The sequence below is a fragment of the Haliotis rufescens genome, unplaced genomic scaffold (genome assembly GCF_023055435.1).
Source record: "Haliotis rufescens isolate VD_foot unplaced genomic scaffold, xgHalRufe1.0.p SCAF_71, whole genome shotgun sequence".
NCBI lineage: Eukaryota > Metazoa > Mollusca > Gastropoda > Lepetellida > Haliotidae > Haliotis > Haliotis rufescens.
The window spans coordinates 1,894,665-1,966,753 of NW_025964363.1; the positions used below are offsets into that span (position 1 = coordinate 1,894,665).

General features: G+C 42.8%; 3 protein-coding genes across 10 annotated transcripts; all 3 read right to left on the bottom strand.

The window, feature by feature from the left end:
• Positions 1-16,118: 16,118 nt before the first annotated feature.
• Positions 16,119-32,497, bottom strand: LOC124119462. 7 transcript variants are annotated; one of them, XM_046481976.2, is made up of 3 exons: positions 32,322-32,497; positions 20,536-20,748; positions 16,119-18,511 (listed from the first exon to the last, which is right to left on the bottom strand). In XM_046481976.2, exon 3 carries the CDS (start codon positions 18,501-18,503, stop codon positions 17,904-17,906), a length of 600 nt encoding a protein of 199 aa, XP_046337932.2. In that variant the 5' UTR covers positions 18,504-18,511; positions 20,536-20,748; positions 32,322-32,497; the 3' UTR covers positions 16,119-17,903. The 7 variants fall into 7 exon arrangements, with proteins under 7 accessions (XP_046337932.2, XP_048244407.1, XP_046337923.1 ...); XM_048388450.1 differs by lacking the exon at positions 32,322-32,497 and adding an exon at positions 24,559-24,885; XM_046481967.2 differs by lacking the exon at positions 20,536-20,748 and having other exon boundaries at positions 32,322-32,496.
• Positions 32,498-36,606: 4,109 nt separating this feature from the next.
• Positions 36,607-44,265, bottom strand: LOC124119453 (A-kinase anchor protein 7-like). The gene is made up of 3 exons (XM_046481946.2): positions 44,107-44,265; positions 41,471-41,629; positions 36,607-40,359 (listed from the first exon to the last, which is right to left on the bottom strand). Exons 2-3 carry the CDS (start codon positions 41,625-41,627, stop codon positions 39,224-39,226), a joined length of 1,293 nt encoding a protein of 430 aa, XP_046337902.2. The 5' UTR covers positions 41,628-41,629; positions 44,107-44,265; the 3' UTR covers positions 36,607-39,223.
• Positions 44,266-47,511: 3,246 nt separating this feature from the next.
• On the bottom strand, positions 47,512-51,261 carry LOC124119456. Of its 2 annotated transcripts, none has more exons than XM_046481949.2 (3): positions 51,132-51,261; positions 50,310-50,515; positions 47,512-49,071 (listed from the first exon to the last, which is right to left on the bottom strand). In XM_046481949.2, exons 2-3 carry the CDS (start codon positions 50,464-50,466, stop codon positions 47,657-47,659), a joined length of 1,572 nt encoding a protein of 523 aa, XP_046337905.2. In that variant the 5' UTR covers positions 50,467-50,515; positions 51,132-51,261; the 3' UTR covers positions 47,512-47,656. The 2 variants fall into 2 exon arrangements, with proteins under 2 accessions (XP_046337905.2, XP_046337904.2); XM_046481948.2 differs by lacking the exon at positions 51,132-51,261 and adding an exon at positions 50,909-51,065.
• Positions 51,262-72,089: the final 20,828 nt, after the last annotated feature.

The window sequence follows — 72,089 nt, forward strand, 5'->3', positions numbered from 1 at the left end:
TATTGCTGAGTGCGGCGTTAAACAACAAACCAACTATGGCTAGAACAACGGAAAGAACTAAGAGCAAGTTGATATAATCTAACAGGTATTGATGTTAAATATTTATCTAATACAAAGCATGGTTTAATTTGTGAATACATTTCAAGTTTGGAAAATGTTTTTAATTTACTTAGCCAAGTTTGCTGATCTATATCTATACATCTTTGCTTAAAACAAACAATAAACTTATTTACATTTGGAACATCTTGATTACACCAGACAGAACCAAAACCATATGATGATAATAATTGTTTTACATGAAAAACCCAACATTCAATACCTTTATCCGCCAAGGAAACTTGATAATCATAAACATGTTTCAAAATACTAGGATTATCATTTTGAAATATCAATCTAGTCCAATATTTAATAATGTTCATATATTGGTTTATTTTGAGTGAACTTGCAACAATATTAGGGGTACTCCGATCCGTCTTAATGTAAAAGCTGTTTACAGAAATTGTCATGGAATGTATTAATATCCGGTGAAGGATGAACCCCCCAGACTTTACTGTCATACAACAAGATTGGTAGAAGCTTGACATCAAATAAATGAGTCAAAACATGTAAAGGTGACTTATGAAAATCAATAATGTTTGTTTTTAGTGACTGCAAAACTGTATTGGCCTGAAGTGTTAAAGTTTCCTGTGTGTCAAACAGTGAACCAGAGCTTGAAAAAATGTACTCCTAAGTATTTATACACTGAAACAATTTCAGGTGGACATGTTTTTAGAGAAATGTTTCATATTTCTTTAATCGACCACATTTGCGAATTACACTTACCTTGCCCTTGCATTGTCGTCTGCAAAAAGCAGTATAATTAACTGTAGAGTACCTATACTTATACACCATTGCATATCTTGTTGCGAAAAATCTACAATGTCATTAATAAAGAATGAAAATAAAAATGGTGACAACTGGCAACCCTGTCTTACTCCAGATGAACAGTCAAAGAATTTAGTAAATCCAGAATTCAGAGATACGCATGATTTCACATTTTCATACATATTTCTAAGTAATCTAAAACAGAACCTTTAATCTTACCAGTCCAAAGTTTGTACATCAGAGCATTATAGCTGTACTATTGCTGAGTGCGGCGTTAAACAACAGACATCAGAGCATTATGTGACACAGAGTCAAAGGCTGCTTTTAAATCAATAAAGGCACAGTATAGTCTACCTTTAGGTAATCTTAGATATTTATCAATAATAGTTTGAAGTATAAATATATTATCCATATATATTATATTGAAACCCCTTTCTAAAACCTGCTTGTTCAGGTATAATCCATTTCCATCAGTTGCCCAATTGGTGAGTCTGGTTCATATAATTTTAGAAAAGATTTTTCCAGATATTTCTAAAAGAGTAATAGGTCTGTGATTACTTGGGTCTTTACATTACCCTTTTTATGCAAAGGAAGAATGACACCTTAAGTCCACTCCTCTGGATGAATACCAGTCAATAATAGCATAAAAGCATTTCAAAACACATGGGAGGGGCATATTTAAAAACTTCAATGGGTACACCACTAAACCCTGGGCTTATCTGTTTGGCATATCATCAACAGCCTTAAATATTTCATCTAATGTTATTCTACTATCTGACCCGTTGTCATCTACACTAGAATTAATCAAATCTTCACAAATAGCTTCTACAAAATGTTGAACATCTGTATAAAACTGTTTCTCACATTCAGCAAATTAGTGCCTTAGAACAAATGATTGAAATGCCATGACCTAGAATCCGGTGAAATTGAATTATTTTTAAATGAAAAAGACCAGAACTGTCGACCGTTGATAAAGCATTGTTAATGTCTGTGATATAACACTGAAACACAGATGTCGATTTCTGTTCACAAAGGCTTCTGTACGACCTCCACGAGTCAATGTACCGTTGTCGGTTGTTGTCACTGCTAGAGTCACGATATGCACGGAGAAGACGGCGAGCGGTTGAACGTGCATCCCAACATTCTTGATCAAACCAGTTATATCCCTTCCTTATGCAGTTTCGAAATTCCGAGTTATAACAGTGTACGTCGAGTAGAAGGTGATGTGAAATGGGGTTTAACGTCGCGTCCAAGAATATTGCACTTATATTGCGACGTGCATGTACGTATGTGTGTGTGGCTGCTTGTACTAGTCCGGATTGATGCCATTTTAATAGTGCTAGCCCACTGAGATACTAGTACTATGCCGCAGTTTAACATGAATACCCCACTCTTAACCCTGCCGAGCGTCAGGCAGGGTAACACCAAGTACTATCTTTTAACGTCTTTTGGTATGACGCGTATGACAGCTTTTTTCAATGTCTTCCTACGAACTGTGATGAGAGTTTATTCTGCTGGATTATCGGGTCTAACCCAAATAAACCGAGTCTGTTACATCCTACATTTAACGTTTAACGGCTTGGTTGCACAACAGTGTACACGAGTGTACAACAGTGTACAACAGCCTACACCACACCTACACCCAGGGGTTTATCGTATTTTATTCAACCAGGTCACTTGTGTGTTATACAAGCTTCGCTTTTGTAGATTATGTGATTTTCTAAAACATTACCACGCTCTTTGTCCTATGTCACGGAGGACAGGATTAAGAGTGTATTCCTGGTAACATTTCCTATCGTGGACGCGTAGATAGCGATTTATGAATGAAATGACTTGATGTGAACCTGCACGTCGTGCGTCTCGGTGTGGATGGCCCACATACATGACGCCTTGTTATCAACCCCAGATTTGACGTAATGTGTCAATCTGTCTATCTGGTGAAGCACCGCCACCACCTTGCCGTGTCAACAACAATCAGACAACGTCTTTGTTAACAACGTACACGTCACCTCCTACAGTGATACAATGAGCAGTGCTTGGATATATCCTGTCACGTTAATGCTAGACATGTAGTAGTGCTTGCACATAGCGCTGTCACGTTTATGTTAGACATGTATAGTAGTGCTTGCATATAGCGCTGTCACGTTTAAGCTAGACATGTATCGTAGTGCTTGCATATAGCGCTGTCACGTTTAAGCTAGACATGTATCGTAGTGCTTGCATATAGCGCTGTCACGTTTATGCTAGACATGTAGTAGTGCTTGCATATAGCGCTGTCACGTTTATGCTAGACATGTATCGTAGTGCTTGCATATAGCGCTGTCACGTTTATGCTAGACATGTATCGTAGTGCTTGCATATGTCGCTGTAACGTTTATGTTAGACATGTAGTAGTGCTTACATATGTCGCTGTCACGTTTATGTTAGACATGTATAGTAGTGCTTGCATATAGCGCTGTCACGTTAATGTTAGACATGTATAGTAGTGCATGCATATGTCGCTGTCACGTTTATGCTAGACATGTATAGTAGTGCTTGCATATAGCGCTGTCACGTTTATGTTAGACATGTACAGTAGTGCTTGCATATGTCGCTGTAACGCTTATGTTAGACATGTATAGTAGTGCTTGCATATAGCGCTGTCACGTTTATGTTAGACATGTATAGTAGTGCTTGCATATGTCGCTGTAACGTTTATGTTAGACATGTATAGTAGTGCTTGCATATAGCGCTGTCACGTTTATGTTAGACATGTATAGTAGTGCTTGCATATGTCGCTGTCACGTTTATGTTAGACATGTATAGTAGTGCTTGCATATGTCGCTGTAACGTTTATGCTAGACATGTATAGTAGTGCTTGCATATAGCGCTGTCACGTTTATGTTAGACATGTAGTAGTGCTTGCATATGTCGCTGTAACGTTTATGTTAGACATGTAGTAGTGCTTGCATATAGCGCTGTCACGTTTATGCTAGACATGTATCGTAGTGCTTGCATATAGCGCTGTAACGTTTATGTTAGACATGTAGTAGTGCTTGCATATAGCGCTGTCACGTTTATGCTAGACATGTATCGTAGTGCTTGCATATAGCGCTGTAACGTTTATGTTAGACATGTATAGTAGTGCTTGCATATAGCGCTGTCACGTTTATGTTAGACATGTATCATAGTGCTTGCATATGTCGCTGTCACGTTTATGTTAGACATGTATAGTAGTGCTTGCATATGTCGCTGTAACGTTTATGTTAGACATGTAGTAGTGCTTGCATATGTTGCTGTCACGTTTATGTTAGACATGTATAGTAGTGCTTGCATATAGCGCTGTCACGTTTATGTTAGACATGTATAGTAGTGCTTGCATATGTCGCTGTAACGTTTATGTTAGACATGTATAGTAGTGCTTGCATATAGCGCTGTCACGTTTATGTTAGACATGTATAGTAGTGCTTGCATATGTCGCTGTCACGTTTATGTTAGACATGTATAGTAGTGCTTGCATATGTCGCTGTAACGTTTATGTTAGACATGTATAGTAGTGCTTGCATATAGCGCTGTCACGTTTATGTTAGACATTTAGTAGTGCTTGCATATGTCGCTGTCACGTTTATGTTAGACATGTATAGTAGTGCTTGCATATAGCGCTGTAACGTTTATGTTAGACATGTATAGTAGTGCTTGCATATAGCGCTGTCACGTTTATGTTAGACATGTATCGTAGTGCTTGCATATGTCGCTGTAACGTTTATGTTAGACATGTATAGTAGTGCTTGCATATAGCGCTGTCACGTTTATGTTAGACATGTATCATAGTGCTTGCATATAGCGCTGTCACGTTTATGCTAGACATGTATCGTAGTGCTTGCATATGTCGCTGTAACGTTTATGTTAGACATGTATAGTAGTGCTTGCATATAGCGCTGTCACGTTTATGCTAGACATGTAGTAGTGCTTGCATATGTCGCTGTCACGTTTATGCTAGACATGTATCGTAGTGCTTGCATATGTCGCTGTAACGTTTATGTTAGACATGTATAGTAGTGCTTGCATATAGCGCTGTCACGTTTATGTTAGACATGTATCGTAGTGCTTGCATATGTCGCTGTCACGTTTATGTTAGACATGTAGTAGTGCTTGCATATAGCGCTGTCACGTTTATGCTAGACATGTATAGTAGTGCTTGCATATGTCGCTGTAACGTTTATGTTAGACATTTAGTAGTGCTTGCATATAGCGCTGTCACGTTTATGCTAGACATGTATAGTAGTGCTTGCATATGTCGCTGTCACGTTTATGTTAGACATGTAGTAGTGCTTGCATATAGCGCTGTCACGTTTATGCTAGACATGTATAGTAGTGCTTGCATATGTCGCTGTAACGTTTATGTTAGACATGTATAGTAGTGCTTGCATATAGCGCTGTCACGTTTATGTTAGACATGTATCGTAGTGCTTGCATATGTCGCTGTCACGTTTATGCTAGACATGTAGTAGTGCTTGCATATGTCGCTGTCACGTTTATGCTAGACATGTAGTAGTGCTTGCATATGTCGCTGTCACGTTTATGCTAGACATGTATCGTAGTGCTTGCATATGTCGCTGTCACGTTATTGCTAGACATGTAGTAGTGCTTTCATATAGCGCTGTCACGTTATTGCTAGACATTGAGCAGTGCTTGCATATGTCGCTGTCACGCTTGTGCTAGACATGTAGTAGTGCTTTCATATAGCGCTGTCACGTTTATGCTAGACATGTAGTAGTGCTTGCATATATCGCTGTCACGTTATTGCTAGACATTGAGCAGTTCTTGCATATATGGCTGCCACATAAATACTAGACATGTATTTTATAGTCGTGCTTCAATATATATAGCTGTCGCGTTAATGCTAGACATTGAGCAGTTCTTGGCCACGTTGTCACGTTACATCCTGGCTAATAATCAGATCTCTGACAGTTTGTGTAGTGAGTGAGTGAGTTGTGTTTAACGCCGCTTTTAACAGTATTACAGTTATATCGCGGCGTGTCAGCTTAATGTGGGAGGAAAGCCCGAAGCGATGCAGGTCTTAGACGTTTACCAGTTCGGTGAAACCCACGAGCACGGGTATGGTGCTGACAAACCTAGACACATAATCGGGGCGAACCGGGATTCGAACCCACAATCATAGGTTTCTGGCGTGCCCAAGGGACGCAACTCTGCACAGCGAATCGCGGCGCTTTAGACGACTGGGCCACCCGTGCCCCCCAGTGTGTGTAGACCAGTGAAGATCCGGGTTAAAATTACTCTTCAGCAACCCATGCTTGTCGTAAGAGACGACGAACGAAATCAGGTGGTCAGACTCGCTGACTTGATGCATGTCATCGTATCCCAGTTGCGTGGATCGATGCTCATGCTATCAATCACTGGATTGTCTGGTCCAGACTCGATTATTTCAGACCGCCGTCATATAGATGGAATATTGCTGAGTGCGACGTTAAACACCAAACAAACAAACAAACACTGTGTGTGACAATAACTGATCACAGCTGATATCTGAGTATTGGAAGGACGGCTGTGAAAATATTGGAGTGAATTTGAGATTTTACGTTCTCTTCATCTTGTACAGTTGCACCGTCCACACCAAAATTTTCGACGCAGGTTCAATTCCCGATAGCTGTCTGCAATACCTCTGCGGGTGTCCCGTTCCGATACATTAAAGGTGTGCGGAGCAGGTCTTACTCGACCACCAACCTCGTGTTTTAACCCCCTGGATGCTAGAGGGACATATATGTCGCTCCTCTTTAACCCTCACTTTGAAGTCGAATAAAATTCAACACACATCACGCACACAAATACACTTCACAGCTTTTAATTCTGTGGATAATTCCCTCTTGTGTAATATCAACCACTGTCATTGTAGGTAAATCATCGTAAATGTAGCATTTTTTTACAGATTACTAAATCACCATTCACAGCGTCATTAACAGCATGTTTAAAAAAATTAAGATCCAGTGCCGCTTGAGCGCAATTCTCGCACAACCTTCACTTTTCAGATCAAAACTCGGCATCCCGCGGGTTTATCAAGTTTTGTTCTGAATCAGGAGTTATGTATATCCGAAAGAGAGCTGCTGATGCTTGTTTGTGTCATGTCAAGTGGGAAAAGGTCCAGTTCATAAAATTAGATGCCTCCAAATTCAACATGACCCGTCGCCACGTCCAACACGTGGTGTTAGAACCATGTACTTTCAGATTGTCACGCTCGTGACTGCCCTGTACGAGGTCATAGTCCGCTAGGTGGCGCCCGTCTGGCACCAGATGACTGGACATCACCAGGGGGCGTGCGTGTATCAGGGTGGAGTGGAAGTTTGCTAATCCCGGCGAGAGATGTCGCCAGCAGTGGACGGTGTCCTGTGTGCGAGAATAGGTAGTCGTGCACAGATAGCGTCAACAGGCGAGACAAAGTAGACAGATAGGAGAGCGCTGTCTACCTTCATTCACACAGGTGACAATGGTCTCATGTACATCACCCAAGGCTGGATACACGGTGAAGGTGGGACCATTGTGTGAACGTGTTTTCCGTCACATCTTTTGTTTGGATGAAACTTTCCGACATTTGTTAGCCGAGTGTGTTATCGTATCGTAAACATGATGTATTTGGAATAATAACTGCATCATTCTACTCCAGCAGGTCTCATTGATATCTTCAGGAACTGACAAGTAGGAATTACGGTTTTATCACTGTATCATGACGTCACTGTATAATGACGTCACTATAGATAGATAGATAGATAGATAGATAGATAGATAGATAAAATACAAAAGTCCAGAGATGAGCTGTATAATATTTTCATGGGCGTAGAAAGTTTTTCCGCCTTTGAATGTAAAAGAACTACATTGCAAAACATGAGGGCAAGTACCACAATTAGGTCTGTTACACTTTTGTACTGTTTTACATTCTTGTAATGCCCTGGTAAGAATCTGTTTCAGATTTTGGCTCTGTCTTTTACTTATAATAAGTTTATTTAGTGACATTTTTTGTTTTACTTCTTTACAATTATTTAAAGAATACATAATATCCCGAACATTTCCAAATATACTGAACAACAAAAGTTCCTGTGACATTGAATAAGATTTAATGCAAAGTTATGTTTTTTACCAAATCTGAAACAATTTCGGTTTGTAACAGATAAAAGACTCCTGTAAGTGTTCAAATGGTTTAATTTGCCATACTGACTTCAGAAAATGCGTGATTTCATACAAAACATGCCAAAATGTCAATTTACAAATCAATAGCGTGTGTGTCCACCTCTGGTTGCGATGCAATCAACACATCTTCGCGTCATAGAATGGACCAGGCGTCGCACAAAGTCCTGTAGGATATATGTCCATATCGGCTGGAGCATGTTTCGAAATTCCTGGAGTGTCTGTGGAACACGTGGTTGACGTCGAAGGTACCGATCCCATCTCATCCCACATGTGCTCGATTGGTGAGAGATCAGGGGAGCGAGCCGGCCAGGGGATGACATTCACGTTGTTTTATGGAAGAGAATCCTGAACAAGTCGAGCAATATGAGGCCAGGCGTTGTCATGTTGAAAGGTAATGCCTGGGCCATGACGACGCAAAAACGGTAGAACAACATGGCCGATGATCTCGTCGCGGTAGCGCTGTCCATTGAGATTTCCCTCTACCACTATCAAACGGGTGCTGTAATCCAACCCCATACCATAACGCTGCCGCCCCCGAACCGATCTTCTTCCATGACACAATGATTGGCGTAACCTTCACCTCGACGTCGGTGCACTCGAATCCGTCCACCGCTGTGGCTGAGGTGAAAACGAGCCTCGTCAGTGAATAGAACTTGTCCCCGCGTAGACGCTGTCTGCACCACTGCAGACGTGCTTGACGGTGGTTCCCTGTCAACATGGGACGTCTGGCGGGTCTTCTGGCGGGTCTTCTGGCGACAATTCCTGCACATCTGAGGCGACGAAATACGGTTTGTGAAGATATTCGTCGAAGGCCAGGGATGCTTCTTGCAGTCATTGTTGCGGGCTGGAATCGATTTCGTAGGTGTGTTGTTCGAATCCAGTTGTCTTGTCTAATATTGGTTACGCGTGGCCTGCCACTCCGAGGATGATCTCTGACTGCATTCGTCTGTTGCCAACGTTGTCATAAACACCAAATGATGCTTCTGTGGATGTTGAATTGTCTTGCAACATCACATTGATACAGTAATTTTTAAAGATTAAGTAATACAGATTTCTCCAAACTGTCTGAAAGCTTTCTGTAACAAGAGCCGCTCGTTCATTGTTTGTAATGTTTGATTTACAGTAAAGGGTAAATCTTTGAGGCGGTTAATAACATTGTCTAACACTTTGTTACTACCAGGTTTTGGAGTGAAGCTGCTTTTGTTTCTAACTAATGAAGTATCTTCGTTATTGGCATCAATATCAAAATTAATTAGTAATCTCAATTTTCTACAAAAATCAGACATAACTGTTTCAGATCATGTTAATCTTGTTTCAATGGAGTAGGGGTGAAACTCACAACTTTAAGTAATACAGACATTTCCTCCTCGGTCAGATCTACACAAGATAAGTTGATCACTTTAGATTATATTGTTGAGTTTCCCCTCCTTTGGGGAACCTCGCTGTCACTAAAAAAAGAACTTAAGTCTTTTTTATTTAAGCGTTGACGTCCATCTTCATTGAGTTTGGAAATGTCCTCGCCTGTTATCACGGGCTTGGCCCCGACGATTGTAGTTTGGACTTCTTTGGCGACCTTGGCCTTGCTGTCTCCCCTGGTTTGAAGATCTGCCTTGAGTGATGTTGATTGTTCGGGTGGGTCTTCGTCCCCGGGACGTTGTGCTTCCTCTGAATGTAGAGTTCTGTGTTGGAGGATCTCTGCGAGTCAGTTTCACAGAATGTGATTGGGGTGGTTTTATTTTTGCCACTTCAGCATAGGATTTCCCCTCAGTTCTTTGATTTTTTATGTAGAGATTTTCTTCTTTTGGTTTGACTTTTAAGGCATAGTTTGTATGCCATTTCTTGTTTTTCTCTCTAATCGCTTGTTAGATATTTCTTCTTCAGTCTGACATACCCATTCTTTCTGCAACAATTCAAGTTGATTTCTGCATTCATTTCTTTGAATTTCAGTTTATGGGACTCCGCACGCAATAGTAAAAGTTCAATTTTAGTTTTCATGGAATCCATTGCACTTATTTTCTCTCGGGACACGCTGTGTGTCGAGTTCCCCTTTTATGGGCTTGATTTGGAATTTAGGAGGTATGATCCGTTTTTCCCCACTGAGCAATTTTAGATACGTGTCTGCTAGATTGGAATTTAAATAACCCCAGTATGCTTGTTTCCGTTTCGTAAGAATGGAACTCCGTACTTGATTCATGGATACTTTTATGTCAGCCGCTTTTCTTTCTGTTATTATTTTGGCCGAGTCTTCAATAAGGTTAGCTTGAAGAATGGCTTCATTAGCCGAGACTATGTCACTCACCCCTTTCTGTAGGTTTTCAACTATATATGAGAACCATTCCTGTTGATATTAACGTATGTGTTATTTCCTTATCGTAGTATGTCATCCTTAAAATGGGACGGTGGGGTAGTCAAGTGGTAAAAGCGTTCACGTGTCACGCCGAAGACCCGGGTTCGATTCCCTACATGGGTACAATGTGTGAAGCCCATTTCTGGAGTACCACGCCGTGAGATTGCTGGAATATTGCTAAACGCGGCGTAAAACCATACTCATTCACACATCGGGTAACCTTAATACGAGAAAAGTCAGGTCATATATGCGGAGTCGAGCCAAACAGGATTTCAGTTTTAAGAAAAGACTTCTTTAAGACCGTCCCATAACACCTAATACTGACCCGTGAAGATCCGGGTTAGAATAGGTCTTCAGCAACCCATGCTTGCCGTGAAAGGCGACTATGCTCGTCGTAAAAGGCGATTAACGGGATCGGGTGGTCAGACTCGCTAGCTGGGTTGAAGCATGTCATCGTATCCCAATTGCGTGGATCGATGCTCATGCTATCAATCACTGGATTGTCCGATCCAGACTCGATTGTTTACATGCCGTCGTCATATAGATGAGATATTGCTGAGTGCGGCGTTAAACAACAAACAAACAAACAAAAAACATAATATAACATTTGGTTGTGTGGTTTGAACGTTCGCTCATCGCACAGAAACTCCTGGTTCGACTCCAGTCGTTTTGTAATCCTCCGATATGCGACTGGTTCGTCCCCGACGTGTAGTCGACGTGCTCGCAATCTGCACCAGTGATGATCTGTTACGACATCGTCATTACTAATGACAACTTTCATGGCTTCAATCGGGACTAGCTCGTGTTGTTCCGAATACGGAAAGATGCGATTAGTCACGAAAGGCATGTCTTCATCAATTCGCGACTCGCATATAAGGAAATGTTTCCTTTAAATAAACGGTGGTGAATATTTTGAAATAAGTTACTTCTTACGGCTGCGTTTAAAGTTGATACTGCAAATACCAGATTGCAATTTTGACCAAGACCAGTTTCGCGGTTGTTGATCAAAGGGACACAACTCGTGTGTAAACATTTAGAGACGCGGTCGTAATTGAACGAAGCTATTCCCATCACTTTGATCCACCTGCCCCACCTGCAAACTCTATTGGTGGTTCATCCTGGGTACATGTCCTTACATACTGTGGCGAGTGGAGTCTTGAGTCAATCATACGGGTGTTTGGACCACAGACGGAGAGTCATTAGTGCGCATGTGTGTGTTGGGTGGCGGTGGTGGTGTAGCCTAGTAGATAAAGGGTTCGCCCGTCACGCCGAGGACCGGGTTCGATTGCCGACATGGGTATAAAGGGTGAAGGTGAATGGGGTGTTGTTGTGTGGGTCAAACTTTAAAGGAATCCTCCTGCTATATATGTCAACACTGTACCTCCAACAAATAAATCACATCTGACATATTCTGTTATTACACAGTTGATTTATATACAACATATTACAGACAGATGGTTTATATACAACATATTACATACACAGATGATTTATATACAACATATTACACGCACAGATGATTTATATACAAATTACACATGATTTATATACAACATATACACAGATGGCTTACATACAACATATTACACACACGGATGATTACTATACAACATATTACACACACAGAGGGTTTATATACAACATATTACACACAGAGATGTTTTATATACAACATGTAACACAGAGAGATGGTTTATATACAACATATTACACACAGAGAGGGTTTATATACAACATATTACACAGAGATGGTTTATATACAACATATTACACACACAGATGGTTTATATACAACATATTACACACACAGATGGTTTATATACAACATATTACACTCAGAGATGGTTTATATACAACATGTTACACAGAGAGATGGTTTATATACAACATGTAACACAGAGAGAGTTCAATACTCTGGTGACGTCAACACAGCAGGTTGAGGTAGTCGCGCAGATGCTCCGGCAGAATGAGTCCCCGGAGTCCCCGAGGAAGCTGACCCCTAACTAGCAGCCCCTCCCTGACCACACACCGGGCCAGGTGCTTCAGCGAGCAGGGTCGGGTGTAGAACGGGGGGATGTAGTCGGTGACCTCGCTACTCACGTAGTACACGTGTCTGCCCGGCTTTTCCAGGATTGTCTCCCCTTGGAACCGTAACGTGAGGCGTGGCACCGACCGTAGACAATAAATGAAGCACTCCACAAGGGTGTCGATGCTGCCGAGGCGGATGCTGCCGTTGCTGGAGGCGTTGAGTATGGGGAAAAGGTGGAAGCTGCTGAACATCCGGAGGATGTACTCGAGCGGGTGTCCCTCCGCGGCCGCCCCGTGTTGCAGGAGAAGGAGCACAGCTTTCGGCTTCATGTTCACGATGGCGAGAAGCAGTGGCGAGGCGCGGAGGTGTGAGCGGTTCACATCCACGTCAGGGGGTAGAGTCGGGTAGGCTATGGGTAGATCTAAATATCGACATGATTCTCCATGAAGCATTTCCCGCCACACAACGCCATGAGGGCCCTCGAAGACGTTGTTCATGAGGCTTGGGTCGCTGAATTCTATCGCAAAGCCTGCGCATACTTCCAAAAGGTATTCCGTCTTTTCTGGAATTCCGTTCTGTGTTTCACTGAAATCGAATAAGTCTCTCAAAAATATTCCAAAATCGACCCCTCGACTGTAAAACAGGAGTTGCTTTAGAAGTGTCCTGGGAAGGGCGTTGGACACATCAGGCTTCCGGCTGCAGCAACACAGCCCCAGGCCAAGGTGAAGGACGAGCCAACAGAAGTATCGCTTCCTGTCGTCGCTGTGTTTACACTTCACATACTGGAGAATGTCCTCCACAACCTTCGACAGAGTGATGTCCCCTTTCTCGATACGGACATATAATGTATTTCCAATCAGCTCACATTGTTTCTCAGGTGACGGGACTTTGGTTTGGAGACTTCTTCGTACAGTTTCGAAACTGTTGTGTCTCAATGTCCAGTAGTTCGTGAGACGTTCCATGTCGCCTTCTCAAACAACGTGGCAACAATAGCGTGACGTCATGATTGCTGTGACGTCATCATTATTGTCACAGCGCAGCATAAACTGATGACAAAAGTACCTGACAGAGACGGAGTATTTTCTCTCTTGACCCCGAGCTTCCGTTAAGGAGGATTATGCTGATGGGGGTAAAATAGTTGAGGTTACTATTTTTCAATTATCCCAGGCTAGATAATATGTTTTGTTGGGGTTTGAGTCAGATACTTTTTTCAACCCTGTACGGGACAAGCCGAATAGCGACTCGTGCCCCTCTCATGGCCATTTTTGCGACCGGGTTCCGTCTTAGCGCAAACGGGCATACCTAAAACAATTATTGTCAACTCTTTGCGTAATGGTTCACATATAATTCTCCATATATTATATTTCAGATGCAAGTTAAAGCACATCGGGACATGCGGAATTATACAGTATGATTGAACACATTTAACTGTGTCTTGGGTATATTTTTAGATGCAAGACATATATAAAATCAAAAATTATTTCTGAGGGATTCTTTGACGAAGAACTTGAAATCATACGCTCATTCTGATTGGTTTGTCGTATTTTCGCACATTACATTCATTCTTCCCCGCCCTTAAGGCGGGGAAGTATACGGGAGACGTTAATTTTGTAGCATGTAAGTCGACATGTTGGTTTCTTTGAAATTTCAAGCCACACAGTTACCGAAACGAAACATACAAATCATGTGAAATGTGCGTGAAATGTTGATGTTTATCTTTTCCAGCAATAAGAGATACTTCAAAATCGTCTTGCTTTTCTGAGACTTTGACACTTTTCGTAATGCTGATAACCCATGAAATTTGTCCATTTTGTTTTTAAAAGAGCTAAAAATGATCCCATTTCGCTAAAGTTAACCGGTCTATATTTTGTAAGAATAAACTATTGCGCATTGAGCGATTATCTCCTTTAGCTATAGGCGTAGTATAGAAGTGATTAATTCACGCACTGACCTCGCATTGCTATACATCGTATCTTATTCAAGCTGTATCACTGAGAGTGAGTGATTATCTCCCTTACCCGAACAGCTCAATTGCGCACTACCTTTACAATGTATCGTATGTTATTCAGGCAGCCATCGAGAAACGTTCCAGGAAGGAATTTAGGCCAAGCCTGTCACGCGCACTCAATTTTAACACTGCTTTTGCAACATATTGTTCAACACGATTAAATAACAGGCTTCTATAAAGTATGGCTTTGTTCAATTAACAACACATGTAAAACAACGGGTTTGATATGAGAAATGTTTTATTAGTTGTCTTCATAATCACATGTATGGCGCTTGCTGTGCATAGTTGAGCACCGAGCGAACCGAGATTCAAACAGTCTGTCATAGGTTTCTGGCGTGCCCAAGGGCCTTCGGCGACTGGGCCAACCATGTCCCCGTAAACAACTGTAAGAAACTATTATACAATAAAGATGTTTTAGATGAGATGTGTATTGCGGAACATTCCATGAAGAAACAGTGGCAATATTACACAATCACAAACTACAAAATACATGCACAATAAACGACAATTAAAAAACACAGGAACATTCAACATTCAAAAGAGGTACATTATAACAATTTAATTTCTAAAACAAGTGTATTATAATGATATGGAAACACTATGAGAATTGAGCAAAACTATGGTAATGTTGTACATACATGTACAAGGGATTTGTTTATAATTGTTGATATGTTAACAGATCTTGGAAGTTGTTTCTGGATAACTGTTGGTAAACGTATTAAGAATCTGCTCCTTTTAATAGAGCGTACCAAATTCTTTATCATGATTGGGGATTATTTGTGATTCTCTGTCTTGGTTGTATTATGTAAGACACTGCGTAGGCCTAATGTTGTTCATCTTCTGAGACATCACATGTTTCACAGAGACGTTGTTCAAATGGGGTTGTTTTTTTTGTATATGTACAATTTTTTCAGTTTTTAGTTTGTGATTACTTAAACGAAGTTTTGAGAAAAGTGACCTATGGCCTTTGTTTTTACAATATGTAAGATAATTATCAATATTTATAGATAACGTGACCAAACTGTATGTTCCTAACTTGCTACTAGATGAATGGGAATCCATTAATGATTGCGTGAAATTTTACAATTGAACTGAAGTATATTTAGAGTGGATGCATTACATTTTTTGTGTTTACTATTTTAAAAGTTTGCTTTATTTAACCCAACGAACATTTTGACCAGAAATATTGATACTTGCTGCAAAAGCATGCTTTAGAATGACATTTGTTGTGTTATCTTTATAGGACTTTTTTTATTGGTACTAATAATGGGTATATATCAAGTTTTGCCTGACAGGCCCAGTTTTCTTGCCTGGGTTTTCTTTGTGCAGACCAATTAAAGACACTGTTTTTTTTATTGTGCTTTCCAAAGATAAGTACATTAATAACAACCAATTTGTACTTTACACCAATTCTCTCCTCCCATAGCTTACACTTCCTTCCTCTGCACATAACATTATATGGCGGGGAGCTATTGATGCTCTGCAGCAATCTCTACTTGTCGATAGGGGGACGAGTCTTCTTGCAGGTTACGGAAAGGGGCGAGTGGTGACGAAAGCTTCAAAATGAAACTAAATCAGACACATTGTTGTTTTAAGTTAGATCAAAAAGATGTGTTTTGGTGATTTTTTATTCATTAAGCCTGTAATTGATAATGGAACTCTCTGCGAATGTAAACAAAACAAAAGTCGTATTTAAGTCTGGTGACAGATCATTTAGAAGAGAAAAATGGTTTCACAGGGCAACCTGTAGATGTCGTTACTATTTTATAAACTCTCGGTGTCTGTTCTACTTCCAGATTGTCATGGTCTATGCAAGTTAACAACGCTGCATTACAATCAAGGAATTTTTTTAATTGTCAATTTTCAAAACCTTAAGCAACTTGGAAATGTAAATCGAAAATGTAAAATTAGGCCAATTTTGATGTATGGAGCCAAGGTGTGGGGATTCAGAAATATTGATGCTATTGAAACGATTCATTTTAAACTTGTCAGAACGTTCTCGGCGTTAAGCCTAGCACTCCAAATGTGAATGTGGAAGATGCCCATTGTACACTGACGATCATATAAAGGTTATTGAATACTGGTTAAATGTACAACAGACGCCATGCCAAGACTTCCAAGGGGCGGTCGGGTAGCCTAGTGGTTAAAGCGTTGGCTCATCACGCCGAAGACCCGGGTTCGATTCCCGACATGGGTACAATGTGTGAAGCCCATTTCTGGTGTCCCCCGCCGTGATATTGCTGGAATATTGCTAAAAGCGGCGTAAAACCATACTCACTCACTCAAGACTTCCAAAGGATGCTACAAGATGTTATTACTCTACGATCGTCGGGTAAATCGAACTGGGTTAAACAGTTAATTAATTCATCTGGGTGTGGTTTTGTTCGGACGGAACACTGTAGCGATTTAGTCCGGATTTTACACAGAGTTCCAAAAGTGGTTATCATCTCTACCTTTGTCAAACATTTCAAATAACTCTTCATGTATTAAAACAATTGAAATAGAGAGCACTGTTTGTTTAAAATACATTCAAAGCAATTCCTCACTGAATCAGGAAGACATTGTGGAATCCGAAGAGAAGACTATGTAATTATAATTTTAATTCTAGGGTAGTGTATATAACTTTAACTTGTTTGTTCATGTTATGTTGACATAAGAAACAAATTCATTAAAAATTATTTTTTCAAGGAACTTCACTTGAATATATTTTACTTTCTAATAAAGACTAGAAATAAACCGTCACAATGAAAGATTTGACAATGTTCTTTTTCCAAGCTATGAATCTTAGAAAGCATGCAATTACTTAACTTGATTTGATTTAACAGTCATCATGCCCATTGATATATATATATATACCCCCAACTCATGTGTTTAAATTAAGAAATATAGATTGATTGAATTAATATGTGCTTGTGAATGATATTTGATAGATCTAAAGGGCATTTAGTATACATTAAATGGGTGCAGACTCCTTGTGTTGGTTTTCATTATTGCACTGATTTCGTATCGTTGCCTACAGGTTTTAGGGGTTAATGATCAAATAAACATTCTGGGAATAAGAATTGACTGAAACGCAAATAACAGTAAAGTCAATCCGTACATGCATTGTCAGAGGTAAACATGTAACATGTAGGACACAAGTTCATGACGAGTAAACGTGACCGTATTTTATCAACTTGTCCCACGTGACGTCATAGATCCATGACTCCAGATGCACCATTTGTCTGGTGCAGGATTAGCGTGTCAAGTTTGGAAAACACGTGCAGCTTGTCGGGATAAGAATTAAGACACTATGGTGACACTTGACCGATTGTTTGTTTTGTCATTAAATGGTACACATTGGAAACATCTCTTCTAAACGTACATACTTCTCTATATGTTTCTATGGTTCGCGTTTCTTTTGGCGATGAGTATATATATATACATACTGTATACAGAACTGTTAGTCCCACTCACTCATCCACTCACTCAAGGGTCTACACCGCAACGGTGGCGTCAGTGACGTAGAAGCCGTCGTGGCCCCTCTCGGACCCAATCCGACACAGCCTGACAGCATCAACATCCTCCTCACCAAACACGACATCATGCGCGAATTTGTAAACGTTGGGGTCGAAATGGGTAATCCCGGTCTTGTGAGTGAAAGACTTCGTCACTTTCGCAATTGTCATGTGAGGGCTGTACTCCCTGTCCAACCAATGAATCCCCTGAGCGTCCAGATTTGAAACAATCACTGATCGGAGCACTGATAGCTCACGTACGTACTCCACGTCACCGTATACAACATAGCCGTTAAACGTGCCGACACCTTTCACTCTCAGCGTGGTTTTCGTTCGCATAGATTTGATGTTCTCCGCGGCGCTGTGAAGAGCTTGCATCGCTGTTTGGAGCTGAGCTTGTGTCTGAATGGCGAGGACGCCCAGGGACACGTGTAGGTCATCTCGTGATGAAAACACGCCCTGATATTTTGCATTCTCCTTAACTATTCTCTCCCGAACTCTGTCAAAAGTTTCTTTGATTCCGTCGTCTGTGACACGAATGGCAATGAAGTAGTTAGGTTTGATTGTCCTCCTAGCCATCTTGATTTCTGAAACATGAAACTATATTTATGATTTTTTAAAATGGCGATAGGCATTGCAGTATTAATAACTACTCTGAACTCCTGATCTGTCCCCTTTACCGTCCATTGCAGCCTGTGTCACAGTCCCTTAACAAAATTATTTCCCCTTCCGCCCAGCCCTTTCTGTAACGCACGAGTCACGAGAAATGAATCAAGTCTAGATTTTCCTCAGGTTCTGATCTCCCATCTCACTAGGGCTCCTTTTCAATTAAAATGGAGTTTTTTGTTTCTATCTAAATTATATATTTTCAGCAACTAAGCGTCAGTCTACGTCCATTGATAATCTACGTGTATTTCTACACCTTGAATATCCGGGTTAAATTTGGGCTTCAGCAGCCCGTGTTTGTCCTTAGAGGCGACTAACGGGATCGGGTGGTCTGGCTCGCTGACTTGGTTAATGCATGTCATCGTATCCCAATTGCGTACATCAATGTTCGTGAAGTCAATCACTGGATTTACGGACCGCTATCATATGGCTGACATATTGCTGCGTGTGGCGTTAAACAACAAACAAACAAATACGAGTATGTCTACATTTAGAAGGAGGGGCAATGGAGTAGCCAAGTGGTTATAGCGTTGGCTTGACACAGAAAACCAGGGTTCGAATCCCAACATGGGTACAATGTGTAAAACACCATGCTGGTACCCCACAGTGGTAAGGTAATAAAGGCTCACTTACTCAATATCCAGTCAGTCAACGGCCGTCCGTACAATCCACCGAGTTCTCAACAATCTCATTAAAACCAGAACTTCGTTCTCGCTTCCGCTTTACAAAGATCTGACGACATCACATTGCTATGGAATACTGTAAGGGACATTCTCGCGATCTCGCATTCTCGACCTTTAGAAACGAGCAAAATATGCCCAAAACACGAGAATGCGAGAATATCCCTTACAGTATTCTATACATTAAAGGTCAGGGCAGAACGACCTTTCATCCGACCAACCAGAGCATCGCTTACCAGGTCAGGAAAGTTAAAGTCGTTTTAGTGTCTGATTCCGAAAGCGATACCGAAAGTGATACTGTCCCTGGACTGTAGACGGGTGTCACGTGATACCAGTCTGCCTCTATAGCTATGACAAGCCATGTCATCCCATGTATGTCCTTGTCATAGTTACCCGGATGAGAGGGCAACATTAACTCCATTGTCGTGTCTTTTCCTTCCTTGTGATAATGATGTTCCCGGTCGTGCTGAGGAAGTCGGCGATGTTGATCTCTACACCGTATCACGTTGTTATTAATATTTATGACTTACACAAGAAACGAGCGTCGAGGCCTCGTGACGGATATGGAATATTCATCAGCAGCAGATTCGAGGTTACATAAGACAAATGGGGGCACGGGTGGCCCAGTCGTCTAAGGCGACGCAATTCGCTGCGCAGAATTGCGCCCCTTTGGGCACGACAGGTGTCTATGATTGTGGGTTCAAATAACCAGTTCGATTATGTTTTTAGGTTTGTCAGCACCATAGGTCACCAAGGTGGTAAACGTCTGAGACCTGCATCATTTCAGGCTTTCCTCCCACACTAAGCTGACATGCCGTGGTGTAGCTGGAGTACTGTTAAAAGCGGCGTTAAACCAGACTCACTCACTCACAAGACAAACGAATTAGAAAATACCACTGGTTATGTAGCTCACCTTAATTGTTCTTAAAATATAAATACCGCGAACCTGCGTTAACTCAAAATCCATTATTTCCATATATGGTTTAAAACGATGTAACTGTGAGGTATCTTAAGTCACTATAGTCATATGGTCTTATCCTGATATCCCGAAGTACGGGTATCCCATGTATGTTTGTTGTCGAACGCCGCACTCATCAATAGTCCAGCTATATTACGGCGGTCTGTAAATAATCGAGTCCGGACCAGACAATCCAGTGATTTATATCATGAACATCGATCTCCGCAATCGGGATACGAGAAACCTATGATCGTGGGATCGAATCCCGCTTCGCCCCGATTATGTTTCAAGGTTTTCAGAATCTTACCCGTGCTCGTGCCGATCAGCCGTGCTGTGACATAACTGGAATACTGTTCAAAGCGGCGTTAAACCCAACTCACTGGCTCATTCACACCCGTGGACGATGATAACATTGTCTGCACGATAATGTCGGTGGATCATGTGGATTATGTACAAGTATCCATGGATGCCAGTGATTCACATGGTTCACAAACGTCACAATGAAATTCCAAAGCAATACCTGGAAAACAAATATACGTTACTGCACATGTCACTCGACGTCACAGTGGTGCACGCGCAGATTTTTGGGAAAACTGAGACATTGTTTGTAATTAGAGCCTTGTGTGAAACTAAGACATTGTCTGTGTGAAATTAGAGCCTTGTGTGAAACTGAGACATTGTCTGTGTGTGGTTAGAGCCCTGTGTGAAACTGAGATATTGTCTGTGTGTAATTAGAGCCATGTGTGAAATTGAGACATTGTCTGTGTGTAATTAGAGCCACATGTGAAACTGAGACATTGTCTGTGTGTAATTAGAGCCATGTGTGAAATTGAGACATTGTCTGTGTGTAATTAGAGCCATGTGTGAAATTGAGACATTGTCTGTGTGTAATTAGAGCCATGTGTGAAATTGAGACATTGTCTGTGTGTAATTAGAGCCATGTGTGAAATTGAGACATTGTCTGTGTGTAATTAGAGCCATGTGTGAAATTGAGACATTGTCTGCGTGAAATTAGAGCCATGTGTGAAATTGAGACATTGTCTGTGTGTAATTAGAGCCATGTGTGAAATTGAGACATTGTCTGTGTGTAATTAGAGCCATGTGTGAAATTGAGACATTGTCTGTGTGTAATTAGAGCCATGTGTGAAATTGAGACATTGTCTGTGTGTAATTAGAGCCATGTGTGAAATTGAGACATTGTCTGTGTGTAATTAGAGCCATGTGTGAAATTGAGACATTGTCTGTGTCATTAGAGCCATGTGTGAAATTGAGACATTGTCTGTGTGTAATTAGAGCCATGTGTGAAATTGAGACATTGTCTGTGTGTAATTAGAGCCATGTGTGAAATTGAGACATTGTCTGTGTGTAATTAGAGCCATGTGTGAAATTGAGACATTGTCTACGTGTAATTAGAGCCATGTGTGAAATTGAGACATTGTCTGTGTGTAATTAGAGCCATGTGTGAAATTGAGACATTGTCTGTGTGTAATTAGAGCCATGTGTGAAATTGAGACATTGTCCGTGTGTAATTAGAGCCATGTGTGAAATTGAGACATTGTCTGTGTGTAATTAGAGCCATGTGTGAAATTGAGACATTGTCTGTGTCATTAGAGCCATGTGTGAAATTGAGACATTGTCTGTGTGTAATTAGAGCCATGTGTGAAATTGAGACATTGTCTGTGTGTAATTAGAGCCATGTGTGAAATTGAGACATTGTCTTAGTGTAATTAGAGCCATGTGTGAAATTGAGACATTGTCTGTGTCATTAGAGCCATGTGTGAAATTGAGACATTGTCTGTGTGTCATTAAAGCCATGTGTGAAATTGAGACATTGTCTGTGTGTCATTAGAGCCATGTGTGAAATTGAGACATTGTCTGTGTGTAATTAGAGCCATGTGTGAAATTGAGACATTGTCTACGTGTAATTAGAGCCATGTGTGAAATTGAGACATTGTCTGTGTGTAATTAGAGCCATGTGTGAAATTGAGACATTGTCCGTGTGTAATTAGAGCCATGTGTGAAATTGAGACATTGTCTGTGTGTAATTAGAGCCATGTGTGAAATTGAGACGTTGTCTGTGTGTAATTAGAGCCATGTTTGAAATTGAGACATTGTCTGTGTGTAATTAGAGCCATGTGTGAAATTAAGACATTGTCTGCGTGTAATTAGAGCCATGTGTGAAATTGAGACATTGTCTGCGTGTAATTAGAGCCATGTGTGAAATTGAGACATTGTCTGTGTGTAATTAGAGCCATGTGTGAAATTGAGACATTGTCTGTGTGTCATTAGAGCCATGTGTGAAATTGAGACATTGTCTGTGTGTCATTAGAGCAATGTGTGAAATTGAGACATTGTCTGTGTGTAAATAGAGCCATGTGTGAAATTGAGACATTGTCTACGTGTAATTAGAGCCATGTGTGAAATTGAGACATTGTCTGTGTGTAATTAGAGCCATGTGTGAAATTGAGATATTGTATGCGTGTAATTAGAGCCATGTGTGAAATTGAGACATTGTCTACGTGTAATTAGAGCCATGTGTGAAATTGAGACATTGTCTGTGTGTAATTAGAGCCATGTGTGAAATTGAGATATTGTATGTGTGTAATTAGAGCCATGTGTGAAATTGCGACATTGTCAGCGTGTAATTAGAGCCATGTGTGAAATTGCGACATTGTCTGCGTCTAATTAGAGCCCTGTGTGAAACTGAGACATTGTCTGTGTGAATAGGGTCGTCATTAATTGCCAACATAATATATTCTAAAACAACACACATAACACAAGTTATTGTATTTCACTATACAGTAAACTACTGTTATAACGAACCCAAAGGGGTCAGTAATTTTAGTTCTTTATAAACATGTGTACAGCATATATACAGCAAATGGCCGGGACCCCCAAAAATAAATTCGTTATATTCGTCTGTTCATTATAAGCGTGTTCGTTATAAAGGTAGATTACTGTAGTTACTCTGTCATGGACGGTGGGGGCAACAATGCAGTTTACCGGGCGCAGCCCGAGCTCTACCATCCGCTCAATTACCGCGCTATAGTGCCACCGCTGTCTCGTTATACCGTTACCGTGCCTCACGCTCTGGTGACTCTCGCTTCACGATACAACACCCGTTTTCGGTCTTAGGGAAACTTACACATCTTTACAATCAAACACCCGTTCTCGGTCTTAGGGAAACTTACACATCTTTACGATCAAACACCCGTTCTAGGTCTTAGGGAAACTTATACAACTTTACGATCCAACACCCGTTTTTCGGTCTTAGGGAAACTTACACGTCTTTACGATCCAACACCCGTTTTCGGTCTTAGGGAAACTTACATGTCTTTACGATCCAAAACCCCTTTTCGGTCATTAGGGTCAGCTGGCTTTGGGCAAGGGTTAGCCATAAATTCTTACCTTTTCAAGCGTTAATCCAGTTAATCCCATTGGTCGGTCATGTTGACATAAACAATTGCGGGTGTGGTTTCAAGAAAAGATGAATGGGAGAGCGGGCAGTGACGTCACACGCATGCGCAATTCATTGTCTACTGAATTACGCATGCATGTCAATGGGGATTCTAATGACCTGTTAAACGAGCACCAATTACATGTGATAGCGCCTGTGGTCCAGTGGTAGAGCGTCGGCTAATTAACGCATTGATTAGCAGAGCCGGTGAGCCGGCGAAGCGCGTTCGAGCTCCCCACAGCGGATCTGAAAAAGTGCGCCCGGTAAGGTGCACTACTCCCGTGCACGTGTAGCCACTAGGGCTGGGACGGATAACTCGGGTACCCGGGTCGGCTGGGTACTGAGTAGGATCCGGGTACTAGGACTACCCGGACCCGTGGTTAGTCACGTGACATATTGTTTAATGACAAAAATTATCAAGAATTCTATGGTTACACTACAAGTCACTAATGTTCGCATTTCTTTCTGACTAAGCACCCATTCCTTCTGATTTTTCATATGGTTGAATAAAGATATAACTTAATTCAGCCTCAGTGTATGAATGACCAGATTGTATAACACATGTATCTAAATACGTTTTGTCAGGGCTATGCTAAAAATGTTTCCAATCGGACATTTTGAGACATCACCTGAGACCAACAGTGGGTACCCGGGTAGGGTCGGGTAATAGGGGGGTGGGTACCCGGATAGGGTCGGGTAATAGGGGGGTGGGTACCCGGGTAGTCCCAGTCCTAGTAGCCACTATATTCAGGGTGTCAGAAAAACACAGGTGATCTACAGATAACCCAGGCGCTAATAGCCACACATACTATACTGATAACAGAATTACATCAACACATGGACGGTGTAACAGTCATACAACTCATACCTTACCGTTATACTCGTGGATTGTCTTCAGGTCTGGCTCTCTGGTGAGCGATATGAACTGTTTCACGCCAGTTCGGAGAATATATACACCAGAATCAAACCATTCCAGGAATGTGGTAATACTCAGTCATTGCCTTCTTCGAACCGACCTACCATTATACACAGGGTCCGCGCTGTGATTGAACAAGGGTTTCACCAGAATTAAACCTTTCCAGGAATGAGGTAATAATCAGTCCTTGCCTTCTTCGAACCGACCTACCATTATACACAGGGTCCGCGCTGTGATTGAACACGGTTGTGTCAGGCAGTGCTCTCCTAACACTACACAGATATTTGGCTTACCAACAACACGTTCACACACCTCGCTGGTCTTTCGGGGTATTACAGTATATAGACCGGCCTGATCGCATACAGCAGTGCAGCTGTCTTGACTTGCCAGTCGGGAAACACCTGCTTTGTCAATACTGATGAACGGCAATTTTCTGACACAATGTTAAAATCCAGATTTATGTAGCAGATAACTGTTTTCCCTTCACAAATGAAGTTTACCAGGGTTAGTGTCATTTACCAACAGTAGTGTCATTTACCAGCTGTAGTGTCATTTACCAACTGTAGTGTCATTTACCAGGTGTAGTGTCATTTACCAGGTGTAGTGTCATTTACCAGGTGTAGTGTCTTTTACCAGCTGTAGTGTCATTTACCAGCTGTAGTGTCATTTACCAACTGTAGTGTCATTTACCAACAGTAGTGTCATTTAGCAGCTGTAGTGTCATTTACCAACAGTAGGGTCATTTAGCAGCTGTAGTGTCATTTACCAACTGTAGTGTCATTTACCAGGTGTAGCGTCATTTACCAGCATTAGTATCATTTACCAGGTGTCGTATCATTTATCAACATTAGTATCATTTACCAGCTGTAGTATCATTAACCAACTGTAGTATCATTTACCAACTGTAGTGTCATTTACCAACTGTAGTACCATGTACCAACTGTAGTACCATTTACCAGCTGCAGTTAGTTTCTTTGTTGTTTAACGCCATACTTAGCAAAAGTCCAGCTCTATGATGGCGGTCTGTAATTAATCGAGTCTGGACTAGACAATCCAGTGATTGACATTATGAGCATCGATCCACGCAATTGGGAACGATGACATGCATCAACCTAGTCAGCGAGCCTGACCACCCGATCCCGTTTCTTACAACACTCATAGTCGCCTTATTCGGTTTGATTCCACAGGCGTGGCTTCTGACATTTCACAGCTGTCACATCATGGTTACTGATACAGAAAGTCTGGTTGTAACATCAGGACTACTGATACAGAAAGTCTGGTTGTAACATCACGGTTACTGATACAGAAAGTCGTATTGTAACATCTCGGTTACTGATACAGAAAGTCTGGTTGTCACATCATGGTTACTGATACAGAAAGTCTGGTTGTCACATCACGGTTACTGATACAGAAAGTCTGGATGTAACATCATGGTTACTGATACAGAAAGTCTGGTTGTATCATCACGGTTACTGATACAGAAAGTCTGGTTGTCACATCATGGTTACTGATACAGAAAGTCTGGATGTAACATCATGGTTACTGATACAGAAAGTCTGGTTGTCACATCATGGTTACTGATACAGAAAGTCTGGTTGTAACATCACGGTTACTGATACAGAAAGTCGTATTGTAACATCTCGGTTACTGATACAGAAAGTCTGGTTGTCACATCATGGTTACTGATACAGAAAGTCGTATTGTAACATCTCGGTTACTGATACAGAAAGTCGTATTGTAACATCTCGGTTACTGATACAGAAAGTCTGGTTGTCACATCATGGTTACTGATACAGAAAGTCTGGATGTAACATCATGGTTACTGATACAGAAAGTCTGGTTGTCACATCATGGTTACTGATACAGAAAGTCTGGTTGTAACATCATGGTTACTGATACAGAAAGTCTGGTTGTAACATCATGGTTACTGATACAGAAAGTCTGGTTGTAACATCATGGTTACTGATACAGAAAGTCTGGTTGTAACATCATGGTTACTGATACAGAAAGTCTGGTTGTAACATCAGGACTACTGATACAGAAAGTCTGGTTGTAACATCTCGGTTACTGATACAGAAAGTCTGGTTGTCACATCATGGTTACTGATACAGAAAGTCGTATTGTAACATCTCGGTTACTGATACAGAAAGTCGTATTGTAACATCTCGGTTACTGATACAGAAAGTCGTATTGTAACATCTCAGTTACTGATACAGAAAGTCTGGTTGTAACATCATGGTTACTGATACAGAAAGTCTGGTTGTAACATCAGGACTACTGATACTGAAAGTCTGGTTGTAACATCATGGTTACTGATACAGAAAGTCTGGTTGTAACATCAGGACTACTGATACAGAAAGTCTGGTTGTAACATCATGGTTACTGATACAGAAAGTCTGGTTGTAACATCATGGTTACTGATACAGAAAGTCTGGTTGTAATATCATGGTTACTGATACAGAAAGTCTGGTTGTAACATCAGGACTACTGATACAGAAAGTCTGGTTGTAACATCAGGACTACTGATACAGAAAGTCTGGTTGTAACATCACGGTTACTGATACAGAAAGTCGTATTGTAACATCTCGGTTACTGATACAGAAAGTCTGGTTGTCACATCATGGTTACTGATACAGAAAGTCTGGTTGTCACATCACGGTTACTGATACAGAAAGTCTGGATGTAACATCATGGTTACTGATACAGAAAGTCTGGTTGTAACATCACGGTTACTGATACAGAAAGTCTGGTTGTCACATCATGGTTACTGATACAGAAAGTCTGGATGTAACATCATGGTTACTGATACAGAAAGTCTGGTTGTAACATCACGGTTACTGATACAGAAGGTCTGGTTGTAACATCATGGTTACTGATACAGAAAGTCTGGATGTAACATCATGGTTACTGATACAGAAAGTCTGGTTGTCACATCATGGTTACTGATACAGAAAGTCTGGTTGTAACATCACGGTTACTGATACAGAAAGTCGTATTGTAACATCTCGGTTACTGATACAGAAAGTCTGGTTGTCACATCATGGTTACTGATACAGAAAGTCGTATTGTAACATCTCGGTTACTGATACAGAAAGTCGTATTGTAACATCTCGGTTACTGATACAGAAAGTCGTATTGTAACATCTCAGTTACTGATACAGAAAGTCTGGCTGTAACATCATGGTTACTGATACAGAAAGTCTGGTTGTCACATCACGGTTACTGATACAGAAAGTCTGGATGTAACATCATGGTTACTGATACAGAAAGTCTGGTTGTAACATCACGGTTACTGATACAGAAAGTCTGGTTGTCACATCATGGTTACTGATACAGAAAGTCTGGATGTAACATCATGGTTACTGATACAGAAAGTCTGGTTGTAACATCACGGTTACTGATACAGAAGGTCTGGTTGTAACATCATGGTTACTGATACAGAAAGTCTGGATGTAACATCATGGTTACTGATACAGAAAGTCTGGTTGTCACATCATGGTTACTGATACAGAAAGTCTGGTTGTAACATCACGGTTACTGATACAGAAAGTCGTATTGTAACATCTCGGTTACTGATACAGAAAGTCTGGTTGTCACATCATGGTTACTGATACAGAAAGTCGTATTGTAACATCTCGGTTACTGATACAGAAAGTCGTATTGTAACATCTCGGTTACTGATACAGAAAGTCTGGTTGTCACATCATGGTTACTGATACAGAAAGTCTGGATGAAACATCATGGTTACTGATACAGAAAGTCTGGTTGTCACATCATGGTTACTGATACAGAAAGTCTGGTTGTAACATCATGGTTACTGATACAGAAAGTCTGGATGTAACATCATGGTTACTGATACAGAAAGTCTGGTTGTAACATCATGGTTACTGATACAGAAAGTCTGGTTGTAACATCATGGTTACTGATACAGAAAGTCTGGTTGTAACATCAGGACTACTGATACAGAAAGTCTGGTTGTAACATCTCGGTTACTGATACAGAAAGTCTGGTTGTCACATCATGGTTACTGATACAGAAAGTCGTATTGTAACATCTCGGTTACTGATACAGAAAGTCGTATTGTAACATCTCGGTTACTGATACAGAAAGTCGTATTGTAACATCTCAGTTACTGATACAGAAAGTCTGGCTGTAACATCATGGTTACTGATACAGAAAGTCTGGTTGTAACATCAGGACTACTGATACTGAAAGTCTGGTTGTAACATCATGGTTACTGATACAGAAAGTCTGGTTGTAACATCAGGACTACTGATACAGAAAGTCTGGTTGTAACATCATGGTTACTGATACAGAAAGTCTGGTTGTAACATCATGGTTACTGATACAGAAAGTCTGGTTGTAACATCATGGTTACTGATACAGAAAGTCTGGTTGTAACATCATGGTTACTGATACAGAAAGTCTGGTTGTAACATCATGGTTACTGTTACAGAAAGTCGGATTGTAACATCAGGACTACTGATACAAAAAGTCTGGTTGAGTTAGGCGATACACGTGTAAAACTGTCACGTCCTGAAGGCGATACACACGTGTAAAATGTAGTACAACACCTATATAACACCTACATATAACCATAATACCACACCATCTGTACACAAGCATCTCGATGATCTATAAACTGTTCAACCTTGTTTATGAGTTCAGGGAATTTATGCTGAGAAAGTCGACCGTTCCTGGAAAGAGTTCAATAATCAGTACAGGTCTCTTTCCACCCTGCATTTCCCACAGCACGTGACATGGGGGGGGGGGGGGGGGGGAACTTAGCGCGGGTCACCTGACCCTCACATAGACCCTCTTATCAACAGAAGGGAATGTTATGTTCGGTCGTCCCAACAAACATGCCGGAGTTTGCAGGTACACGCTGTGCGATATTATACACATAATTACTCTTGACGAGGTAATTATGCGTAAACATGGTCCCTTGGACCCTCTGGGCGGGTCCGAGGGTCCTTGTTTTCGCATATTGACCTCGTCAAGGTCGGGTCCGAGGGTCCTTGTTTTCGCATATTGACCACGTCAAGGTCGGGTCCGAGGGTCCTTGTTTGATGCATGTCATCGATCCCAATTGCGTGGATCGATGCTCATAATGTCAATCACTAGATTGTCTAGTCCAGACTCGATTATTTACAGACAGCCGTCACATAGCTTGAACATTGCTGAGTGCGGCGTTAAACAACAAACAAACAGACTCGGTTATTTACAGACCGACGGAAATTGCTGAGTGCAATAACCACCCGATCCTGTTCGTCTACTCTACCATGGATCTTCACGGGGGGGAGAAGCATCGGTTGCTGAAGACCTATTCTACCCCGGATCTTCACGGGGGACAAGCATGTGTTGCTGAAGGCCTATTCTACCCCGGATCTTCACGGGGGACAAGCATGGGTTGCTGAAGACCTATTCTACCCCGGATCTTCACGGGGGACAAGCATTGGTTGCTGAAGACCTATTCTACCCCGGATCTTCACGGGGAACAAGCATTGGTTGCTGACGGCCTATTCTACTCCGGATCTTCACGGGGGACAAGCATGGGTTGCTGAAGACATATTCTACCCCGGATCTTCACGGGGGACAAGCATCGGTTGCTGAAGACCTATTCTACCCCGGATCTTCACGGGGGACAAGCATGTGTTGCTGAAGGCCTATTCTACCCCGGATCTTCACGGGGGACAAGCATGGGTTGCTGAAGACCTATTCTACCCCGGATCTTCACGGGGGACAAGCATTGGTTGCTGAAGACCTATTCTACCCCGGATCTTCACGGGGAACAAGCATTGGTTGCTGACGGCCTATTCTACTCCGGATCTTCACGGGGGACAAGCATGGGTTGCTGAAGACATATTCTACCCCGGATCTTCACGGGGGACAAGCATGGGTTGCTGAAGACCTATTGTACACCGCATCTTCCCGGGTCCTTTTCATGATGGATATGTTCGTATTTTCATTGAAAAAAGCAAGACAGATGAAAACAGAGATGGAAGATAGGTTTTGCCTTCGACTTCATAGTCTGAACTTTGTCCAGTGAATATTTTGAGTCGTTATTTGACAGCCGCAAATAGTATGCAGGATTCTGTGGAGAATATATTTCCTCAAATCAATCATAGTGTCAGGAAGTTGCAAACAGAAAGACGAAAAGCATCTTTCATGTACTCGAGCGAGAGAAATATTATTTGACTATATCAAAGACAATTTATTAAAAAATAAGGATGTCTTCTTTTTTGGGTTAGTAGCAATTTAGCATTTTAATGTTTGCATTCACCCGTTCTTTTACTGTTTGAGCAAAGCGAATTAGAACATAAATGTGTTTATTATGGGTAAATACGGTAAGAGTTTTCCTGCAGCAGTCGGGTTAATTACGGTGAAAGTGGTGTCACAAAGTCACGTGATCCAGTCTTCCCATAACACAGGCGTATAGTATATCCATCTACTTTAATACTGTTCCAACCGCCGTCATATAGCTGGAATACTGCTGAGTGCGGCGTTAAACAAGAAACCAACCAACCAAAATACTGTTCCAAGGATATTTGAGCTCGCCCAGCAATGGACAGTGTGTGTGTGTGTGTGTGTGTGTGTGTGTGTGTGTGCTTGTACTAGTCGGGACTGATCTCGATTTTATGGTGCTAGCAGTTTAACACGAATAACCGACTCAGACACAGTTTACTGACTCCAGTCCTTGTTTTAGCTCCTTAATAGCGAGCGCCGGACAGGGTAACAACAAGTACCATCTTTTAACGTCGTTTGGTATGATGCGGCCGGGGATCGAACCCCGGACCTTCCGCTCTACCACTAGACGACGGAGGCGGTGACAAAACTATGGCAACTCATTTTAATCTGAGTAGTATGGGATACGTTTGTTGGGATGGAAATAGCTGGGGAAGGTAAAAGTTGTGGACCAAACTGAGCAGAATTCATAACAAGCAGAAGAAAACAATGTCGCCGATATAAGTACATAAGGGCTATAATAAAAGAAAATAGAACTTCCAAGTTTTATCAAGCTTGTTTTGGTCACATCTATAGTTTTGAATTGTGTGTTTCGGAAATAGGATGAGTACGGTAAGGTCTTCACAGGCCTGAGGGTTGACTTGAAGAGATTGTATTATTGCTTTGTGATCATTCAAAGGCCGGCTTGCTTGTTTGCTGTGGTGGGCATTACGCTTGAGCTGCGTACGTTCAGCGACCATATACTGGCGTGTGGTCTGTGTGGTACGTTATACTTGGTGGATATATTTATGTTCGTTTGTGAAAAGCGAATTAGAACAAAGTTATAATCCACCCACGGAGTAAAGGTGCGGAGGTGTATGTTATCCCTGAGTGGACGACCAGCCTCAGAAGAGACAGAGTACGCATAACGTTAGTAGTGAGTGAGTGAGTGAGTATGGTTTTACGCCGCTTTTAGCAATATTCCAGCAATATCACGGCGGGGGACACCAGAAATGGGCTTCACACATTGTACCCATGTCGGGAATCGAACCCGGGTCTTCGGCGTGACGAGCGAACGCTTTAACCACTAGGCTACCCGACCGCCCCCATAACGTTAGTAGAGAAAAGCCTGTAGAAACGTAATCGATAAATAGCCCATACGCGAGCTGTCACGTGGACGTGTACACAAAAAATGTGACGAATGATGGATAACCCTCGCACCTATATGGACACCAAATATTCTCGTAGTGCCACCAAGATGAAAATTAAGAATTACCTGATCGATGACAACTCAGGAAAGATATAGTCCCGCTGTCTGTGAATAGTTCCCTCAAATGTCACATGCCATCAACACATTTCAAACACTATTTATTTCCTTGTACATAATGGTCTCTGCTGGTGTCAGATCGACTGGTGCAAACGGTTTCACTTCCTTGTCAAGGGAAGATAACTCTAAACTGTGTTTGGCGCATCTATCTTATTTGCATATGTACAAAACACATGTTCGAACCCCAGCAGATAATGTTTAGGTTACCCTTTTTATTGGTTATTACTTTTATCACTTATACTTATGTACTAGGGAACTTAGTTTCCACATCGGTCAGAAGCTTTCTTCATCCTCCATGTCAAAAGAGCAGTGAACACAAGTTTGACTACTCATGACCAGAAAAGCTTTCAATGATTGTTTGTTTCATGCCGCACTCAGCAATATTCCCGCTATATGACTCGGTCTGTAAATAATCAAGTTTGGACCAGACAATCCAGTGATTGACATCATGAGCATCGATCCACGCAATTGGGATCAATGACATGCATCAACCAAGTCAGCGAGTCTGACCACCCGATCCCGTTAGTCGCCTCTTACGACGAGCTTAGTCGCCTTTTATGGCAAGCATGGGTTGCTGAAGACCCATTCTACCCCGAATCTTCACGGGTCTGTAAAGCATATGTTGAGAAAACTATTGTTACTATGTTAAGCTGATGGTCCCATTATTATTGCACTTTAGTTACCCTGTGGCACCTTCGTTCAAAAACGGTTGTTTACAACTGAATTATTTTATCTAGCAGATATTTTGTAGTGATTATTAGTTTATAATATGAACATATCAACATTTGTAGAGTCTTCAACTACAAGACGAATTGTCACTGTGGAAGATAGCGGGAAAAACGTTATGAAAACAGTATATTGCCACGGTATTTTCTACGTCAGAAAACAGCGAGGCATTCTGTCAGTCTGGGCCAACATATTGCATCGATGAAATAATGCAAACTCATTTTATTTATCAGCCTTTGTGTTATTTCCCCCCACAATTCGAAGCATTCAAATCTCAACAAATACCACCATGGACTTCAATTTAATAAAATTAGTGATACGCCAACATTTGAAGCACACAGGCATCTTTGACAGGTCTTTACCAATGATCTATAAAGTAAGTATACATCCGTGCCTTTACAAATATTTTAAGAAGAAATAACGTTCAAAATAATAAAACAAATGATTTTAAATGTTACTTTTTATATTAAAATTAAAGTTGATCCATCATTTCTTACAGAATTCTGATACTCATGCTCCTAAAATACTAGTAAATTACAGAGATTTGTCCCAACAAACAACAAATCATACTGACTACCCCACAAAATGTGTATGATACATAAATAAATGTAAATCATAGTTATATCTTCTTGTTTTAGTAACATTATATTTGTTTTAATGTTGACAAATTATTTCCCATACAAACCCACACACTATCCCACTGTAGCTATGTATCCTGATTTTCATTGAACAGTACTTCAAGACACCTGTAGTATAAAGTATATTTAATAGATATTATTATCATATAGGAAATATGAATTTAGGAAGTTTATCATCAAATCTTCTGATGGTTAAATAAATGCAAATTGAATCCATGTTATTTGTTTTTGGATATAACAGATTATACTTACATATGTTACAGTCAGTGTCTATAATCAGGCCCAATATGTATATTGACTGATTCACTCAGGCAAGGTATATTTTTTCTTAAATTTTCATTCATTTATTATTGCCTGAAACATAGGACTGGATGTTAGACAGACTGACTGAAATGAATTAGACTGCATTATTTAATCTCCACAATTTAATTTTGAAGATCAAAGTAACTTATGTAAGAAATTAAAAATGTTTTCACAATGAAATTAATTGATTCTCCAAACATGAAAGAATACCAGAGTCCTATTTTTATGCTACTTATCTTTATTGGCATAATATTCAGTTCAGAAACAGATGACTGCTAAAAAGTCATGCAGGTGTAATCAAATACTAGTACATATGCATCAGTGTGCCAAGATATTAAATAAAATAATAAGAGTCATTGTGCAATGCAGATATCTGTTGGTGTGAAGAGAAAAAAGAATAACATTAATAATTTGTTTATGTTGGAATTTGAAACATCAGTTTAGAACAAGGAAATGTAAAAAGCAAGGACTAATGAAGTTAAGAATCAGCTTTATCTGTGTTACAATCATATGCTTATTGTCAATGCAAACTGGATGTAGACGCTAGACATCATCACTGGTTTAGTTGCTGCAACACGACAAGTTCTGCATCACAGCTAGTGATATGAAGACAGGAAATGAGGCAGTGTTTCTTTGGACAAATAGATCTACGCACGGTAACAAAATTATTCATCTGACACCAACAATTTGTCACATTTTATATAAGAAGTACCGATTGACCACAAAGCTTGCACAGTGACAGCCAATGTGTTTTTTCCATAATTGAAAGACTTGACTACTTGAGAAATCGTATCGCATGAATAGAACCCATCTAGCCGTGTATTAACATGTCTTATTTCATTTTCTATTTATGCTGTTGCTAACAAAATATTAGCAGTTAACAACTCAAACAAAATAAATAAAGCAGAAAATGTCAGAAGAGTAATCAATCTATTCAGACTCAATGCACTGTCATTAATTTTTCAGTTACTGGTATCGATAAATTTACGATCCGTTACTTTTGTAATTGAGTGTATAAAAATTACTAACTGATACTACATATTTTGCATTCCAAGACTGCTTGATGTAATTAAGATTGATTAAAATGATGATAAATATGTGGTTACCATGGTTACAGAGTAAATACTTCATGCTGACTTGATACAGTTCTGTACTTAGGCAGTCTCCCATACAGCAGAAATATGTAGTAACCATGGTTACCGAGTAAACACTTTCCTGCGAAGTGCGTTTGACTGGCCCCAATGAGAGGTGGAAACTTCATGCATTTACAGAAATGCTTATTTCAGTGCCTTAAATATAGTCAAGTCTTGCTTTGAGAGTAGTAAACACTCTGATCTAACATAGAAACTTTTACTCAAGTGTATAGGAGACATGGGTGGCCCAGTCGTCGCAATTCGCTGTGCAGAGTTGCGTCCCTTGAGCATGCCAGAAACCTATGATTGTGGTCCAAATCCCGGTTCGCCCCGAATATGTTTCTAGGTTTTCCAGCACCATATCCGTGCTCGTGGATTTCAGCAAAGTGGTAAATGTCTAAGACCTGCTTCACCTTGGGCTTCACACATTGCACCCACATGGGGAACACTAACCACCTAACCTATTGGTGCCATAAGAGACTACAAACGTTCATAAAAAAACAAACATGAACTACTCGCATCCCCCGCCAGTATGACCTGATGACATGTCTGGTTGTGAGCAAGGCAGTAGCCCTCTGGAAATGAGCACCACCGCCATTTTAAGTCTAAGTCAAAGTCCTTGCTGTGGAAACTCGAAAAATATTTTCTTTAAAAAACCCAAAGTATCAAAAGGCACCAGTTCACTAGACCTATCTATGTGCCAAGTTTGGTTAAGTTATCTCTCATGGGTTTTTAGTTCTACCGAAGGACGGGCGTACGGAAGGATGGACGGACAACACCGATTCCTATATCCCCATCTGTTTCATGGCTGGGGATAGTACCGGTACAAAAATAACTCAGTGATATTGTGATGGGACAAGCTTTGTTTGTTGTTTACTGCTGCACTCAGCAATATTCCTGCTATATGACTCGGTCTGTAAATAATCAAGTCTGGACCAGACAATCCAGTGATTGACATCACGAGCATCGATCCACGCAACTGGGATATGATGACAAGCATCAACCAAGTCAGTGAGCATGACTAACCGATCCCGTTGGTCGCCTCTTACGACACGCATAGTTGCCCTTTTACGGCAACCATGGGTTGCTGAAGACCTATTCTACTCCGGATCTTCATCAGTCTGGGACAAGCTAATCAATGTGGGCAACAAGCCTTGAACTGTCAGAGGCATCCAGTGAACTGAAGACACTTGCTCATCTACATTAGGAAGGTGGGTGAATGAGTGTCGTTTTAACCCCACTTTTAGCAATATTCAGCAATATCACGATGGGGGACACCAGAAATGGGCTTCACACATTGTACCCATGTGGGGAATCGAACCCAGGTCTTTGGCGTGACGAGCATACGCTTTAACCACTAGGCCACCCCCTGCCCTACAGTAGAAAAGCTTTCATAACCCAACGTGTTTCTCTAGTAAGAACAAACATGTGCCATGGAGACAAGCATGATTTATTGTTCAAACTGAAAACATTGCTTGAACAATTGATAGTATATCACATACACTAACTCAATGAAGTGAGAAAATGCGTTTTACGCATTAGTCGTCAACATTCAAACACTAGCACAGCTGTCTGTAAATAATCAAGTCTGCTACAACCACAACCGAGGTCGACAGCAAGAGCAACGATCTCCCACAGTCATAGTGACTTCTCATTACATTAAATGTCATGATCCCAATTGCATGGATCAATGCTCATGCGGTCAATCACTGGATTGTCTGGTTCAGACTCGATTACTTACAGACCACTGTCATATAGCTGGAATATTGCTAAGTGCGACGTTAAAAAACAAACAAACAAATCTATACAATAAAATCCAGATATCTGATTGGCTTGCAACCATCTTGAAAAGACCATTGTCCAACACAAGTTACAGACATAACAAAGAGTTTCATACAATGTCATCTCCTTGTCATTCCTGACCATGTTCACAGTTTGTGTTGCCCCCTCTGGAACCCACTGTCGTCATTAGACCCATCGGATCTTGTCACACAAACTTTCATGGAAAATAAATCTTTTCTTGTGAACAGGTAATGACGAACTGGCTACATGTGTCACTTGTGGGTGTACAGGGTTTTGTGAGCTGAACCCATCAAGCCCTTCAACATGTAACAAGCCCTTCAACATGTAACAAGCCCTTCAACATGTAACAAGCCTTTCAACATGTAACAAGCCCTTTAACATGTAACAAGCCTTTCAACATGTAACAAGCCCTTCAACATGTAACAAGCCTTTCAACATGTAACAAGCCCTTTAACATGTAACAAGCCTTTCAGCATGTAACAAGCCTTTCAACATGTAACAAGCCCTTCAACATGTAACAAGCATGAAATACTGCCAATATGACATGTCGGTTGTGTGAAAGGCATTAGCCCTCCGGAAACGAGCACTACCGCCATCTTCAGCCTAAGTACAAGTGTTTGCTTAGGAACCTCAAAAAATACAATTTTCAAAAATCAGAAACTATCAAAAGGCACCAGCTCACCACGAGACCTATCTATGTGCCAAGTTTGTTTAAGATATCGCTCGTGGTTTTTTAGTTCTGCTCCAGAAACGAAATGTGATGGTCCGACGGAAGGGCGGACTGACAGCACCCATTCCCATATCCTCCTTCAACTTCGTGGCGGGGATCATAATCCTGTGCACTCTGCTATGGACACATGTAACCCAACACTGCAACTGTCATGGATAACTGCCGGTCAGTAGGTTTGTACAGCAAGCATGGGGCACGGGGGACATTCATGGGATCCTGGACACAGCTGTACAAGCAGTACAGAGTTGGCTTTCTGACTGTGACAGAGCAAGTGATCAAACAATAATATGGACAAAGTAATAATCAACAAACCAATATCAAATCATTAAACAATATAGAAAATGATATAGAATATCTTATCTTATGTATTGTATTTTGAATAAAAATGATAAAGTACTATACAATTGTGAGGGACCGGCCATTTGATTTTCTGATGTGAAAGGCTATAGGGGTGGGTGGTGGAAGCTGTGATTTTAAAATAATTATGCTTCAGACTGTTGAAAAAAGAAGAAGAAACATCCTGCCCAAAAAACATTGTTGCAGCAAGTGTTAATCTTAAAAATATTCAGGCTCATAGGTTTTTAAAAAAAAGTGGCTAGCTGAATATATATCAAATCTCGATACAAAATCCCAGCCCCTCCTCCCCCCCCTTTCCACACACACACACGCGCACGCACGCACGCACGCACGCACGCACGCACGCACGCACACACACACACACACACACACACACACACAAGAGAGAATATCAAATGGCCAGTCACTTATGCTCTGACGTCCAGTACGACCTGTTTGATGCCTATATCATCTCCTAGACATAGACTGGACTCTCACTTCATGCCAAGTTGTTAATACAAGCAGTTGTCCTATATTAAACAGGATGCATGAAGGGAAGCACAACAGTCATGTCTAATAATGTCCTGATGGGATATAAGAATATATCTGAAACTAGATCTGTTAATCACCCGAAATATTCTTATATCCCATCAGGACATTATATTTTGTTTATATATCAATCATAGAACTTTGTTTGCCTAGATATATAAGCAAGCTGCCATTGTCATGTGTCATAGCACTGTGCTCCTAAGTTGTGTTATAGTATTGTGTTTTTGCATCCTTTTTTTAACTGTGTTTTAGTGTTGTGTTTAACTGCATTCTAGTGTAATATCCTGATGTTGTGCTCTGGCACTGTGTTAAAGTATTTCGTTAAAATGTTGCGTTCTAGTGGTGCGTTCCAGCAATGTGTTACATTTTGTGTTCTAGTGTTATACTTTTGTGTTTGGTTCTAGTGCTGTGTTCCAGCATTGTGTTAAAGTGTTGCATTCTAGTGTTGCATTCCAGCATTGTGTTAGAGTGTTTCGTTAAAAAGTTGTGTTCCAGCTTTGTGTTACATTTTCGTGTTGTTCTAATGTTATGCTTTTGTGTTGTGTTCTAGAGTTGTATTCAAGCATTGTGTTAAAGTGTTGTGTTCTAGTGCTATGCTCCAGTGTTGAGTTAAAGCATTGTGTGAGTGTGGCTCTATTTCTTGAAGTCGATCTGTGTTGGACAGACATAGAAGCCATCGTCCCTCCTCTCATGACCCATCTGACACAGGTGGATCCCCTTCACACCCTGCTGGCCGAATTTATAGTCCAAGAGTGACTCGTATGCCACACGGGAGATATTCCGCAAGCCTGTCTTTTTCGTGAAGCCCATGTTGACCTTGGCAAGGGTCATGTGAGGATGGTAGTCAAAGTTATCTTTTGGGTAGATTCCACCTTTCTCAAAAGCCCATCGCACAACCTTCCGTAGCAGGAGGATGTCTTCTTCAACACTGACCTTGCCAAACACGACCTTGCTTCCTTGGAACTCATCAATGCCGCTGATCCTGAGACAGGATGTAGGGGCGTGATCGATCAGCACGTCCCGCGCATCCTGTAGTGCTTTAACAGCTTTGTTGACATCACTGTCCGAGTGCAGTGCCACTGTAGTGAGGGTGACGTGGACCTCGTTGCGGTTGTAGCAGATTGGCTGGTAAACGCTATCCACACTCAACATCTTCTTGACAACCTCTGTTACAGCGTCCCCGATCTCTCCATTGGTGCAACGTATTGCGACGAAGTAATTCGCCCGACGAGAGTCAGCTGGCACATCCAACTTTGGCACCGAGTCTAGGGTGAACTTTACCTTCTGACTTTCTTTCTTTGAACCTTTAATGGGCTTTGACCTAGACTCTACAACATTCCAGTCAGAGCTGGTTACTTCATCGTCCCCCGCCTTCAACTGTATGATTGAATCTGCCCATGACTCAGGAGCCATGTTTCCATTTCTCTCTCTTTGTTTTCTTCCTGTTGGAGTTGTCTCCCTTTGAGTGCTTGTAGTTATCTCCCTTGGATCAGGACTTGACACAGCAGCTGTCTCTGGGGAGGCCTGCAACTGCCAGCTCTCTTCCCGGATTTCATTTCTATTCCACTGTTTGACTTCACTTGTTTTTTTCCCATAATTCTCTTGCAGCCATTTTCCAGCATGCTCTACCAACAATGGCAGTGTTTGGGAGTTGCCGTATTCCTCGGCCTTGCCCTTGCGGTGAAGAAACTCAGACAGGTCACATTTCTGATCTTCAGTCAGAGTTGAAGATGAAACCTTTATCTTTGGTATCCGACTAGGATAGGATTCTGAAATATCACAAAATATCTTACCGATGAAAATCATTAAAAAAGATTCTTACGCCTTCCCAAGTTGTTAAGGTGTATTACTGAAGAACATGTTTGCAAAGATTTGCCAGTCTGAAAACGATTTGTTGAACATATGTCTTCATACATGCATGCTAAAGTTCAGCTCACTCCTTTTGGGAGCACTCGTTCGAAGCACAAAATGTATGAAAAAGAAAAAAAGAAAGAAGGAATATATAGGCCCACTACACATGTATCAAGATACATTCCATTTTGAAAACAATCAAGATGGTAATGGCCAAAAATCTGATTTTCCGGGTTTACACAGGACAACACACATCTGGAAAACAGGCCACTTGACACTTGACACTTGACACTTGAAACAGGCCACAACAACTACAAGCTCCCTTCATTTATGTGTTGGGGGGACTCACAAAGTGATCTTTCATCATGACTTGACTACAACTTTATGTGTTGTGGGGACTCACAAAGTGATCTTTCATGACTTGACTACAACTTTATGTGTTGTGGGGACTCACAAAGTGATCTTTCATGACTTGACTACAACTTTATGTGTTGTGGGGACTCACAAAGTGATCTTTCATGACTTGACTACAACTTTATGTGTTGTGGGGACTCACAAAGTGATCTTTCATGACTTGACTACAACTTTATGTGTTGTGGGGACTCACAAAGTGATCTTTCATGACTTGACTACAACTTTATGTGTTGGGGGGACTCACAAAGTGATCTTTCATGACTTGACTACAACTTTATGTGTTGTGGGGACTCACAAAGTGATCTTTCATGACTTGACTACAACTTTATGTGTTGGGGGGACTCACAAAGTGATCTTTCATGACTTGACTACAACTTTATGTGTTGTGGGGACTCACAAAGTGATCTTTCATGACTTGACTACAACTTTATGTGTTGGGGGGACTCACAAAGTGATCTTTCATGACTTGACTACAACTTGCGGGAACTGCCTACTAACCCAAACCAAGTCCCCCTCTAAATGAGAAAATTGCCAGTAAAGTTTTATCATACACAGTAAAAGCCCCCCTCTAAATATCCTTATATGAGAAGTCATAAGATGTGGATGTACGCTCACCATCAAAATGAAACAAGATCTGTGTGTCCTTGTGGTCGGTTTGAAAGGTGACAACGTGCAGGGTGTGGCCCTCGGTCTTCACTGAAAGTCTGTTCGGGAACAACGGCTTGGCGACGGAGTACCCCGCCCCGAAGCATTTCAACGCTTTTTCAGCCATGACTGAAACAACATAGCCACACATGCATTCATATCGGTCAGTAGTTTGTAGGAGGACATAGCAACTACACACACAGCTGGAGGGAACAATGTACAATGTGCTTCATACCATGTAAAAAACTGCCGTCTGTCTAACATTAGAACTTCATTATATAAAAATATTTTATTACCTGGAGGTCATTTTTCTCGATCCAGACAATTCTTGATGGTGATATTTCATGCTCAACAATATCTCCACATATAAAAGTGTGCAGTTATACATACAGTCAAACCCTGTTATCATGACCCTAGCGGCAGTCTGTCGTAACCTCAAGATATCCAGACATTCGAGATAACAGGGCAAGGACAGCCAGACAGAACAATCGCTCAATTGATATTTACTTTAATATTTGAACTAAACAACCAATAAAGTTGTTTGAGGGACTTGAATCAAGTCTTCTAGTACTGCTAAATGCTAATCACACGAGCCAGTACAGTACACACCATTTTCAAACATTGGTTGGTTTTATACCAATCTCATTAAAATCAGAACTTAGTTCTCGCTGCCGCTAAACAAAGACCTGAGGACATCCCATTACGGGTCATGTCAGACCGACCTTTTGCGAACTCTGACCGACCAATGGAATTACTCACAAGAAGTCGACATTAGCCAATCAGAAGGCAGCTTTCTCGTGCTTTATGGCACTAATTTCAAACTGGTGACTATGCTTCGAAACATATTCTCGCTTAAAAATTTGAAACCTGAACAAAAGAACATTCACGAATGGCTAATATATGGTCCAGATTGTTAGATTCAGTCGTTAAGCCCGTAACTATCGTTCGGAATACCCCGTTTTAAAGTTTTCGAGGCTGCATGATTAGAAATCACATTCCGACTGTCACTTTCACTGGTAAGTGACGCTCTGATTGGTCGGATGAAAGGTCGGTCTGACGTGACCCCTAAAGGATTGTCCTCAGATCTTTGTTTAGCGGTAGCGACAACTAAGATCTGATTTTAATGAGATTGGTTTTATAAAACAGGGTTTTATCAGCCTAATTATATTCAGTGATATGAAGAGAGATATGCTGGTACCAATTTCATGGCTTTGATCATAATTATATCATTATCTTGCTTGTAAAACTTATCTGAGTATATTATAACATAAATACCATTAGGCAGATGTATTCCATTGTATTTATACTGTGCATGTAGATCAGGTAGCTTCCAACTTGAGTTGAAAGAGAGGCCTACTGATAATTTTAATCGGATGAAATTGACCATATTTCACAAAAGCAGATCTAATCATGCTGATATTATGCTATCTAAACATGGGGCGGGGGGTAGCCTTGTGGTTAAAACGTTAGCTTGTCACAGCAAAGACCCCGGTTCGATTCCGGACATGGGTACAATGTGTACCATTTCTGGTGTCACCCGTAAATCCATACTCACTCACTTTACAATATTTTATTTAATTAATAATGAAAAGTATCTGTGACCAGGTGACAATTATATATATGGTGGAAATATTGTGTCAAAAATAGAATCAATGTTACCAATGAATAAAACATAAATACTAAATAAATCATTTTTATCTTTATTATAACTATAAGGTGCTGTTTTCACTCAACATAAAGCAGAGACCATGTAGTCTCTGTCTCCAGTAGCCATTTTCACAGAAATGATGCAATTCGTTAAAGACTTGAGTAAGGCAAGTAGTTGCCAATGGAGATCAATGCATTCCAGTGACTTCAGAATCCATTCGTGAGGTACAGAATCGTAAGCTTTTCTGTAGTCTATCCAACACATTGAGAGGTTACAGTGGTAAGTTTTAGCAGGGGCCATATCTATCATGTGGTCTATTATATGGTCTCTGGTTTTAGCCTCCTCAATTCCACATGTTGAACCAACTAGAGTAACAAATACGAGTTGGCACATATAAAACTGTTTACCGGTGCAGAAACTGAATCAAAGTGTAAGTGAGTAGTCTTGATTGGCCTGTTGAAAATATTCTTCAGGCTGCTAAAAATGTGCTGAAAACAGATCCTATCAGTAATAAGATAATTAAAGAAAATCTACAACCGTTCGGTAATAACAGTGCATGTGTTGAAACAAAGACTAATTAAAATATGTACTGCAGCAATTACATGTTGGTAGATGTATTCGAACATTCAATGAAATAAATATCAATCGGCGCCGTCAGCAGCTACCTGAGCAAACAGGGCGGTTAACCTCGTACTCGAGTGGTGCACACACCCACTTCCAAAGAAGACGTGGAATGCACATGCATGACAGCTGGGAATTACACTCGGCTGCTATTAAATATTGAGTGTGACCTTTCAGTCATAAATCCAAAAACAGACAACAAGCACTAACGCGATGTGCGTGTTATTGTGTATGGGCTACGCTCCCGATCTATCTCGACACAGACTGGCTGTGTCTTGTCTCTTGACTCAACTGCAGTGTAACACAACAAACAAATTAACGTTGATTCGCAACTTACCTTTTTTGACAACTCAGAACAGATATGGTACTGCTGTCTGGGAATTCAGCAACTGTCACGCGCGATCAACGCAAACTCTTTTAATTTTTATCTGAGCTTGCGTTGTGCAATTTTAACATTTGACGTTTCGTTTTCCTGAACATTGCCCAAGCTCCTCACAGCGATATCCCGTTCGCGGAGTGTAACGAAGGTGCCACGCGCTGGGAAGGAGCTTGCACATTGCCTTGTCAAGAGAAGATAACTCTAAACTCTATTTGATGCACATCTATTTCTGTTTGTAATAACAAGACATGTGTTCGAACTCCTGAAAGGTAATATCGTCTTACTCAATAACTGAACCTTTTTCACTTTTTACTATCCAAATAAAAACCCAATCTATTTATTGTTTTCGTTAACTTAGCAAATTAGGTCATTGGGTGTTTCTTTTAATGTTTATATTAAAGAAACCCTGGATATAAGGAAGAAAATATATGGTTGTCAACTTCTTCATTATGAGGAACACAACGTTTCGGAGTATATGCTTACTCCTTCATCAGGTGAATTCTAAATGCCTTTCAAAGACCTGAAACCCTGGATACATTTACAATGTGTTGCATATAAGAATTATCAACAATCCTGAGATAATATGTATTTTTAAGCTTTGGTGGAGAATAACACCCATTAATAGGATGAAACTTACAATTCCCATGTTACATCTGTGTAGAAATTCTTGATATATGTTCTTTCAGACAATGCTGTTGTGTTCATTTCCGCGCCAAACATGGATTATAACTGATATCCTTCTGGCTTCTCTCACTTGTTCATTGGTTAAAAAATTACATACTTTCAGGAACGTAAGGAAGCCAGACTTCATGGAAATTCTTTGGGTATTGCATTTTATAAATCATCATAATCAGTAGAAATACCACAATGTTTTACATGTTTCCCTCCCCTTGGGAATTCCAGGAAACAATAGATCCCCAGTACATCACGTTTCCCGCCCCTTGGGGATTCCAGAAAAGAATTGATCCCCAGTACATCACGTTTCCCTCCCCTTTGGAATTCCAGGAACGATAGATCCCCAGTACATCACGTTTCCCGCCCCTTGGGGATTCCAGGAAACAATAGATCCCCAGTACATCACGTTTCCCGCCCCTTGGGGATTCTATGAAAGAATAGATCCCCAGTATATCACGTTTTTCGCCCATTGGGAATTCCTGGAAACAATAGATCCCCAGTACATCACGTTTCCTGCCCCTTTGGAATTTCAGGAAATGATAGATCCCCAGTACATCACGTTTCCCGCCCCTTGGGAATTCTATGAAAGAATAGATCCCAAGTACATCACGTTTCCTGCACCTTGGGGATTCTATGAAAGAATAGATCCCCAGTACATCACGTTTCCCGCCCCTTGGGGATTCTATGAAAGAATAGATCCCCAGTACATCACGTTTCCTGCACCTTGGGGATTCTATGAAAGAATAGATCCCCAGTACATCACGTTTCCCGCCCCTTGGGGATTCTATGAAAGAATAGATCCCCTGAACATCACGTTTCCTGCCCCTCGGGAATTCTATGAAAGAATAGATCCCCAGTACATCACATTTCCTGCACCTTGGGGATTCTATAAAAGAATAGATCCCCAGTACATCACATTTCCTGCACCTTTGGAATTCAAGGAGATGATAGATCCCCAGTACATCACGTTTCCCGCCCCTTTGGAATTTCAGGAAATGATAGATCCCCAGTACATCACGTTTCCCGCCCCTTGGGAATTCTATGAAAGAATAGATCCCCAGTACATCACGTTTCCTGCCCCTTGGGAATTCTATGAAAGAATAGATCCCCAGTACATCACGTTTCCTGCCCCTCGGGAATTCTATGAAAGAATAGATCCCCAGTACATTACGTTTCCTGCACCTTGGGGATTCTATGAAAGAATAGATCCCCAGTACATCACGTTTCCCGCCCCTTGGGGATTCTATGAAAGAATAGATCCCAAGTACATCACGTTTCCTGCCCCTCGGGAATTCTATGAAATAATAAATCCCCAGTACATCACATTTCCTGCACCTTGGGGATTCTATGAAAGAATAGATCCCCAGTACATCACGTTTCCCGCCCCTTTGGAATTCAAGGAGATGATAGATCCCCAGTACATCACGTTTCCCGCCCCTTTGGAATTCAAGGAGATGATAGATCCCCAGTACATCACGTTTCCCACCCCTTGGGGATTCCAGGAAACAATAGATCCCCCTACATCATATTTCCCACCCCTGGGGAATCTATGAAAGAATAGATCCCCAGTACATCACGTTTCCCGCCCCTTGGAAATTCCAGGAAACGATAGATTCCCAGTACATCACGTTTCCCGCCCCGTGGGAATCCAGGAAAGAATACCGATAGATTCCAAGTACATCATGTTTCCCGCCCCTTGGGAATTCAAGGAAACAATAGATCCCCAGTATGTCACGTTTCCCGCCCCTTGGGAATCCAGGAAAGAATAGATCCCCAGTATGTCATGTTTCCCGCCCCTTGGGGATTCCAGGAAACAATATTACCAAGGTCAGGGAGCCTGACTACTGCCTCTTATGAAAAGTATGGGTCACTGAAGACCAGTTGTAACCTGGATCTTCACGGGACAATTATTGAAAGCATACAATTTTGATGATTAATGTTGCCCTTTATGTTTATTTGTTTTATTTAGATGTATTTCTTCTTATTCCCTCAGTGCACCATCCCTGCATACTCCAGCATTTATCTTTGTGTAGCAATGCTTGTTTCTTCCTGTCTTCTGTGTGACTGACTAGGAACAGTTTCCTTTTGTCTTTGTCTACAGATTTTGATAGTAAAACATCTTGTCAGCTGGTTAGGGATAAGATGCATTGTAGAGAAAAACATTAGTCATCCAAAAGTTAAGATTTGGATCGGAAGGTGATAAACAAATAATCTTGACCTGGTTTGGTTCAAATAAATGTTATAAATCTAAAATCTGCCTTGTCTTGTAATGACAATTTATCATTGGAAAACATCAGGGTTTTAAGAGACACACAAATGTCCATCCAGTACTCACCAATGTAGAGAATGGACGCAGGAAAATATATACTGTCCCACATTCATGTTCACAGTACCTACAGCGCATCTATAGGAGTTATGTTTTTTCATCGAACAATCATGACCAGTGTCCACATGATCATTGATTCATTCCAGGCTCTAAAATAATTTAATATCTAGACACACGGTACACTACACAGTTTCATTACAGTCAAGACCCTCACATTGCCTGCAAGGACCCTTAATATTAATCATTGGGGATCCCCTGGACTTATTCGGATTTGTTTCTTTTGTGAATTTTAAATTTATAAGGCAGCCAGTCCATGAATCAAGCCAAAGAAAATGTTAAAGCAGAAACAAAAGTACAAATATACGTAATATGATTTAATGACATGGATCACAGATAGAACACTTGGCACATCAATCAGTCTGCTTCAGAAAAAATTTGATCAAAGTTTTTGTATTTTTTAAAGTACAATATCAACATTGCTGCATTGCTGATTTCCATTTGTGAAGTTTATTCTGACTGAGTGAAGTCAATGTGACATGGAGAGATGTAGAAGCCATCGTCCCTCCTCTGTGTTTCCATAGAGCAAAGATGGATGCCATCTATCGCCTGAGTCCCGAACGTCATGTCAGCGAAGCCCTCATAGAGAAACGGACTGACCTCCTTTGTCCCCATCACCCGGGAGACGGGACGCGTTGTCTTCATGATGGTCATGTGAGGAATAAACTCGTACCCATCCCGAATGTCCACGCCTGCTTCATTCATACACAGCTTAATATGGTCCACAAATGGGATGAAAGTTTCCGGGCACTGCACCTTTGCATAGACGACCCTGTTGAAGAAGTTGGCGACCCCGACCAGCTTCAGTGGTTCCTTCGGGGCAGATGCTGCCAGGTCAGACTTCATGGTCTCGAGAGCCCGGACAGCGTTGCTGACCTGCTCGGGGGTATCCAGCCCCAGGGTGCATAGCGTGATGTGGAGCGAGCCTCCAGGGATGCAGCAACTGGAGTACCGTGGTTCATTCTCGAGGATGTAGTCCTGGACACTCTCCAGGGTCTCCATTACCTCGTGATCCGTCACCCTCACGGCGATGAAGTAGTTTGGTCGCAGTTTGTCCTTCCAGAAAGGATTGAATTTGTCATCATCATGCCAGTCATTTTCTTTGTTTCCTCCAGCAACGTAGTGGTTAGTGTCCGATGTTGGTCTCTGAGTGGATGCACCGTTACTGATGCCGCCAATGGTCACAGTGATGCCATCATCGCTGTCGCTGTCTTCATCTTCGTCCACGTCCTTGTCCTCGTCATGATCTTCTACCTGGGCCTGATTCTGTCGGTTCCTCTCATACCTCTCAATGACATCAGTGATGGTCAGTTTTCCCCCTGTCGACCCAAACACGTTGTCCAGTCTGGAACCCTTGTCCCAGACGATCTCGGTTTTATATTTGAAGTACTGGATCCTGTGTTTCGGTATGGCCAGAACAGTGTAGTCAACTGAAGCAATGTCCTCCCAGGAGAACGCGGAAAAGTATTTCTCCATGATCCCCCGGAAGCGATCCCAGTATCCGACAAGGAAGTCATCACTCTGCAGGGATCCATCCCACATGATACGCTTTATAACATCGTCAGCCGTCTTCATTGACACCAGCTTCTCCACCACAACTTCATCGACAACCTTCTTCTTTCCCTTCCCTTTCTTCCCACGGTGTCTGGAAGCAGAGTTAACGTCGCTTGAGCGTCCAGGCTTCCCTGATCTCATTCCGTTGCTCTTGAGCCAGTCGGTGGCCTTGTCCACCAGAGTCTGAATCATTGGCGTGTTGAGGCTAGCCTCGGCCTCCTCTGTGAGGTGCTGCTGCAGCTCTATCTTGTCGTCATCAGTCAGAGCCTCAGATCGGACTGTTACTGTGGGAACCTTGCTTGGATAGGAAGCTGCAAGGAGAGAAGATTAGAGATCTATTACTTATCATGTCACAGTCAAATAATGTACAGGAACATTGCAATCGCTGACATGATGGGATCACATCTGCTTTAGGGTGGTGCATCTTCCCGAGGCAAGAGAGTTAACTGACTTTAAAAGTCCAGTTTCCAGCCTTGCCGAACTAGGCTGGAATCACTGGGCTCGATCGAAGCACCACCAGTGGCTATTACCAGTTATGTCCCTTCTATGCCTCTCCTATGGACCAACCAGAGTCAACCTCTCGTATCACTTGCATTTGGTTCACACAAAATGGTGGCGCCGAGTTAGGGCGATCTGATCGATAATTGAGATCTACATTGTGATAAAACGGATCTTACATCGTGAAATGCATCGAATCACGTGAGCTCCTTGATTAAAAACATGAAAAGATTTGGAAGATATCTGCTGACGAGTTGGCGGTGCAAATGCTTTGCAAAACCTGCAATCGACCGAAATCTGCACGACAGTTTACGAGCCTGATTTCGATTTCGGTGCGCTATTTTGATTGGACTATGCATAGACTCGTTAGTCAAGCCAAAATGTAACTCAATAATACCAGCCTAGTTCGTCAAGGGTGGAAACTGGACTTTTATAGTCAGTTAACTCTCTTGCCTCGGGAAGATGGGGTGGTGGGGTAGCCTAGTGGTTACAGCCTTACCTCCTCATGCCCAAGTTCCAGGAGTGACAGGGCTGTGTCAGGGCTGTGTACATGTGACCACATTATAGTGACTCACACTATCAACCACAGAGTTGTCATACCTTTTTGGGGGCAGTGGGGTAGCCTAATGGTTAAAGCATTTGCTCATCTCGCTGAAGACCTGGTTCGAATCCCCACATGGGTACAATGTTTGGAGCCCATTCATGGTGTCCCTGGCCGTGATATTGCTGGAATATTGCTAAAAACGGCATAAAACCATACTCACTCACTGATATCATGTTTGGACTCAGATGGAATATTGCTGACTACAGCATGGAACTCAGTTAGTCACTCAGTATCAGCACATGGTTAACAATGTTCCAGCCATATGGCATCATAGTCAATACCAGTGTTCTTTGATACCTCTTGTTGAATAGGGTGACAGCTGACAACATTGAGTAATATTCATGCCTTTACTGAATTTGGTTGACCAATCATCCGTGATTAAATATCAACAAATCAAGAGACTCCCTCAGAACCCATAAATAAATTACTTTGAGTTTTTATCCCTACCTTCCAGCTGGAATTTGATGGTGGCATCCATATTCATGGGTTGAACTGTGATGACATGACTGAACCTCCCAACATCGGTCATCACGCGACATCGACCCGGGTGGGCGGCTTTGATCGCTGCGGCTTCTCCTGCTTGTTGATTGTTAACTTCCGCCATGGCAACGGGCGATGAAGATCTCTTAATGCCCTCAGAAGCCAGATTTGATCTAAGAACAAATAACATTCATGTTGTGATCCTGAGACATATGTAAATACATGCAGATATATCATGACATGTCAGCATATTATGAGAGTGAGTGAGTGAGTGAGTATGGTTTCATTAAAATAAAAAAAATATATTGGCTAGATTTGCCTGGCACTGATAAATGACATATATTTGAATATTTATATTTTTTCATACTCGTCAAAAGTTCACTGTTTAAAAGGGGAACAAAAATAGTTTTATATATAAATATGAACTTGGATGATCTACTGCACGGTATATGGGTCCACTTTTCACATCCTCGTCTGCCCCCGTGGATACGGTACATATGATACATGCATCGCTACGATTCTGCACTGACTGTGTTAACGTCTGCTGAAACCTAAAGTTCCCTTACCTTCTGTAGCGAAGATCAACCAAAGTTGCTGGTAAAAACAACACCCCCCTGTCTTATATTGAGGCACAATCGCAGTCGTTTATAAATAGATTTGTATCCTTGCCTGGATTTCCCGGTAGTGGTGCAAGAACTGCGCCGTGATGTATTTGGCTATTTATAGATCCGCGGTAAACTCTGGTGCAGTGTTGGGAATGGTTGATGAAAGGTACATAGTGAATTTTACCGTAAACCCAGTGTGGAGTTTGAAGCAGATGCATCTGAATAACGAGAGAGCACGGGGGACAGGTCAAGCTCCTTCCCAGCGCGTGACACCTTCGTTACACTCTCGTAATAGTATAGATCGAGAGCTCCGGGAACGTACTATCGCTGTGAGGAGCTTGGGGACATGTGCCCTAAGGGAGATAAACGCTGTAGATCATACTTGTCAAAAGAAGGTGGAGTGAAAATGGGAATGTCTGCACTGCCAAAGAACTTGTATGGAAGTTTGGAAAAGTAATTAAGCAGTGGTTTCCAAAAGTCCAGTTTTTTGTAGCGTTTAATCTTCTAGGTTAGTCATTATAGAAAAGTAGGTCTGCATTATTCGGAAATAATGGACGACAGGGCAGGAGACACTAGACTTGCACAAGTCTCTAAGGCAAAAATTATTAGTTTTAGTCATAATTTCTTGATTATATGAATAATGAGAACAAGTTGTCCCTAAGGGAGACTGGAGTCCTTAGATGTACTGTCCTCATATCTAGACTTGCCTATTAAGAGGATAGAATTACTACACATCCATGGACTTTTCTTTCAGTACAGCCTTGGAGCAAGGCTAAACAGAAACCAACAGGCTACACTGTATTAATCTAATTAAAGAACATGTGTTTGGTAAACAGAACACCCCAGAGTTCCTTTATGAAAAGCGTAGCTGGGTTGTGGCACTATTAGAACTGATGCTTTCTCTGATAAAAGAATTTAGGACATAGTGTGTGAAAATATGACCAGCAAAATACAGTGTTAATGTTTCCAATCAATTATACATAGTTAGCTGACCCTTCCAAAACGTTTGTCCTATCATGACATGTAATGAATCATATTTCAATTAGAATTAAAACATATTCATGTTACTCTTGGTGTTTTGGTGAGGATTTAATTTTTAATATTTTCACTAGAAAGTTACAAATCTATAGAAGTACATTCCCACACAAACACTACCAGCAGGAACCACCCCTCCCTGATATAAATGACGGAACCTTACACATGCATCCTTACATATGAATCATCCTCAGGCCCTCAAAATGAAGCATATTAACATCTAAAACAAATCAATATATGGTCTCTGATAAGCTGAATTATTGTCGGTGGTTTTACATTTTGTGAAATTTTTTGAAGCCTGTTTGCCTTGATAATGTCCACAAATGATGTCTGTTCTATAAACAATAAATATCATGCTTAGATAAATGCACTTGATATCATTTGACGTGGCACTAGTATGCTCCATTCATCCATCAATTCTCAGGTTGTCAGAAGCCGTCATAAAATCGTTACTAAATGAAGAGACATAAAATAGTGAAATTTCTCCATGGGACTCACTGATGTCAAATGAGGAAATGAGTTTGTAACTTTTCCAAATGAATCCTGTGAACTCCATTCTAAAGTTTAAGTGATTACAAATATAATATTGTGAAATAGTCATTAATTTTGAACATAGCATTCACACATTGGAGATGAGTCCAGCATAGTCTGATAAGTATTACATTCATCAGTGTTAATACTTTGGGGAAATTTTCTTCAGCTTTAATTGAGAAGTCTGTCTGTCCAGAAAGATAGTCTTCTAAGCTAGCTCTTGATAAAGGGTAGGTAGACTAAAACCATCAGCCTCGGAGGATGAGGTCCACTGGTGATGCAGACCTTCCCTTCTCGGTCCGTCAGCCTCGGACATTCCCCTACTCATTGTGCCCAGACTCGTCCTCGGTCTGTCAGCCTCGGCCATTCCCCTCCACATTGTGCCCAGACTCGTCCTCGGTCCGTCAGCCTCGGACATTCCCCTACTCATTGTGCCCAGACTCGTCCTCGGTCCGTCAGCCTCGGCCATTCCCCTCCACATTGTGCCCAGACTCGTCCTCGGTCCGTCAGCCTCGGACATTCCCCTACTCATTGTGCCCAGACTCGTCCTCGGTCCGTCAGCCTCGGACATTCCCCTCCACATTGTGCCCAGACTCGTCCTCGGTCCGTCAGCCTCGGACATTCCCCTACTCATTGTGCCCAGACTCGTCCTCGGTCCGTCAGCCTCGGACATTCCCCTACTCATTGTGCCCAGACTCGTCCTTCTCGGTCCGTCAGACTCGGACATTCCCCTCCACATTGTGCCCAGACTCGTCCTCGGTCCGTCAGCCTCGGCCATTCCCCTCCACATTGTGCCCAGACTCGTCCTCGGTCCGTCAGCCTCGGACATTCCCCTCCACATTGTGCCCAGACTCGTCCTTCTCGGTCCGTCAGCCTCGGCCATTCCCCTCCACATTGTGCCCAGACTCGTCCTCGGTCCGTCAGCCTCGGACATTCCCCTACTCATTGTGCCCAGACTTGTCCTTCTCGGTCCGTCAGCCTCGGACATTCCCCTCCACATTGTGCCCAGACCCGTCCTTCTCGGTCCGTCAGCCTCGGACATTCCCCTCCACATTGTGCCCAGACTTGTCCTTCTCGGTCCGTCAGCCTCGGACATTCCCCTACTCATTGTGCCCAGACTCGTCCTCGGTCCGTCAGCCTCGGACATTCCCCTCCACATTGTGCCCAGACTTGTCCTTCTCGGTCCGTCAGCCTCGGACATTCCCCTCCACATTGTGCCCAGACTCGTCCTCGGTCCGTCAGCCTCGGACATTCCCCTCCACATTGTGCCCAGACTTGTCCTTCTCTGTCCGTCAGCCTCGGACATTCCCCTACTCATTGTGCCCAGACTCGTCCTCGGTCCGTCAGCCTCGGACATTCCCCTCCACATTGTGCCCAGACTCGTCCTCGGTCCGTCAGCCTCGGACATTCCCCTCCACATTGTGCCCAGACTCGTCCTCGGTCCGTCAGCCTCGGACATTCCCCTCCACATTGTGCCCAGACTCGTCCTCGGTCCGTCAGCCTCAGACATTCCCCTCCACATTGTGCCCAGACTCGTCCTCGGTCCGTCAGCCTCGGACATTCCCCTCCACATTGTGCCCAGACTCGTCCTCGGTCCGTCAGCCTCAGACATTCCCCTGCACATTGTGCCCAGACTCGTCCTCGGTCCGTCAGCCTCGGACATTCCCCTCCACATTGTGCCCAGACTCGTCCTTCTCGGTCCGTCAGCCTCAGACATTCCCCTCCACATTGTGCCCAGACTCGTCCTCGGTCCGTCAGCCTCAGACATTCCCCTGCACATTGTGCCCAGACTCGTCCTCGGTCCGTCAGCCTCGGACATTCCCCTCCACATTGTGCCCAGACTCGTCCTTCTCGGTCCGTCAGACTCGGACATTCCCCTCCACATTGTGCCCAGACTCGTCCTTCTCGGTCCGTCAGCCTCGGACATTCCCCTCCACATTGTGCCCAGACTTGTCCTTCTCGGTCCGTCAGCCTCGGACATTCCCCTCCACATTGTGCCCAGACTCGTCCTTCTCGGTCCGTCAGCCTCGGACATTCCCCTCCACATTGTGCCCAGACTCGTCCTTCTCGGTCCGTCAGCCTCGGACATTCCCCTCCACATTGTGCCCAGACTCGTCCTCGGTCCGTCAGCCTCAGACATTCCCCTCCACATTGTGCCCAGACTCGTCCTCGGTCCGTCAGCCTCGGACATTCCCCTCCACATTGTGCCCAGACTCGTCCTTCTCGGTCCGTCAGACTCGGACATTCCCCTCCACATTGTGCCCAGACTCGTCCTTCTCGGTCCGTCAGCCTCGGACATTCCCCTCCACATTGTGCCCAGACTCGTCCTCGGTCCGTCAGCCTCAGACATTCCCCCCACATTGTGCCCAGACTCGTCCTCGGTCCGTCAGCCTCGGACATTCCCCTCCACATTGTGCCCAGACTCGTCCTTCTCGGTCCGTCAGACTCGGACATTCCCCTCCACATTGTGCCCAGACTCGTCCTTCTCGGTCCGTCAGCCTCAGACATTCCCCTCCACATTGTGCCCAGACTCGTCCTTCTCGGTCCGTCAGCCTCGGACATTCCCCTCCACATTGTGCCCAGACTTGTCCTTCTCGGTCCGTCAGCCTCGGACATTCCCCTCCACATTGTGCCCAGACTCGTCCTTCTCGGTCCGTCAGCCTCGGACATTCCCCTACTCATTGTGCCCAGACTCGTCCTCGGTCCGTCAGCCTCAGACATTCCCCTCCACATTGTGCCCAGACTTGTCCTTCTCGGTCCGTCAGACTCGGACATTCCCCTCCACATTGTGCCCAGACTTGTCCTTCTCGGTCCGTCAGCCTCGGACATTCCCCTCCACATTGTGCCCAGACTCGTCCTTCTCGGTCCGTCAGCCTCGGACATTCCCCTCCACATTGTGCCCAGACCCGTCCTTCTCGGTCCGTCAGCCTCGGACATTCCCCTCCACATTGTGCCCAGACTCGTCCTTCTCGGTCCGTCAGACTCGGACATTCCCCTCCACATTGTGCCCAGACCCGTCCTTCTCGGTCCGTCAGCCTCAGACATTCCCCTCCACATTGTGCCCAGACTCGTCCTTCTCGGTCCGTCAGCCTCGGACATTCCCCTACTCATTGTGCCCAGACTCGTCCTCGGTCCGTCAGCCTCGGACATTCCCCTCCACATTGTGCCCAGACTCGTCCTCGGTCCGTCAGCCTCGGACATTCCCCTCCACATTGTGCCCAGACTCGTCCTCGGTCCGTCAGCCTCGGACATTCCCCTCCACATTGTGCCCAGACCCGTCCTCGGTCCGTCAGCCTCGGACATTCCCCTCCACATTGTGCCCAGACTCGTCCTCGGTCCGTCAGCCTCGGACATTCCCCTCCACATTGTGCCCAGACTCGTCCTCGGTCCGTCAGCCTCGGACATTCCCCTCCACATTGTGCCCAGACCCGTCCTTCTCGGTCCGTCAGCCTCGGACATTCCCCTCCACATTGTGCCCAGACTTGTCCTCGGTCCGTCAGCCTCAGACATTCCCCTCCACATTGTGCCCAGACTCGTCCTCGGTCCGTCAGCCTCGGACATTCCCCTCCACATTGTGCCCAGACTCGTCCTCGGTCCATCAGCCTCGGACATTCCCCTCCACATTGTGCCCAGACTCGTCCTCGGTCCGTCAGCCTCGGACATTCCCCTCCACATTGTGCCCAGACCCGTCCTTCTCGGTCCGTCAGCCTCGGACATTCCCCTCCACATTGTGCCCAGACTTGTCCTCGGTCCGTCAGCCTCAGACATTCCCCTCCACATTGTGCCCAGACTCGTCCTTCTCGGTCCGTCAGCCTCAGACATTCCCCTCCACATTGTGCCCAGACTCGTCCTTCTCGGTCCGTCAGCCTCGGAAATTCCCCTCCACATTGTGCCCAGACTCGTCCTTCTCGGTCCGTCAGCCTCAGACATTCCCCTCCACATTGTGCCCAGACTCGTCCTCGGTCCGTCAGCCTCGGACATTCCCCTCCACATTGTGCCCAGACTCGTCCTTCTCGGTCCGTCAGCCTCGGACATTCCCCTCCACATTGTGCCCAGACCCGTCCTTCTCGGTCCGTCAGCCTCGGACATTCCCCTCCACATTGTGCCCAGACTCGTCCTCGGTCCGTCAGCCTCGGACATTCCCCTCCACATTGTGCCCAGACTTGTCCTCGGTCCGTCAGCCTCAGACATTCCCCTCCACATTGTGCCCAGACTCGTCCTCGGTCCGTCAGCCTCGGACATTCCCCTCCACATTGTGCCCAGACTCGTCCTTCTCGGTCCGTCAGACTCGGACATTCCCCTCCACATTGTGCCCAGACCCGTCCTTCTCGGTCCGTCAGCCTCGGACATTCCCCTCCACATTGTGCCCAGACTCGTCCTCGGTCCGTCAGCCTCGGACATTCCCCTCCACATTGTGCCCAGACTTGTCCTTCTCGGTCCGTCAGCCTCGGACATTCCCCTCCACATTGTGCCCAGACCCGTCCTTCTCGGTCCGTCAGCCTCGGACATTCCCCTCCACATTGTGCCCAGACTCGTCCTCGGTCCGTCAGCCTCGGACATTCCCCTCCACATTGTGCCCAGACTTGTCCTTCTCGGTCCGTAAGACTCGGACATTCCCCTACTCATTGTGCCCAGACTCGTCGAAATAAAAACATCAATGTCTATTGCGCATCGAAGTATTTTTCCAACCAAGACGTAGAGGAACAAGAATGAATCTGTCCAATGCTACAGCAAATGAAGGAAAACAATGCAAATATCATAACTACAACCTACCAAATTTATGTGTATAATTTTAGGCAGCTTCCTTGTTTGAGGAATGTATCCGTGAATATGCACACAAAGGAACAATATCCCCCATGTCTGCAGCTGTACAAAGAAACTTATTTGATGTCACATGTCTCTGTAACAATCAAATTTTTGAAATATATATATCATTTCGGGATGTTATAACCCGTGTTCGTTTCTCAACTGATCACTTAGATTGTTTCAGGTGTTTCACATAGGTGTCAAGTCTAAAAGGTCGGCTGTGAAAGCCCACATGACAACTATTTTCATAATGTCCACGGTTCCTAAAAAAATCCATTGAGTCAATCAACATATTATTGCTTAACCCTTTGAACAAAGTATGTTGTTTTAACATCGGCACTTCATGCCATGATATGAGTGTATTCCCTTTGTTTTAGTAAACCAAGACATGTAAACACTTACTTTTGACATATCCACTGTGCAAGATAACAGTGATTAATCAATCAACGTATTTTCTGTTAATCCTTTGATGACTAGGAACACACATTTCACCTCACTTCAAACCTGGGTTTAGATTGAATAATTATCCCAGACACAAGAAATGCCAAATGGGATCCTGTCAGGTAATCTAAGTGGTGCTGCCACTAATTATACGGGGCGGTCGGGTAGCCTAGTGGTTAAAGCGTTCGCTCGTCACGCAAAAGACCCGGGTTCGATTCCCGACATGGGTACAAAGTGTGAAGCCCATTTCTGGTGTCCCCCGCCGTGATATTGCTGCAATATTGCTAAAAGCGGCGTAAAACCATACTCACTCACTCAGTCACTAATTATACCTGTAATAAATTCATTAACTGAGCATCGAGTGAATGACGACAAATACACAGGTGTAAGGTTATACCAGAAAACGTGGATGACAACAAGGGAGTAGTAATCGTATTATCAACGCAATCCGAAATCCGAAAATGCTTTCACTGCATGGATACTTTTTATTATTATTAAACTATAAAAATCAGGGGTATTTCCAAATGACGACATCCGATGAGCTCTGCCGTTCTTTTCGTCTGTTTGTTTGTTTAGGCTGAAGAAATTAATTAACGTGCGCCCTTTGTTGAAATCATCATAGATCATGGGTAATCAATCAGTGTTCAAAAATGTGTAAAACAAATATTGCCTCCAAGTTTATTTTGCTGTCCATGCAGAAGGTAGCCCAGTCTCTGGTCACGCTCAGTTGCGTTGCGTATCATCTGGGTACTCACAGGGAAAAAACAATAACAAAGCAACAACCAGTCCCGGGGAATGGCTTTTGATCAGTGCCCCTTTAAGTTGCATATTGCTGACACCTTATGCCTTCATTTTTGTCTTAAACTTGATATTTACTTTTACTAGTATAAAAATAAATAATAATTACTGATGGACTGGATGTTGGTTGTGGGACTTCTTATCAGAAAGAGTCTTTGAAGTGTCCATGCTCAGGAACACACCCCTGTGAGGTCACACCCATTAGCCAGACTCCTAGCCTTGCTCCGAGGCTGTACTGAAAGATAAGTCCATGGACGTGTAGTAATTCTATCCTCCTAATAGGTGAAGTCTAGACATGTGGACAGTACAGGGACAACTTGTTCTTATTATTTACATAAACTAGAAATTAAGATTTAAACTAATAATTCTTGCCTCAGAGACTTGTGCAAGTCTACCAGACTCCCAGAGGGACCGTCTCTACTCTATATGAAGTGCCTGAAACGTATTTGTTAATGTGATTTAATGAATGACCATACAAAAATAAAATATGAAACTTGAGACATAAACTCATCATAAGCCAACTCAGCACAAATCTCATTTGTGATAAATGGTGGTGCAGAATTTGAGAGTTGATGCAGCATTTGCCTTCAATAGCTTTACTACTACTGCAGCCTGAGCCCCCCCCCGAGATTGATGGAGGGGACAGATACATGCAGTGGGAGGACGAAGAGCTGGCCTACAGAGCTGTGGTACTACAGGCTCCACTCCAGGTAGACTTGCACAAGTCTCTAAAGCAATAATTATCAGCTTAAATCTTAATTTCTAGTTTATGTAAATCATAAGAACAAGTTGTCCCTGTAAGAGACTGGAGTCCTCAGACTATCCACATATCTAGACTTGCCTATTAGGAGGATAGAATCCATGGACCTTTCTTTTAGTACAGACTTGGAGCAAGGCTACCCTCGAGGTGAAGCATGGGGCCTAGTCCTGCACCAAAACTTCGGAATGTATGTACTGGTATTTTATGAAAACCAATCTAGATTTATATAAAAGCAAGTCTAGCCAGCTCTATTCCATGATGGTGGCATATATGTATTTTGTTAAAAACAAAACCAATCTTAAGATTTATTTAAATGCAAGTCTGGCCAGCTCTATTCCACCTGACATGCCTGAAATGAATTCCATGAAATCAGTATCAGGAAAATTATTTTGTAATTTTAGAGGAGAGAAATGTACAGTAAACTACGTTTTTTACAAACACGCTTATAACGAACTGACGGATATAACGAACTTATTTTTACTCTTGACCATTTGTTGTATATATGCTGTATGTAAGCTTACTAAGAAACTATGGTTATTATGAACTACAATTAGTCCCCTCGAGTTTGGTATAACCGTAGTCTGTTGTATTGTGTAATATAAGATTTCATACACTATATGTTCATCTACAAAGGACCATGTAACTAGATTCTATACTAACACACTCCAGATGAGGACTTGTCTGCAAGTTTGTCAGTATGGTCTGTAAGTTACATGGTTCTCAGTGTTCCCGTTTACCAGTAATAAACATTTTTTTACCGCTAAAATTAGGACTGGACCAGTAATTCATGTGACTGCCAGTCTCTGTGGACCGGCAAATAAAGTACCTTAAAAGATTTTGCTGAGGAACAAAATATCTGTGATAATCAAAAAAGTATATATTTTGAATGAAGTCAGCTTCTATTTGATCATCAGAGTTTGCCGTTGTCTACTTTTAGAGCAAGAAAATAACATTTTGCTTTGAGGTTAGATATCTATATTTAGAGAATTAAGCTCAAACCAAAATGGAGGTTGAAAATAATGTGGAAAGAATTGAAATCAGGTAAATTTCATAGGTTTTTGATGTCTCCAAATGTAGACTGACAAAACTTGGAGGGGACTGGTAATTTGTAGAGTTGTGAGTGCGCTGGGGCTGGGGCTGGGGCTGCAGTATCATGTGCTGGCAGGAACATTGGGTCGGCAGGAACACTGGGGCTGCAGTATCATGTGCTGGCAGGAACATTGGGTCGGCAGGAACACTGGGGCTGCAGTATCATGTGCTGGCAGGAACATTGGGTCCTGTGGGTGAGGTGATCATTTCTACACAACACTGGACTGCTGCATCCAGACGAGGGGTCTACTGGTCTGGGGTTCAAATCCTTTGTTGTTTTGATCATGATCCTTGGTCTGTCTGCACCCAACCATGTTGTTTAATGCTGCACTCAGCAATAGTCCAGCTCTATGATGGCGGTCTGTGAATCGTTCCAGTGATTGACATCATGAGCATCATTTTATGCACTTGAGGTACGATGACATGCTCCAAGACAGCGAGCCAGACCACCCAATCCCTACAGGTTCCTCCTATGACAATCTTGGGTTGCTGAAGACCAATTCTTAGTTAGTTCTGAAGTATTTTAAAACTAAAGAAAATGAAAATTTTGAAAGCAACATTTTGACAGTCACTTGGACTTTTCACAGCAGTGCTTTAGCTCTTAAGTATTAAAACAGAAGAGAAATAAAAGTAAGTGTCTTGTTCCTCAATACACACCTGCCAGTGAGACTTTCCAGCAGGGAGCTATCATTGGTACATGTGTCTGTTCCTCAATACACGCCTGCCAGTGAGACTTTCCAACAGGGAGCTATCATTGGTACATGTGTCTGTTCCTCAATACACGCCTGCCAGTGAGACTTTCCAACAGGGAGCTATCATTGGTACATGTGTCTGTTCCTCAATACACGCCTGCCAGTGAGACTTTCCAGCAGGGAGCTATCATTGGTACATGTGTCTGTTCCTTAATACACACCTGTCAGTGAGACTTTCCTACAGGGAGCTATCATTGGTACATGTGTCTGTTTAGTTCCTGGAGCGTAACTCAAACTGTGTTCAGTATTTCCCCAGGAAACGTTTCCCATATATATCAATCAACCGTATGGTGAAATGTGACATTGGCTATTTTGGGATTGTTAAAAAATGTGTTTTCCATTTTACTGTATTTCTTCATGAAACTTCGCACACAATCTGGAATAGAAGTCTTGTTCTTATTTGAATATATTTGGGGGAAAATTTCCCACTGCTTCATTTTCTGTCGACCATCCCATCAATTCGTCGGAAGTAAACAACTCGGTGAAAACTGGTTCTCATATATTCATGTAAAGCAAATAAGTAATAATATAGCAAACATACTGATATTTGTAGCATCTGTTTCTTTGACTATTAGGTTGTCAGGCCACACTCGGTAATATTCCAGCTATATGATGGCGGTCTGTAAATAATCGAGTGTGGATCAGACAATCCAGTGACTGATATCATGAGCATTGATCTGCACGATGACATGCATCAACCAAGTCAGCGAGCCTGAAGATACACATTTGCAAGTAATTTTATGAAAGAAATAATATCACTAAAATTCTGTCTCTCCCGACATCTTTACATAAAATTACTGTGAGGATTACAGGGGATAAAGTTTAACTTTACCAACTGGCTGTACAGTTTGCTGGAGAAACTTTGTGACATGCCTACAGTATAGTTCCACCAGGCACCATGGTCACACTATCAGACATCCCTACAGTATAGTTCCGTCAGACATGCCTACAGTATAGTTCCACCAGACACATGGTCACACTGTCAGACATGCCTACAGTATAGTTCCACCAGACAACCATGGTCTCACTGTCAGACATGCCTACAGTATAGTTCCACCAGACATCATGGTCACACTGTCAGACATGCCTACAGTATAGTTCCACCAGACAACCATGGTCACACTGTCAGACATGCCTACAGTATAGTTCCACCAGACAACCATGGTCTCACTGTCAGACATGCCTACAGTATAGTTCCACCAGACATCATGGTCTCACTGTCAGACATGCCTACAGTATAGTTCCACCAGACAACCATGGTCACACTGTCAGACATGCCTACAGTATAGTTCCACCAGACACATTGTCACACTGTCAGACATCCCTACAGTATAGTTACACCAGACACATGGTCACACTGTCAGACATGCCTACAGTATAGTTCCACCAGACACCATGGTCACACTGTCAGACATCCCTACAGTATAGTTCCACCAGACACATGGTCACACTGTCAGACATCCCTACAGTATAGTTCCACCAGACAACCATGGTCTCACTGTCAGACATGCCTACAGTAAAGTTCCACCAGACACATGGTCACACTGTCAGACATGCCTACAGTATAGTTCCACCAGACAACCATGGTCTCACTGTCAGACATGCCTACAGTATAGTTCCACCAGACATCATGGTCACACTGTCAGACATGCCTACAGTATAGTTCCACCAGACAACCATGGTCACACTGTCAGACATGCCTACAGTATAGTTCCACCAGACAACCATGGTCTCACTGTCAGACATGCCTACAGTATAGTTCCACCAGACATCATGGTCTCACTGTCAGACATGCCTACAGTATAGTTCCACCAGACAACCATGGTCACACTGTCAGACATGCCTACAGTATAGTTCCACCAGACACATTGTCACACTGTCAGACATCCCTACAGTATAGTTACACCAGACACATGGTCACACTGTCAGACATGCCTACAGTATAGTTCCACCAGACACCATGGTCACACTGTCAGACATCCCTACAGTATAGTTCCACCAGACACATGGTCACACTGTCAGACATCCCTACAGTATAGTTCCACCAGACACATGGTCACACTGTCAGACATCCCTACAGTATAGTTCCACCAGACACCATGGTCACACTGTGAGTCATCCCTACAGTATAGTTCCACCAGACACCATGGTCACACTGTCAGACATGCCTACAGTATAGTTCCACCAGACACATGGTCACACTGTCAGACATGCCTACAGTATAGTTCCACCAGTCTGGTATAGTCTGGTATATTGTCCTGGTGATGAAAGGTGGATAGTGGTGTATTTTCCTGGTGATGAGAGGGGGATAGTGGTATATTGCCCTGGTGATGAGGAGAGATAGGGATAGTGGTATGTTGCCCTGGTGATGAGGAGAGAGAGGGATAGTGGTATATTGCCCCAGTGATGAGGAGAGAAACTGGTATATTGCCCAGGTGATGAGAGAGGTGGATAGGTCTATATTGCCTTGGTAACATGAGAGAGGGGGATAGTGGTATATTGCCTTGGTAACAGGAGAGAGGGGGATAGTGGTATATTGCCTTGGTAACAGGAGAGAGGGGGGTAGTGGTATATTGCCCTGGTGATGAGAGAGAGGGATAGTGATATATTGCCCTGGTGATGCAAGTGAGGGATAGCGGTATATTACCTTAGTGATGAGTAGATAGACATTTGGGCATATTTTCCTGATGATGAGGAGAGAGGGGGGATAATGGTATATTGCCATGGTGATGAGGAGAGAGAAATTGATAGCGGTATATTGCCCTAGTTATCAGAGAGAGGGAGATAGTGGTATATTGCCCTGGTGATGCAAGAGGGGGATAGTGGTAAGTTACCTTGGTGATTAGGAGAGTGGGGGATAGTGGTACATTGTCCTGGTATCAGGAGAGAGAGGGATAGTGGCATATTGATTGCCCTGGTGATGAGGAGAGGGAGATAGTGGTATATTGCCCTGGTGATGAGAGAGAGAGGGATAGTGGTATATTGCCCTGGTAACAGGAGAGAGAGGGAAAAGTGGTATATTGCCCTGGTGATGAGGAGAGAGAGGGATAGTTGCATATTGCCCTGGTAACAGGAGAGAGAGGGATAGTGGTATATTGCACTCGTGATGAGAGAGAGGGGGATAGTGGTATATTGCCCTGGTAACAGGAGAGAGAGGGATAGTGGTATATTGCACTGGTGTTGAGAGAGAGGGGGATAGTGGTATATTGCCCTGGTAACAGGAGAGAGGGGGATAGTGGTATATTGCACTGTGATGAGGAGAGAGGGGGATAGTGGTATATTGCCCTGGTGACAGGAGAGAGGGGGATAGTGGTATATTGCACTGTGATGAGGAGAGAGGGGGATAGTGGTATATTGCCCTGGTGACAGGAGAGAGGGGGATAGTGGTATATTGCACTGTGATGAGGAGAGAGGGGGATAGTGGTATATTGCCCTGGTGACAGGAGAGAGGGGGATAGTGGTATATTGCACTGTGATGAGGAGAGAGGGGGATAGTGGTATATTGCCCTGGTGACAGGAGAGAGGGGGATAGTGGTATATTGCACTGTGATGAGGAGAGAGGGGGATAGTGGTATATTGCACTGGTGATGGGAGAGATGAAACTGGTTTATAGCACGGAAAATGTGTTCGACAGATGGCTGGGCTCATAGACGCTCTTCAAGATGATCATGTTTCAGAGAATGCTGTGGACTGAAATGTGAGGCTTTCTCCAACTAGGGTCTTCAGGATGTCCACACAGGATCAGTGTTTATAACTTCGAAACAGAATGGAGGAAGGCTAGCAGCAATTAGTGCAATGCTTTGTTGGTAGCCATGTGTGAAATAAACTGTATTTGGTGTGTGTCAGACCATGAAATATGTTTGCAGTGCCTGCTGAACCATAGGTGTCTGTCTCCAGGCCACATCACTGCCGCATGCAGGTAGACTTGCACAAGTCTCTAAGACAAAGATTATTAGTTTAAATCATAATTTCTAGATTATGTAAATAGTAATAACAAGCTGTCCCTATAAGAGACTGGAGCCCTTACTGTCCGCATATCTAGACTTGCCTATTATAAGGTTACAATTACCATACACCCATGGACTTACCGGTATCATTCAGTACAGCCTTGGAGCAAGGCTACATGCAGGGGTCTTTCAAGGGACTTTTTAACCCACTCCAAGTCAGGCTACAAATTGTGACTAGCCACCTGTGTCCACGGCATTGTCTCTGTGTGGGGTAATGATTAACTACTAGATTGCAAAACATTGTAAAATTGGCAGAGTGGATGTTTAAAACTCACTTAAGCGTAGCCCTAGCCTTTGCTCCAAGCCTGTACTGAAAGAAAAGTCCATGGATGTGTAGGAATTATCTCCTAATAGATATGTGGATAATCTAAGGACTCCAGTCTCTTAGGGACAAGTTGTTCTTATTATTAACATAATTTAGAAATTATGATTTAAACTAATAAGTATTGACTTAGAGACTTGTGCAAGTCTAGAGTAGTCCCTATATGTAATAAGGAGTTGGCAGCAGTCGGGTTAATTGTAGGCACTGTCACTTGGGCAACCAATACCGGCGCCACTGGTAGACTAGTACGTAGTGCTAGGTAATAGGTAACGGTATTTGTTTGGCTAAAGAGCCAGAAGTGATATTAAGGAGAATAAATGAAAATATTCCATCTTTCTGTCTCTCTTTCTATCAGGTATGTCTTGCTATAACCCTGCTGTAACCTCACTGTAACCTTGCTATAACCTCATTGTAACCTCACTGTAGCCTCAGTGTAACCATGCTGTAACCTTACTGTAAGCCCACTGTAACCATGCTGTAACCCCACTGTAACCATGCTGTAACCTTACTGTAAGCCCACTGTAACCTTACTGTAACCCCACTGTAACCTCACTGTAACCTTACTGTAAGCCCACTGTAACCTTACTGTAACCCCACTGTAACCATGCTGTAACCTTACTGTAAGCCTACTGTAACCATTCTGTAACCTTACTGTAAGCCCACTGTAACCCCACTGTAACCATGCTGTAACCTTACTGTAAGCCCACTGTAACCTTACTGTAAGCCCACTGTAACCTTACTGTAAGCCCACTGTAACCTTACTGTAACCCCACTGTAACCTCACTGTAACCTTACTGTAAGCCCACTGTAACCTTACTGTAACCCCACTGTAACCATGCTGTAACCTTACTGTAAGCCTACTGTAACCATGCTGTAACCCCACTGTAACCATGCTGTAACCTTACTGTAAGCCCACTGTAACCCCACTGTAACCATGCTGTAACCTTACTGTAACCCCACTGTAACCATGCTGTAACCTTACTGTAAGCCCACTGTAACCATGCTGTAACCTTACTGTAAGCCCACTGTAACCATGATGTAACCTCACTGTAACCATGCTGTAACCTCACTGTAAGCCCACTGTAACCTTACTGTAACCCCACTGTAACCATGCTGTAACCTTACTGTAAGCCCACTGTAACCTTACTGTAACCCCACTGTAACCATGCTGTAACCTTACTGTAAGCCCACTGTAACCCCACTGTAACCCCACTGTAACCATGCTGTAACCCCACTGTAACCTTACTGTAACCATGCTGTAACCTTACTGTAACCCCACTGTAACCATGCTGTAACCTTACTGTAACCCAACTGTAACCATGCTGTAACCTTACTGTAACCATGCTGTAACCTTACTGTTACCCCACTGTAACCATGCTGTAACCCCACTGTAACCATGCTGTAACCTTACTGTAACCATGCTGTAACCTTACTGTAACCATGCTGTAACCTTACTGTAACCATGCTGTAACCCCACTGTAACCATGCTGTAACCTTACTGTAACCCCACTGTAACCATGCTGTAACCTTACTGTAACCATGCTGTAACCTTACTGTAACCCCACTGTAACCATGCTGTAACCCCACTGTAACCTTACTGTAACCTTACTGTAACCATGTTGTAACCTTACTGTAAGCCCACTGTAACCATGCTGTAACCTTACTGTAACCCCACTGTAACCCCACTGTAACCATGCTGTAACCCCACTGTAACCTTACTGTAACCATGCTGTAACCTCGCTGTAACCCCACTGTAACCCCACTGTAACCATGCTGTAACCCCACTGTAACCCCACTGTAACCATGCTGTATCCCCACTGTAACCCCACTGTAACCATGCTGTAACCTCACTAACCCCACTTTAAACATGCTGTAACCTCACTGTAACCCCACTGTAAACATGCTGTAACCCCACTGTAACCCCACTGTAACCATGCTGTAACCTCACTGTAACCCCACTGTAACCATGCTGTAACCTCACTGTAATCCTACTGTAAGCTGACTCTAACCTCACTGTAACTTCACTGAAACCTTAGTGTAACCCCACTGTAACCTGGCTGTAACCTTGCTGTAACATCCCTGTAACCCCATTGTAACCATGCTGTAACGTTACTGTAAACCCACTGTAACCTGGCTGTAACCTTGCTGTAACATCCCTGTAACCCCATTGTAACCATGCTGTAACCGCACTGTAACCATGCTGTAACCTTACTGTAAGCCCACTGTAACCATGCTGTAACCTCATTGTAACCTCACTGTAGCCTCAGTGTAACCATGCTGTAACCTTACTGTAATCCCACTGTAACCATGCTGTAACCTCACTGTAAGCCCACTGTAACCTTACTGTAAGCCCACTGTAACCTTACTGTAACCCCACTGTAACCATGCTGTAACCCCACTGTAACCCCACTGTAACCATGCTGTAACCTTACTGTAAGCCCACTGTAACCTTACTGTAACCCCACTGTAACCATGCTGTAACCTTACTGTAAGCCCACTGTAACCTTACTGTAACCCCACTGTAACCCCACTGTAACCATGCTGTAACCTCACTGTAACCTCACTGTAACCTCACTGTAACCTTACTGTAACCTCACTGTAACCATGCTGTAACCCCACTGTAACCATGCTGTAACCTCGCTGTAACCTCACTGTAACCATGCTGTAACCTTACTGTAACCCCACTGTAACCATGCTGTAACCTTACTGTAACCCCACTGTAACCCCACTGTAACCATGCTGTAACCTTACTGTAACCCCACTGTGACCATGCTGTAACCTTACTGTAACCCCACTGTAACCTTACTGTAACCCCACTGTAACCTTACTGTAACCCCACTGTAACCATGCTGTAACCTTACTGTAACCCCACTGTAACCATGCTGTAACCTTACTGTAACCCCACTGTAACCATACTGTAACCATGCTGTAACCCCACTGTAACCCCACTGTAACCTTACTGTAACCCCACTGTAACCCCACTGAAAACCTTACTGTAACCCCACTGTAACCATGCTGTAACCTTACTGTAACCCCACTGTAACCCCACTGTAACCATGCTGTAACCTTACTGTAAGCCCACTGTAACCATGCTGTAACCTTACTGTAACCCCACTGTAACCATGCTGTAACCTTACTGTAAGCCCACTGTAACCTTACTGTAACCCCACTGTAACCCCACTGTAACCATGCTGTAACCTCACTGTAACCTCACTGTAACCATGCTGTAACCTCACTGTAACCTCACTGTAACCATGCTGTAACCCCACTGTAACCCCACTGTAACCATGCTGTAACCTCACTGTAACCTCACTGTAACCATGCTGTAACCTTACTGTAACCCCACTGTAACCATGCTGTAACCTTACTGTAACCCCACTGTAACCATGCTGTAACCTTACTGTAACCCCACTGTGACCATGCTGTAACCTTACTGTAACCCCACTGTAACCTTACTGTAACCCCACTGTAACCTTACTGTAACCCCACTGTAACCATGCTGTAACCTTACTGTAACCCCACTGTAACCATGCTGTAACCTTACTGTAACCCCACTGTAACCATGCTGTAACCTTACTGTAACCCCACTGTAACCATACTGTAACCATGCTGTAACCCCACTGTAACCCCACTGTAACCTTACTGTAACCCCACTGTAACCCCACTGTAACCTTACTGTAACCCCACTGTAACCATGCTGTAACCTTACTGTAACCCCACTGTAACCATGCTGTAACCTTACTGTAAGCCCACTGTAACCATGCTGTAACCTTACTGTAACCCCACTGTAACCCCACTGAAAACCTTACTGTAACCTCACTGTAACCATGCTGTAACCTTACTGTAAGCCCACTGTAACCATGCTGTAACCTTACTGTAACCCCACTGTAACCATGCTGTAACCTTACTGTAACCCCACTGTAACCTTACTGTAACCCCACTGTAACCATGCTGTAACCTTACTGTAACCCCACTGTAACCATGCTGTAACCTTACTGTAACCCCACTGTAACCATACTGTAACCATGCTGTAACCCCACTGTAACCTTACTGTAACCCCACTGTAACCTTACTGTAACCCCACTGTAACCATGCTGTAACCCACTGTAACCTTACTGTAACCATGCTGTAACCTTACTGTAACCCCACTGTAACAATGCTGTAACCTCACTGTAACCCCACTGTAACCATGCTGTAACCCCACTGTAACCATGCTGTAACCTCACTGTAACCATGCTGTAACCTCACTGTAACCCCACTGTAAACATGCTGTAACCCCACTGTAACCCCACTGTAACCATGCTGTAACCTCACTGTAATCCTACTGTAAGCTGACTCTAACCTCACTGTAGCTTCACTGTAACCTTACTGTAACCCCACTGTAACCTGGCTGTAACCTTGCTGTAACATCCCTGTAACCCCATTGTAACCATGCTGTAACCTTACTGTAAACCCACTGTAACCTGGCTGTAACCTTGCTGTAACATCCCTGTAACCCCATTGTAACCATGCTGTAACGTTACTGTAAACCCACTGTAACCTGGCTGTAACCTTGCTGTAACATCCCTGTAACCCCATTGTAACCATGCTGTAACCTTACTGTAAACCCACTGTAACCATGCTGTAACCTTACTGTAAGCTGGCTGTAACCTTACTGTAACCTCACTGTAACTGGTGTACATTAGAGTTGCACAGTGTATTCTGAAACAGATGAAAGTAGTAAATCTTCAAGTTTCAACAGGTTATTGTGGATATAGCAAACAGGTGACAGTGTGTTCTGTGTACTTTAAGCTTGATTGAAAGAACGTTCGGCTGTCAGCATCCGACTTTCCACATTAGATAATGTCTGTCACTGTGTTTGACTGAAGGCGATTGGAAAACACTGACAGAAAGGGAGAGAGATAATTGTGAAACAAGTGATAACTGGAAACTCTGACATGTTTTTGGTGATTAATGGGTGTAGGTTTATGTAGGTTTATGTAGGTTTATGTAAGTTTATGTAGGTTTATGTAGGTTTATGTAGGTTTATGTAAGTTTATGTAGGTTTATGTAGGTTTATGTAGGTTTATGTAGGTTTATGTAGGTTTATGTAAGTTTATGTAGGTTTATGTAGGTTTATGTAAGTTTATGTAGGTTTATGTAGGTTTATGTAGGTTTATGTAAGTTTATGTAGGTTTATGTAGGTTTATGTAGGTTTATGTAGGTTTATGTAAGTTTATGTAGGTTTATGTAAGTTTATGTAGGTTTATGTAGGTTTATGTAGGTTTATGTAAGTTTATGTAGGTTTATGTAGGTTTATGTAAGTTTATGTAGCTTTATGTAGGTTTATGTGTCCTGTCCCGGGTTCCTTGAGGCCAGGGAGACATGGAGGTGATAGAGGGAAGTGTTGAATACGTTGTGTTTGATTTGTGGTAGTGTTGCTGGTGGCGCAGAACAGACAGGTGCACATTGTAGATGTTGAACACCGCACAGGACGATGTGTTTGCACAGATGAACAACAGCTTGTTGAAAGATTATTTTGTATAGAGTCTTGATAGATTCTACTGCTTTTTTCTCAGGTTTATGATGAAATGTATAGGTAAGTCTGCCAAGTGTGTGAACTATGTGAAATATAATAATATTATGTAAAATCCTTAAATATGCTACTTTATGCAATTGTGGGTGATGTAGGTCAGTTTGGGTGAACATTTTAATATTTTACATTTGTGATGAATTTGATGGGGAGTCCAAGGTTAAAGGTCAGCACAGCTCTTTAGGTGAACCTGGCCATGTTAGGTCACCCACAGGCCAGTATGTTAGGGGAGAAGGGTTGTATGACTGACTGCATCACAGAGATGGGTTGTATGACTGACTACATCACAGAGATGGGTTGTATGACTGACTGCATCACAGAGATAGGTTGTATGACTGATTGCATTACAGAGACAGGTTGTATGACTGACTGCATCACAGAGATGGGTTGTATGACTGACTGCATCACAGAGAAGGGTTGTATGACTGACTGCATCACAGAGAAGGGTTGAATGACTGACTGCATTACAGAACAGGTTGTATGACTGACTGCATCACAGAGATGGGTTGTATGACTGACTGCATCACAGAGATAGGTTGTATGACTGACTGCATCACAGAGATAGGTTGTATGACTGACTGCATCACAGAGATGGGTTGTATGACTGACTGCATCACAGAGATGGGTTGTATGACTGACTGCATTACAGAGATGGGTTGTATGACTGACTGCATCACAGAGATAGGTTGTATGACTGACTTCATCACAGAGATAGGTTGTATGACTGACTGCATCACAGAGATGGGTTGTATGACTGACTGCATCACAGAGATGGGTTGTATGACTGACTGCATCACAGAGATAGGTTGTATGACTGACTGCATTACAGAGATGGGTTGTATGACTGACTGCATCACAGAGATGGGTTGTATGACTGACTGCATTACAGAGATGGGTTGTATGACTGACTGCATCACAGAGAAGGGTTGTATGACTGACTGCATCACAGAGATGGGTTGTATGACTGACTGCATCACAGAGATAGGTTGTATGACTGACTGCATCACAGAGATGGGTTGTATGACTGAC

Excerpts from the sequence above, each read along its gene's own strand:
- LOC124119462 (XM_046481976.2), bottom strand. The coding sequence starts at position 18,503 with ATGGCTAGGAGGACAATCAAACCTAACTACTTCATTGCCATTCGTGTC.
- LOC124119453 (XM_046481946.2), bottom strand. The coding sequence starts at position 41,627 with ATGGCTGAAAAAGCGTTGAAATGCTTCGGGGCGGGGTACTCCGTCGCC. Across the intron at positions 40,360-41,470 it reads GATCTTGTTTCATTTTGATG|AATCCTATCCTAGTCGGATA; the intron begins GTGAGCGTACAT and ends GTGATATTTCAG.
- LOC124119456 (XM_046481949.2), bottom strand. The coding sequence starts at position 50,466 with ATGGCGGAAGTTAACAATCAACAAGCAGGAGAAGCCGCAGCGATCAAA. Across the intron at positions 49,072-50,309 it reads CATCAAATTCCAGCTGGAAG|CTTCCTATCCAAGCAAGGTT; the intron begins GTAGGGATAAAA and ends CTCTCCTTGCAG.